Source organism: Oncorhynchus mykiss, chromosome 18 (assembly GCF_013265735.2).
Source record: "Oncorhynchus mykiss isolate Arlee chromosome 18, USDA_OmykA_1.1, whole genome shotgun sequence".
NCBI lineage: Eukaryota > Metazoa > Chordata > Actinopteri > Salmoniformes > Salmonidae > Oncorhynchus > Oncorhynchus mykiss.
The window spans coordinates 47,307,468-47,379,556 of NC_048582.1; the positions used below are offsets into that span (position 1 = coordinate 47,307,468).

At 43.6% G+C, this 72,089-nt stretch overlaps 4 protein-coding genes across 7 annotated transcripts; 3 read left to right on the forward strand and 1 right to left on the reverse strand.

Moving 5' to 3' along the window:
- The first annotated feature begins 10,359 nt into the window (after window positions 1-10,359).
- On the forward strand, window positions 10,360-13,805 carry LOC110496391 (keratinocyte differentiation factor 1). Of its 4 annotated transcripts, none has more exons than XM_021572263.2 (5): window positions 10,360-10,563; window positions 11,819-12,715; window positions 12,960-13,075; window positions 13,203-13,280; window positions 13,674-13,805. In XM_021572263.2, exons 2-5 carry the CDS (start codon window positions 11,841-11,843, stop codon window positions 13,739-13,741), a joined length of 1,137 nt encoding a protein of 378 aa, XP_021427938.2. In that variant the 5' UTR covers window positions 10,360-10,563; window positions 11,819-11,840; the 3' UTR covers window positions 13,742-13,805. The 4 variants fall into 4 exon arrangements, with proteins under 4 accessions (XP_021427938.2, XP_021427940.2, XP_021427936.2 ...); XM_021572265.2 differs by having other exon boundaries at window positions 10,362-10,904; window positions 13,707-13,805; XM_021572261.2 differs by having other exon boundaries at window positions 10,363-10,904.
- Window positions 13,806-19,481: 5,676 nt separating this feature from the next.
- Window positions 19,482-20,892, reverse strand: LOC110496393 (nuclear receptor subfamily 0 group B member 2). The gene is made up of 2 exons (XM_021572268.2): window positions 20,085-20,892; window positions 19,482-19,840 (listed from the first exon to the last, which is right to left on the reverse strand). Exons 1-2 carry the CDS (start codon window positions 20,701-20,703, stop codon window positions 19,593-19,595), a joined length of 867 nt encoding a protein of 288 aa, XP_021427943.1. The 5' UTR covers window positions 20,704-20,892; the 3' UTR covers window positions 19,482-19,592.
- Window positions 20,893-22,135: 1,243 nt separating this feature from the next.
- Window positions 22,136-32,379, forward strand: LOC110496392 (nuclear migration protein nudC). The gene is made up of 9 exons (XM_036952964.1): window positions 22,136-22,335; window positions 22,651-22,728; window positions 25,349-25,567; window positions 25,692-25,784; window positions 25,949-26,062; window positions 26,746-26,940; window positions 27,053-27,136; window positions 28,420-28,538; window positions 32,023-32,379. Exons 1-9 carry the CDS (start codon window positions 22,264-22,266, stop codon window positions 32,072-32,074), a joined length of 1,026 nt encoding a protein of 341 aa, XP_036808859.1. The 5' UTR covers window positions 22,136-22,263; the 3' UTR covers window positions 32,075-32,379.
- A 22,111-nt stretch (window positions 32,380-54,490) lies between these two features.
- LOC110496394 (T-box transcription factor T-A) lies at window positions 54,491-59,026 on the forward strand. Its single transcript, XM_021572269.2, has 8 exons — window positions 54,491-54,811; window positions 55,669-55,933; window positions 56,282-56,416; window positions 56,542-56,603; window positions 56,700-56,761; window positions 57,027-57,200; window positions 57,426-57,549; window positions 57,959-59,026. The coding sequence occupies exons 1-8, from the start codon at window positions 54,627-54,629 to the stop codon at window positions 58,221-58,223; spliced, it is 1,272 nt and encodes a 423-aa protein (XP_021427944.1). The 5' UTR covers window positions 54,491-54,626; the 3' UTR covers window positions 58,224-59,026.
- The last annotated feature ends 13,063 nt before the right edge of the window (window positions 59,027-72,089 follow it).

A 72,089-nucleotide genomic window follows, 5' to 3' on the forward strand; every position in this document is an offset into this window, starting at 1 on the left:
AAGCAGGAATTGTCTGCTGCTCGACATGCCGTTGAGACCCTGGCCACCCAAGTCTCCAACCTCACAGAACAGGTTCACCATCTCCGCCTCGATCCACCGGCCACTTCCAGGGCTTTCGAATCTCCGGAGCCCAGAATCAATAACCCGCCGTGTTACTCTGGGGAGCCCACTGAATGCCGCTCGTTCCTCACCCAGTGTGATATTGTGTTTTCTCTCCAGCCCAACACTTACTCCAGGAGCACTGCTCGTGTCGCCTACGTCATATCTCTCCTTACTGGACGGGCTCGTGAGTGGGGCACGGCAATCTGGGAGGCAAGGGCTGAGTGTACTAACCAGTATCAGGACTTTAAGGAGGAGATGATACGGGTTTTTGATCGATCTGTTTTTGGGGAGGAGGCTTCCAGGGCCCTGTCTTCCCTATGTCAGGGTTATCGATCCATAACAGACTACTCTATTGAGTTTCGCACTCTTGCTGCCTCCAGTGGCTGGAACGAGCCGGCTTTGCTCGCTCGTTTTCTGGAGGGTCTCCGCGCAGAGGTAAAGGATGAGATTCTCTCCCGGGAGGTTCCTTCCAGCGTGGATTCCTTGATTGAACTCGCTATTCGCATTGAGCGACGGGTTGATCTTCGTCACCGAGCTCGTGGAAAGGAGCTCGCGTTCTCCGTTGCCCCCCTCTCCGCATCACTACCATCTTCCTCTGCCGGCTCGGGTGCTGAGCCTATGCAGCTGGGAGGTATCCGCATCTCGACTAAGGAGAGGGAACGGAGAATCACCAACCGCCTCTGTCTCTATTGCGGTTCTGCTGGTCATTTTGTCACTTCATGTCCAGTAAAAGCCAGAGCTCATCAGTAAGCGGAGGGCTACTGGTGAGCGCTACTACTCCTGTCTCTCCTTCAAGATCCTGCACTACCTTGTCGGTCCATCTACGCTGGACCGGTTCGTCAGCTTCCTGCAGTGCCTTAATAGACTCTGGGGCGGGGGCTGTTTTATGGACGAGACCTGGGCTCGGGAACATGACATTCCTCTCAGACAGTTAAGGGAGTCCACGGCCTTGTTCGCCCTGGATGGTAGTCCTCTCCCCAGGATACAGCGTGAGACGCTACCTTTAACCCTCACTGTTTCTGGTAATCATAGCGAAACCATTTCTTTTTTAATTTTTCGTTCACCTTTTACACCTGTTGTTTTGGGCCATCCCTGGCTAGTTTGTCATAATCCTTCTATTAATTGGTCTAGTAATTCTATCCTCTCCTGGAACGTCTCTTGTCATGTGAAATGTTTAATGTCTGCTATCCCTCCTGTTTCCTCTGTCTCTTCTTCACAGGAGGAGCCTGGTGATTTGACAGGGGTGCCGGAGGAATATCACGATCTGCGCACGGTGTTCAGTCGGTCCAGGGCCACCTCTCTTCCTCCACACCGGTCGTATGATTGTAGTATTGATCTCCTTCCGGGAACCACTCCCCCCCGGGGTAGACTATACTCTCTGTCGGCTCCCGAACGTAAGGCTCTCGAAGATTATTTGTCTGTAGCTCTTGCCGCCGGTACCATAGTCCCCTCCTCCTCTCCCGCCGGAGCGGGGTTTTTTTTTGTTAAGAAGAAGGACGGGTCCCTGCGCCCCTGCATAGATTATCGAGGGCTGAATGACATAACAGTGAAGAATCGTTATCCGCTTCCTCTTATGTCTTCAGCCTTCGAGATCCTGCAGGGAGCCAGGTTTTTCACTAAGTTGGACCTTCGTAACGCTTACCATCTCGTGCGCATCAGGGAGGGGGACGAGTGGAAGACGGCGTTTAACACTCCGTTAGGGCACTTTGAATACCGGGTTCTTCCTTTCGGCCTCGCTAACGCTCCAGCTGTCTTTCAGGCATTAGTCAATGATGTCCTGAGAGACATGCTGAACATCTTTGTTTTCGTTTACCTTGACGATATCCTGATTTTTTCACCGTCACTCCAGATTCATGTTCAGCACGTTCGACGTGTCCTCCAGCGCCTTTTAGAGAATTGTCTTTTTGTGAAGGCTGAGAAGTGCTCTTTTCATGCCTCCTCCGTCACATTTCTCGGTTCTGTTATTTCCGCTGAAGGCATTAAGATGGATCCCGCTAAGGTCCAAGCTGTCATTGATTGGCCCGTCCCTAAGTCACGCGTCGAGTTGCAGCGCTTTCTCGGCTTCGCGAACTTCTATCGTCGTTTCATCCGTAATTTCGGTCAGGTGGCAGCCCCTCTCACAGCCCTTACTTCTGTCAAGACGTGCTTTAAGTGGTCCGTTTCCGCCCAGGGAGCTTTTGATCTCCTCAAGAATCGTTTTACATCCGCACCTATCCTTGTTACACCTGACGTCTCTAGACAGTTCATTGTCGAGGTTGACGCGTCAGAGGTGGGCGTGGGAGCCATTCTTTCTCAGCGCTCCCTCTCTGACGACAAGGTCCACCCTTGCGCGTATTTTTCTCATCGCCTGTCGCCGTCGGAACGTAACTATGATGTGGGAAACCGCGAACTGCTCGCCATCCGCTTAGCCCTAGGCGAATGGCGACAGTGGTTGGAGGGGGCGACCGTTCCTTTTGTCGTTTGGACTGACCATAGGAACCTTGAGTACATCCGTTCTGCCAAACGACTTAATGCGCGTCAGGCGCGCTGGGCGCTGTTTTTCGCTCGTTTCGAGTTCGTGATTTCTTATCGTCCGGGCTCTAAGAACACCAAGCCTGATGCTTTATCTCGTCTCTTCAGTTCTTCAGTAGCCTCCACTGACCCCGAGGGGATTATCCCTGAGGGGCGTGTTGTCGGGTTGACTGTCTGGGGAATTGAGAGGCAGGTAAAGCAAGCACTCACTCAAACTCCGTCGCCGCGCGCTTGTCCCAGGAACCTTCTTTTCGTTCCCGTTCCTACTCGTCTGGCCGTTCTTCAGTGGGCTCACTCTGCCAAGTTAGCCGGCCACCCTGGCGTTCGGGGTACGCTTGCTTCCATTCGCCAGCGCTTTTGGTGGCCCACCCGGGAGCATGACACGCGTCGCTTCGTGGCTGCTTGTTCGGTCTGCGCGCAGACTAAGTCCGGTAACTCTCCTCCTGCCGGCCGTCTCAGGCCGCTTCCCATTCCCTCTCAACCGTGGTCTCACATCGCCTTAGATTTTGTCACCGGACTGCCTTCGTCAGCGGGGAAGACTGTTATTCTTACGGTTGTCGACAGGTTCTCTAAGGCGGCTCATTTTATTCCCCTTGCTAAGCTTCCTTCTGCTAAAGAGACGGCACAAATCATCATCGAGAATGTTTTCAGAATTCATGGCCTTCCGTCAGACGTCGTTTCGGACAGAGGTCCGCAATTCACGTCTCAATTTTGGAGGGAGTTTTGCCGTTTGATTGGGGCTTCCGTCAGTCTCTCTTCCGGCTTTCACCCCCAGTCTAACGGTCAAGCAGAACGGGCCAATCAGACTATTGGTCGCATCTTACGCAGTCTTTCTTTTCGCAACCCTGCGTCTTGGTCAGAACAGCTCCCCTGGGCAGAATACGCCCACAACTCGCTTCCTTCGTCTGCGACCGGGCTATCTCCTTTTCAGAGTAGCCTCGGGTACCAGCCTCCGCTGTTCTCTTCTCAGTTCGCCGAGTCCAGCGTCCCCTCCGCTCAGGCCTTTGTCCAACGTTGCGAGCGCACCTGGAAGAGGGTCAGGTCTGCACTTTGCCGTTATAGGGCGCAGACTGTGAGGGCTGCTAATAAGCGTAGAACTAAGAGTCCTAGATATTGTCGCGGTCAGAGAGTTTGGCTCTCCACTCAGAACCTTCCCCTTAAGACCACTTCTCGCAAGTTGACCCCGCGGTTCATTGGTCCGTTCCGTATTTCTCGGATCATTAATCCTGTCGCAGTTCGACTTCTTCTTCCGCGATATCTTCGTCGCGTCCACCCGGTCTTCCATGTCTCCTGTGTCAAGCCCGTTCTTCGCGCCCCCGCTCATCTCCCCCCCCCCCCCCCCATCCTTGTCGAGGGCGCACCCATCTACAGGGTCCGTAGGATTTTGGACATGCGTCCTCGGGGCCGTGGTCATCAGTACCTAGTAGATTGGGAGGGGTACGGTCCTGAGGAGAGGAGTTGGGTTCCCTCTCGGGACGTGCTGGACCGTGCGCTGATCGATGATTTCCTCCGTTGCCGCCAGGTTTCCTCCTCGAGTGCGCCAGGAGGCGCTCGGTGAGTGGGGGGGTACTGTCATGTACTGTCATGTTGTGTCTTGTTTCTGTCCTTTCCCTTCACCCTGTCTCCCTCTGCTGGTCGTTGTTAGGTTACCTTTTCTCCCCCTCTTTCCCCCAGCTGTGCCTTGTCTCCTCCTAACTACCTCGTCACCCCTTTTCCCACCTGTTCCCTTTTTCCCTCTGATTAGTCCTCTATATCTCTCTCTGTTTCTGCTCCTGTCTTTGTCGGATTCTTGTTTGTGTTGTTCATGCCTGAACCAGACTATCGTCATGTTTGCTGCAACCTTGTCCTGTCCTGTCGGAACCTGCCGGTCCATCTGAGCCTACGTTTTGTTTTGTTATTAAAGAAGCTCTGTTTACGTTAATTCGCTTTTGGGTCCTCATTCACGCACCGTAACACCCGCTGCACCTTTGGGCGGCTACACTCCCCTGGTTTAGCCCAGGGTCCTCTCCCGTCGAGGATTTCCTCCCATGTCCAGAAATCCTTATTGCGCATCTCCTCGCGCTGCTCCTGCCTGTTGACACGCTGCTTGGTCCTTTTGTGGTGGGTGATTCTGTCACGGTTTTCTGTATGTGAAGGAGAGTCGGACCAAAATGCGGCGTGTAGATTACGATCCATGTTTATTGACTATAGCAACACGAATCTAAATACAAACAGTGCAAAATAATAAACGTAATGAAAACCGAAACAGCCTAAACTGGTGCAAACTAACACTAAGGACAGGAGCCTCTGACTGAGAACCATATCAGGCTGAACATAGAAATAGACAAACAAGACATGAAACATAGAATACCCACTCAGATCACACCCTGACCAATCAAAACATAGAAAATACAAAGTAAACTATGGTCAGGGCGTGACAACATGTGCAACATTGCTGAAGAACAGAAGTGGTTGCATAATTGTCTATGCAAAAAGGGCACTGTTAACCATTGTACATTGGCCTTAAATTATTTTATTTTTTTATAAAATAGTTTTTTCTGGAGAACGAAGGAGAGTTTAACAAATAGTAATCTGAATTCACAGAACATCACATCATATTCATTTATAAGTCAGTCTGGGCCATGCAATATTCATTTATAAGTCAGTCTGGGCCACGCAATATTCATTTATAAGTCAGTCTGGGCCATCCATGCCTTGCCCAGAAATGATACTTTCTGTTTCCTGCCAATGCTTTAAACTTTAGCATAAATGGTGTGAGAGCAACTCAGACACGGGTCCATGTGTTCAAATCAAATCAAAGTGTATTTGTCACGTGCGCCAAATACTACAGGTGTAGACCTTACAGTGAAATGCTTACAGGCTCTAACCAATAGTGCAAAAAAATTATTAGGTGAAAAATAGGTTGGTAAAGAAATAAAACAACAGTAAAAAGACAGGCTATATACAGTAGCAAGGCTATAAAAGTAGGGAGGCTACATACAGACACCGGTTAGTCGGGCTGATTGAGGTAGTATGTACATGTGGGTATGGTTAAAGTGACTATGCATATATGATGAACAGAGAGTATAAAAGAGGGGTTGGCGGGTTGTCAGTGGGACACATTTCAGTTAGCCCGGTTAGCCAATGTGCGGGAGCACTGGTTGGTCGGCCCAATTGAGGTAGTATGTACATGAATGTATAGTTAAAGTGACTATGCATATATGATAAACAGAGAGTAGCAGCAGGGGGGAGGCACACAATGCAAATAGTCCGGGTAGCCATTTGATTACCTGTTCAGGAGTCTTATGGCTTGGGGGTAAAAACTGTTGAGAAGCCTTTTTGTCCTAGACTTGGTGCGGTATTTGTTTTTAATAAAGTTTGTTGTGGAGAAGGCTGATTCACAGCTGTATGTGGAGCCAAACATGGTTAGGATGTATAGTGCCAGTTTCTTGAACAGGGACATCAGCTGCAGGCACTATATTTCCCCAGAAAGTGACAGGGTCACAATCACCAGCCTGCGCCTTCAAATACACATTTTCTTACAGTTCAATCAACTCCATTTGCAGTGATGCAACATCTACCCATCTGAAGGTCTGTTTTACTTCTTCTGACAACTTTGTCACGTTTGTGACGAGGAAGAGGTTCTGGATGAGCAGCACCTGTTCTCTTCCAACAGTGAAGTCATCAAAGCGAGCCTTGTTATCCATCAACTTCTGGATGAAATCAACATGGTTGGGAACACATTTGTCTCCCTGCGTTTGCACCAGGAGATTGGGGAAGTGGACAAGTTCTCCCTGCAGCTTAACATTCAGTTGATTTAAGGTGTGATGTAATGTCTGTCAAATGCAACTGTTTCCATCTTCCTAAAACTCAAACTGAGTTGCCTTGTCACACTTTTGCTCTGTTAAGAAAGCTTTGATTTCCTCCTGAAAGGCCCAAAAACATTCCAAACCCCTGCATTTGCTGAGCTTTCTGACATTGCTGTGCCGTAGTAAGTCATCAGAACTAGCATTGGCCTTTGTCAGAATGCCTCGTAGCAGATGCCATTGATCAGCTTCATCATCGTTGTCATGACCTCAGAATACTCATTTCCCAGACTGGCACACAGGACAGATTGATGGATGATGCAGTGATATGTCAGGTCAGGGTGGTCCTCTTTCAAACGTGCAACCAGTCCCCCCCCCTCTTCCTATCATGGCTGGAGCTTCATCTGTGATAATGAAGAACTCTGACTTCAGATCTCTCCCCCTCTTTGTCAGCATCCCTTTGATGACCTCATGGATATCCTTAATCTTGTTTGTTCTCACCTCTGTGTTCAGGGGATACGTCCGATCTAATTTACTACCCCTGGTGTCCTCATGGCGTTAAACATTGGCACTTTACTCACTGAATATCAGGCACATTGGTTTTGTGCTATTTGCGGGGAGAATTAATAAATACTGTCCCGTTTTCAGAATCAACTCTCTTTTTTTAAACAAGCCATATTAACAGAGATACTGGTAACTAATCTCCTTCAATCTGTGATAATTACAGTTGAAGCGTGGTCAAATCTTTCCGATTCTTTCTGCCTGCTTGTCCCAAGGTTCCACAGAGGATATTTGGATTAATGTGATTGGGTAAAACGCGGCCTCTTGTATTTGCAAATAACCATGCAATTGGATTAGGCGGAGCACTAGTTGAGGTGGCCGTTGCTTCGAGAGGAAGAGAGAAAGAGAGGTTGCGGAGTTAGAGGCCGCGGCGCCCGTTTTGATATATATATATTTAAAGCTGTCTAAAAAAATGCATTGACTTGTATATAACAAAATGCGATGTTGTCCGATTGGATTGACCCTTCTCTGGGTCCGGACCAGGACCGCGGTCCGCCAGTTGAGTTTGGCTACTGTAGTGACGTGATGTCCACATAACACAATCATTTGGATAGCCATGCTAGCTTCGCCCTCGTGTGGGTGCTAGGAAGCAGGTTAGATAGTGATAGGCATGAACAGCCAAACCAGTAGGGGCTGGAAGTTATCGTGAGTTTAGATTGGTCAATAGTGTCGCAGAGCAGCCTATTTGCATAAAGTTCACCTTTCCCCAACTTTGGTCCCACATTGTTGACCATCCCTCGCCCACATTGCGCTCCTGGCCACTTCCCTTCCCTCCATTGACAATGACTGGCATCCACAATTTCATCGCTCCCTGTCAAAATCCACTGTGCGGAGTGGATTCAAGAATGCTCGATTGAAATTTAAAGGCAATGTTCCCTCATTCACGGCGACTGCATTCACAGTAAACGTTGCTGCATATGTCGGCTCAATCGGAAATCACCGATACTTCTTGGATATGGATGGAATTCAGCTCTGAGGCTTGTGTAAGTACACTTTACTACAACACAATAACCACAAACTTTACTTTGCGTCTATTTGCTTGACATGATGGGATCTTTTTGTGTCTGGGAAATTAACTATGTGGAAATAGCAGTGAAAATTCATTTTTGCACAAGTATTGAAGTAAAGGATGTCACGTGACGATATGGCGTGTGGTCCTCCCACTAGACTTTGGAAACCATGCTGTTTATTAGGCCACAGATGAAATAATGAACTTCATAGGGTGGTGAAAGTGCACAGTGATCTTAATGCTCCTTTCCAATAAGTATGGAGGCTCTCAATCAATCAAATGTATTTATAAAGCCCGTTTTACATCCAGCAGATGTAACAAAGTGCTTTACAGATGCGTTATTACATGTGTCAATATGTTATTACAAAACCCAGACTAAAACAGCAAGCAATGCAGGTGTAGATGCACCGTGGCTAGGAAAAACATTGATCATCATGTTTGGGAAGCATTGATGTAAACGATACCTGCACAGGCTGCCTGCACTGTATCTGCGAGCTGTTGGCTAAAGCACATGTGCCAAGAACAGAGTAGCACATTTGCTATTTAATGCAATCATTTTGAGAAGAAACTGTCGGTAGAGTTGAAAATGCAATGGAAACACATTGAACTTAAGGTTTATTCAGTACATGAAAAGTTTTGCGAAATCACACACTGATTTTTATTTGCAACAAGTCCGTTTGGTGGAAACACACCACTAGTGGGACAATTTGCATATTTACTTCATGCGGATTCTAGAATATTCTCATGAAAATCTGTCGCCAATTGGATGGAGACCTAGCAGTGTGGCCCTAAAATATGATTAGAGCTCATTCAATCACTGGTGGGAACCAATGATAGGCCTTTACATCATTGAATTGAATTACCTAGCTTTGTTTTCTCTATCAATTTGACTTGTTGCGGATAAAAGGCTGTGCATGATGATGTGGTTTTTTATTTCACCTTTATTTAACCAGGTAGGCTCGTTGAGAACAAGTTTTCATAATTACTTTTGCGGTTCAATTCCCATGTACCAAAAACATACAAGTTGGTTTCTGTTCCATCTTCACCTCAACTGATGGTTTTGTCACAATACTGTAGGCCTATATTGCATTTATATAGCTTATGTGCCCATTATGGTTATGGCATGTGCTCTAGCCAACAACTGGCAGATAGTGAGGGTAGGCTGGCCTACATGATGACGTGATTATGGACAAAAGAGAGATGATTTGTATTTGTCAAATGGCAGCCAAGCATCGATCGTCATGTAATTTTCATTTGCTCACTGTCAACATGATATATAGATATACAAGTTCGTCCAGTTTGATTTCCTACAAATATTTTTCCTGTGGTTATAAAAAAAAATATTTCACCTTTTATTTAACCAGGTAGGCTAGTTGAGAACAAGTTCTCATTTACAACTGCAACCTGGCCAAGATAAAGCACAGCAGTTCGACACATACAACAACACAGAGTTACACATGGAATAAACAAACATACAGTCAATAATACAGCTGAAGAAAATCTATATACAGTGAGTGCAAATGAGGTAAGATAAGGGGGTTAAGGCAATAAATAGGCCATGGTGGCAAAGTAATTACAATATACAAATTAAACACTGGAGTGATAGATGTGCATAAGATGAATGTGCAAGTAGAGATACTGGGGTGCAAAGGAGCAAAATAAATACAGTATGGGGATGAGGTAGTTGGATGGGCTATTTACAGATGGGCTATGTACAGGTGCAGTGATCTGTACGTGTGAATTCACATAAAGATCTAATTTTCAATAGATTCCAGTTCAAATGACATATACACTGAGAGTACAAAACATTAGGAACACCTTCCTAATATTGTGTTTCACCTCCTTTTCCACTCAGAACAGCCTCAATTCGTCAGGGCATGGACTCTACAAGGTGTCAAGCATTCCACAGGTATGCTGGCCCATGTAGACGCCAATGCTTCCCACAGTTGTGTCAAGTTGGCTGGATGTCCTTTGGGTGGTGGACTACTCGATACACATGGGAAACTGTTGAGTGTGGAAAAACCAGCAGTGTTGCAGTTCTTGACACACCTACTACCATACCCCATTCAAAGGCACTTAAATATGTTGTCTTGCTCATTCACCCTATGAATGGCACACATACACAATCCATGTCTCAATTTTGTCAAGGCTTAAAAATCTTTGTTTCAGCTGTCACGTTGCCTTCATCTACACTGATTTAACACGTGGCATCAATAAGGGATCATAGCGTTCACCTGGTCAGTATGTCATGGAATGAGCAGGTGTTCTTATGTTTTGTACATAGTGTAAAATCTAAAACCACATCAAACCAAATGTATTTATAAAGCCCTTTTTTTTAACAAAGTGCTTATACAAAATTCAGCCTAAAACTCAAAGATCAAGATGTGGATCGCAAAAAACTCCATAGAAAGGCAGAAACTTGTGTGCAGTCTTCATAGGGCTAACCCTCCTGAATGGGAATGCAAAACCTTTTTTTTCTGCTTACATATGTAATCACCGGTATTGCACTTTTACGACGGTCCCTAAACCACCTGAGCGCCAGAAACAGAATATTGCCTTCTGTTCGACCCTGTTAAGGGAAAACTTCGACTATCGGTAAAAACAAAAGGTGTATTTTGCTCTCTACCGTCATCTGATTCTAGATATTACCCTAGGACGTTCGGTTGGACAGCTATTGACGAGCGAACTCTGAATATCTAAAGTAGCCTAAAAGCGAATTTACTGCGGTGATTTTGGTTGGAGTAACTCTCTCGCTTTATTACCTTGTCGCGCAGGTGAAAATCTGTTGTAGGAAGCGTTTAAGAAACGAAACTATGCCGCGTCTTTTTTTGTGGGTAATTGAATAAAAAAAATACAAATGTAAACTCTTGCTCTTTATGGAATATAACCACTCGGAAGAAAACTCGGTGGAGAACCGCAATCACCCTTCGAATGCCGTGAGTAAGCCAAATTAATAAACCCAGGTGTAACTTATTTTAAAGTATCCATTACAGATGGAACGAAAGTTGATTAGATATGTGTTTTGGAAGTAGCACCTTGACAATTATTGTATTTTTTTGTTGTTGTTGACAAAAGGCTGTAGGTGGACTGAAAAGGTCGTCGTCCTTTTCAACCAGTTGTTCTGCGTCTCAGCATATGGCAGTAGTAACCTTTCATTGTATGAAGTAGGCCCGGCCCTGCTTTCATCAAACATCTGATCAGGACATTGTTGTAGTCACCCCCACCCCACATAGCCTATCAGACAAAGTCTTTTGATTACATTCACCTTATGACACATTGGTTTACATTTTGGCCTACGTTGAATGGACACCGTCCTCATCCTGGCTTCCATATGGCCTTTGTTGACTTTCTGTGAAAGTACGTTTTGAACGCGGCCTACAGGCCGGAGGGGTATACTACACATTTCCTACATTAGCCAGCTCACTTCAATCAACAACTAGAAATGACTAGCCTTTCTGGTTCATTAAGAAAGCTAAACTTACGCATGTGTTTTTGGTTGTTTAGTCAATTAGGCCATCCCCGTTTTCAAGTTAATCTTTCTATAAAATAAAAAGTTATTTAAGAATATTTATGCAAGTTAGCCGGCTAATTCAATACCCCTTGGGGCTTCTCCGTGTGCTGGTGACCCAGGCTGCAAATGTTTTTCCTCCCACAGCAATAACACACCTGAATCAATTTCCCATCTCATCACCAAGCCTTGGATTTGATTCACGGCTGCTTTGTTGTCTATTTCAAGCTGCTGATTATTATGACAGGATTACGCAATGTTTAAAAAAATATAGCATACATATTTCCTACATTAATGTAATGAATTGCCTTCCCCCACACTCCCTGTCCTCTTCTTTCCCAGGCCTTGGCTCTAGTGAGCCACCATGCCCAGCAGCATCACAGGGAGCCCCAGACCCTGGTCAGAGCCAGGGGGCCAGGTCGGCCTCATCCCTGTGGAACCCAACCATCTCCTCTACAGGGGCAGCAGCACCAGCCAGGACTCCTGCTATGAGGAGCGATGTGTGGACCCGGTGGAGTTGAGGCACCAGGGTCCCAGGGGGACCCACCACAAGGCCCACCACGGGGACGTGCAGAGCAAGGTGGCTGATGAGACCATCGGCTTCATCCCCGGATCAGCAGACTCTCCTCCAGGGGATCACGGGTGTGGTCCTTGTGCCCCCTCCTCCCCAGGCAGCTGTAAGAACTGGGTGTGCAGCGTGCTGACCTGTGGACTCTACATGGTGTGTCGGCGCACCATCCTGGCCCCCAGTCCCACAGGGAGGTCCCCAGATGACGATCAGGAGACGGTCAACCTCCGGGGTCTCCAGAGCCACCCTGGGGCCAACGTCCCCCAAACCAGGAAGGAGGGCGGGGGTAGTGACTCTGATTGGTCGGAGGACATCTACATTAGAGGGGTCAAAGTGGATATTCCCAGAATGGAGGAGGAGCCAGTGGTCATTACCAGGCCTCTGTTACACAATGGAAGAGGTGGAGGAGGGAGACGGTACAGCCCTCCATCCTACTCCTGGTATGAGGGGGATACGGGTGATCTGAGCATGGGTGACGTGGACTCTCTGATCACCCAGAAGCTTCTGGAGCTGTACTCTGAGTATCAGATCGATGAGCTGGCCCACTGCACCTCGGACTCAGTGTTCCTGAAGAAGACCGGTGAGATCAGCCAGCTGATCAGTGACCTGGCCGAGGAGCATCAGCTTGATGAGCAGGACGCAGAAGGTCGACTGGTCAAGGGCATCATCAGGTAGCTACCATTCACTGACATTTGCTGGTAGTGTTTAACTGCCTTGATCAAGGGCACAACAAGTGTGTGTGTGTGTGTGTGTGTGTGTGTGTGTGTGTGTGTGTGTGTGTGTGTGTGTGTGTGTGTGTGTGTGTGTGTGTGTGTGTGTGTGTGTGCATGCAAGCTGTTGGTAATGTGACAGCAAATCAATACATTAAAATGGATAATAAAGTGTATACTATTTTAATCCAATCTATCCATTCAGGATCAGCACTAGGAAGAGCAAGAAGAGACCTCCATACCGAAGGTCACAGAGGAGAACCTCCGACAGCGGGAACGAAACTATGAGCAACTACCAAACATCAACCATCAGCAATAACAGTAAGCAACACCTCTACTGATAAACAACCACTTTTCCCCTATTTTATGTACTTGTTGAAGGAATCCTTCATGGGCTTTCATTTGTTATTACACTGTTAGTTGACTGTCACTCTGTTTTACCACAAAGATGATTACGATATCCAGATCTCCAAGGAGACAGATTCTGATATGAACGCTAGGAACATGAGGATGACCAGTGGAGCAGGTAAGAGACTTGACGTGGTTACTCTATGTTGTGTGTCCTGCAGTGTTGTAGTCATCATTAAGAGCTTGTTATGATAGGGTTAGAGTCCTTCAATACACACTTTTTTTCCCTGAAATCACAGTGTGCCCCCTGTGTTCATTTAGCAGTGGCACATTGCTGCAGGGGTTTTCAACTCTGACCCTATGAGGTCCGGAGCCTGCTGGCTTTCTGTTCTACCTGATAATTAATTGCACCCACCTGGTGTCCCAGGACTAAATCGGTCCCTGATTAGAGAGGAACTATGAGTGTAACTGACTTTGAAGCCAAAGACACATTTCCACATTGCATGGACAATGAAGTTTGTCTGTTCGATTATGTTCTACATCTCATGCCTTTATCATATTTTGATTTAAGCAGAAAGTTCTGAACGTCAGATGTCTGTGTTAGGCATGCCCCTGCCCGGGACTTCAGTCAGAACATGATGATCCATCTTCAACACTGCTGATACCATGGAGCTACTCACCAGTCTCCAGCTGAAGAGGTTGGGAGCCATACAGATACACATATTGTAAGGTCTCTTTAATTCTGCGTTGAGAACTTTAAGGAGCCTGAGAATTGCACTATGTTAAATGAAGTGGGAGGAGTATTATGCGTATGCAAACTCCGTCACGAAGACCACGACTTTACTTTGAAGGCGATACTATGAATTGTGTCATCTGTATATTGAAGGATTCTAATGTAACCAGGGTCGTGAATTTATCTTTGATTCTGGCGTATTGCGCCCTTGTTTTGGGGGTTGGTCTGTCTCATAGAAAAGCCACTGTAGATTTACTTCCCAAACCCTTCCAGCAGCTTCCCCTGTTTTGTTGTCCGTTCCTCTTATTGCCCTCCAATTACATTCGTGGTGGTGTGTGTTCCTTTACCCTTGAATAACAACTAGCTCTTTTGATATGAAACTCGACTCTCCACTGCTGCCGGATCTCTTTCTGCATTATCGTTTCAACACTAACACCAGAATCAGTTTCAAGGTAGTGTACTCACATCCAGGGACTTGCAGGGTAATGTAAACTGACCCGAGGAAGATAGATAACCGCACACTTGATTGGTCAACGGTTTTATGGTGCAACATGTAGACACCAAGAACTAACCTGGAATGTACTGGAGGCCAAAAAACCCACTGGGAACGGATGAAGAGGGAACACCTCAAAGACAATGAATGTTATTGACATATTGGTGACTTTGAAATACAAGATGTAGATGTGCTTTTTGATGCCAAGAGAATATCATGCTCCTGTACCTAACTAGGTCACATTTTACTTGACACCCAGTGTCATAACATGTTATGACATGGTCTTAACTATGTGGAAACGCTTGACATAACCTGTCACAATATGGTCATTACACTGTCATGACCCATGTTTACACCTATTGTGACATATATTGCATTATTTTATGGCTGGTTATAGAATCAAAACTCACATTTATTCAAAATAGTTTTTTCCCGGCCAAGTAGTGTCCTTTCGTTTTTTTAAAAGATTGTTTCTTAAAACCTCTGTTATAATGAATTTTTTACAGTCATGTTTTTGTTGTATTTTAATTAACTTGTAGAAAATCCGCTTTTTGACACTGTCGTGAAGCATTATGACCGTCATCCTATAAGTCACCTATCACGTACATGCTGTTATATACGTCATCCTATAAGTCACCTATCACGTACATGCTGTAATATACGTCATCCTATAAGTCACCTATCACGTACATGCTGTTATATACGTCATCCTATAAGTCACCTATCATGTACATGCTGTTATATACGTCATCCTATAAGTCACCTATCACGTACATGCTGTAATATACGTCATCCTATAAGTCACCTATCACGTACATGCTGTAATATACGTCATCCTATAAGTCACCTATCACGTACATGCTGTTATATACGTCATCCTATAAGTCACCTATCACGTACATGCTGTTATATACGTCATCCTATAAGTCACCTATCACGTACATGCTGTAATATACGTCATCCTATAAGTCACCTATCACGTACATGCTGTAATATACGTCATCCTATAAGTCACCTATCACGTACATGCTGTTATATATGTCATCCTATAAGTCACCTATCACGTACATGCTGTTATATACGTCATCCTATAAGTCACCTATCACGTACATGCTGTTATATACGTCATCCTATAAGTCACCTATCACGTACATGCTGTTATATACGTCATCCTATAAGTCGCCTATCACGTACATGCTGTTATATACGTCATCCTATAAGTCACCTATCACGTACATGCTGTTATATACGTCATCCTATAAATCAAATCAAATGTATTTATATAGCCCTTCGTACATCAGCTGATATCTCAAAGTGCTGTACAGAAACCCAGCCTAAAACCCCAAACAGCAAGCAATGCAGGTGTAGAAGCACGGTGGCTAGGAAAAACTCCCTAGAAAGGCCAAAACCTAGGAAGAAACCTAGAGAGGAACCAGGCTATGTGGGGTGGCCAGTCCTCTTCTGGCTGTGCCGGGTGGAGATTATAACAGAACATGGCCAAGATGTTCAAATGTTCATAAATGACCAGCATGGTCGAATAATAATAAGGCATAACAGTTGAAACTGGAGCAGCAGCATGGCCAGGTGGACTGGGGACAGCAAGGAGTCATCATGTCAGGTAGTCCTGGGGCATGGTCCTAGGGCTCAGGTCCTCCGAGAGAGAGAAAGAAAGAGAGAATTAGAGAAAGCACACTTAAATTCACACAGGACACCGAATAGGACAGGAGAAGTACTCCAGATATAACAAACTGACCCAAACAGGAAGGATATAACCCCACCCACTTTGCCAAAGCACAGCCCCCACACCACTAGAGAGATATCTTCAACCACCAACTTACCATCCTATAAGTCACCTATCACGTACATGCTGTAATATACGTCATCCTATAAGTCACATATCACGTACATGCTGTAATATACGTCATCCTATAAGTCACCTATCACGTACATGCTGTAATATACGTCATCCTATAAGTCACCTATCACGTACATGCTGTAATATACGTCATCCTATAAGTCACCTATCACGTACATGCTGTTATATACGTCATCCTATAAGTCACCTATCACGTACATGCTGTTATATACGTCATCCTATAAGTCACCTATCACGTACATGCTGTTATATACGTCATCCTATAAGTCACCTATCACGTACATGCTGTAATATACGTCATCCTATAAGTCACCTATCACGTACATGCTGTTATATACGTCATCCTATAAATCAAATCAAATGTATTTATATAGCCCTTCGTACATCAGCTGATATCTCAAAGTGCTGTACAGAAACCCAGCCTAAAACCCCAAACAGCAAGCAATGCAGGTGTAGAAGCACGGTGGCTAGGAAAAACTCCCTAGAAAGGCCAAAACCTAGGAAGAAACCTAGAGAGGAACCAGGCTATGTGGGGTGGCCAGTCCTCTTCTGGCTGTGCCGGGTGGAGATTATAACAGAACATGGCCAAGATGTTCAAATGTTCATAAATGACCAGCATGGTCGAATAATAATAAGGCAGAACAGTTGAAACTGGAGCAGCAGCATGGCCAGGTGGACTGGGGACAGCAAGGAGTCATCATGTCAGGTAGTCCTGGGGCATGGTCCTAGGGCTCAGTTCCTCCGAGAGAGAGAAAGAAAGAGAGAAAGAGAGAATTAGAGAAAGCACACTTAAATTCACACAGGACACCGAATAGGACAGGAGAAGTACTCCAGATATAACAAACTGACCCAAACAGGAAGGATATAACCCCACCCACTTTGCCAAAGCACAGCCCCCACACCACTAGAGAGATATCTTCAACCACCAACTTACCATCCTATAAGTCACCTATCACGTACATGCTGTAATATACGTCATCCTATAAGTCACCTATCACGTACATGCTGTTATATACGTCATCCTATAAGTCACCTATCACGTACATGCTGTTATATACGTCATCCTATAAGTCACCTATCACGTACATGCTGTTATATACGTCATCCTATAAGTCACCTATCACGTACATGCTGTTATATACGTCATCCTATAAGTCGCCTATCACGTACATGCTGTTATATACGTCATCCTATAAGTCACCTATCACGTACATGCTGTAATATACGTCATCCTATAAGTCACCTATCACGTACATGCTGTTATATACGTCATCCTATAAGTCACCTATCACGTACATGCTGTTATATACGTCATCCTATAAGTCACCTATCACGTACATGCTGTAATATACGTCATCCTATAAGTCACCTATCACGTACATGCTGTAATATACGTCATCCTATAAGTCACCTATCACGTACATGCTGTAATATACGTCATCCTATAAGTCACCTATCACGTACATGCTGTAATATACGTCATCCTATAAGTCACCTATCACGTACATGCTGTAATATACGTCATCCTGCTCCTGAAATCTGCATCTGCGTTCATCCCAGCCATCAGCAACGGAGCGTTTGGGTAAGTGCATGCCTGACATGCAATTACAGTGATCATTTAACGTGGTCAATTTCACACACAAATATAGAACATGTAAACAGTGTAATTGTGTAATGGAATGTTTTGCCTTGTGTGGTAGGTTTTGACACTCTTATGTAGGTGTCATAACCTGCCATAAAATAACGCAATATGTGTCATGACAAGGGATATGACCATATTATAAAAGGTTATGACCTATTAAAATGGTTATGACCATGTCATAACGTGTTACGACGCTGGGTGTCAAGTGAAGTGTTACCCATAACGGTAATCCTAATATGTTTGTATTGCATTAAAATTGGTTAGGGTCCAAAATCTCTCACGAGCATGTGGCCTGGATAATGATTAACATGATCTCATTGTAGACGCCAATGAGTATATACTTGAAATTAAATTGTATAATGTGTGCATTTCTGTGATTTTATATGAAACTATTTTTTTCCTAAAGGGATGCACAAGCATAAATGAAGTTGTAAAGGCATTGATGCCATGCTATTCTTGCACATTTTGTCTTCTGTTTTATTGTGGCTGGTAAAAATGAACTGTGTTGCTCTCTATGGGGAAAATTCTAACTTCCACTTGAGTCTAATTTGAGTTCTGTACAATGAGACTAAGTGGATTTATGTGGAAGTTAGGATCTGCCTCTCTAAGAATATCTAAATGAATGATTTGTTAATAAATAAATAAATAAATATTTGAAATGGAAATCCTCCAGGCAAGAATGTCTGAACCTGTGACTAGCTCACTTTCCATGAGTCCCAGTCATATGTTTTGTGTGTGTTGTTGACATTAAGCTCTGTGTATTTCTGTGTTTTCATTCTTTCTAAATAGCCTATTCCCGTCGCGTTACTGGACATGAATCAGCCAGTTACTCACACACACTACTCTTCCAAACTATCTACAACTCAGTTATATTGTGTGGATGTTGATGTATTGAAATGGAAGAATCTCTGACAACATGCAGACTTACGAACCAATGAGGGTTCTGTGATGTGAAATGTTCAGAAGTTTGCGAATTGAAATGAAAATATCTATTCTACTATGGATGGGAAGCATATATTTTATTCTACTTAACATTTTTGTCTGAATGTTCTGTAACGTAATGTTTTGCCCTGTTGAACAGGCCCAAATGTACACAGATAACTTTGCCATGTGCGCAGTACCAGTACCAGGGTGTTCACTTGTGCCCTCTGGGGACAACTTTTATCTTTGGCAAGGACAAAATAATGCAGACCACGAAATGACTGTAAAACAGGTCATTCTGGTCCTGGGCATAGACAGGAAATTGATAAAGAGGTTTACAGGAAATATGAGTGTTGACATATTGTTGAGCTAGTTGGGGTATTAATGCAGTCTAAAGCCGCATTTTGCTAGCCTTCCTTATGCATTGGTGAGTTTTCCAGGTCCTGTCACTCAGGGCATTTTTGGTACTTTCCATTCAATATCCTATACAGTGAACAGCACAACAGATACTTGTAGGTCCAGGTAGAATACCACAGGTAGGAGCCAGAGTACATATGCTAAGAGCCAGAACAATATTACAGGATTTTTTGATCCAATAAAAAATACTGTTGCTCTCACTTCATTTATTGTTATCACACCACTGTTAAATTGTCAGATACATGCCAAAAGTACAATGATTAAATGTGTGGATAGAAGAGGAGAAAAACAGAATCATTTAGTTTATTGAACTTTTATTGCCTGGTTGCATTCTTCACGTTCATAGTTGTCACGGTAGAAAATACCCTAAAATATAATTCAAACACATACACACACACACTTTCAGCTTTATTCTTGTCTAATAAACAGCATCTCGCGTAACAAATCAAACAGATCCGCCTGACCAATAACAGGTCTGAAGAACAGTTCTGTGATGAGTGATTGGCTGACAGTCTGTAAGTCAGAGGTCGATAGTAGGATGCAGCTGAATCGACCCAAGTCTCCTGGGTGAAGGGTCAGCACAACCTCCCGTAGAGCTCTCTGGGCCTCCTGTTGGAGACTGTTGATGAATACAGTGGTGCTCAGTCCTGGGACGTCTGTTAAGAGGAAGTGAGGGAAATGTCATGTCAACTGTATTCCACCATCAGCAGTTTAACACTAATGTGACAGAAGAAAGAGTGGAGCTGTTTACTGTATTGTCATGTTAGATGATTAAATAATCATCGATTTATTGATTGCTTCAAATATTTACATCAAATGAAATTAATACAATGTCAGTTAAGGTAGATTTGGAGTTCCACATTACATCATAGCATGCTGAGAAGATAAGATGATTTTTACCTGGATTGAACAGCATAGCTCCCTTCAGATAGGCATATTCCTTTGGGCTGAGATCCAGAGTCCACAGTCTGTTCAGACAGGACCTGAGTTTATGCACCCCAGCCAGGGTGGGCAGCAACCTCTTCCCCTCATCTTCCACCTCCTGCTCTTCCTCACTCTGTGGCCCCTGACCGTTGAGGAGGATCCTCCTCAGCATGCTAGCCTGTGGAACATCCTTCACCTCGAACACAGTCCGTTCCTGGGCCAGGCCCAGAGAGAACAGGGGCACCCAGCAGTCCTTCAGCAGAGATAGCTGATCCTCCGCTGGAAGCTGACTGAAGGAGGGTAAACTCTTCATGAAGCAGATGGTTTTGACCAGAACATCAGATGTCATCTGACAGGTTCCCTCAGGGTTCTTCAGACACACCGCCCGTTGCCGCTTGCAGTGACAGTTGTGAGGCATCATCTTATTGTAGTTGTACTGGTTCACCTGGTTGTTGTTGATCAGGCTGTCGTTGTTGCTGTAGTTACTGTCTGCCCGGCTCAGGATGTTGTACAGGATGGTGTGAGGCTGATGTTGTTGCTTCCGGTAACCTGAACAGTGACAGGTGCTCTTCATCTCTTCAACAGTAAACATCATGGAGAATTCCCCTTTGAGGATCAATAAAGTATCAATCAATCAATAGATGATAAGATGTCCCCAGTGCGGAGGCTTTACAGAGCTATGCTACAGACGTGAGAATAGCCACATTCTCGCTTTGAAATATTGTCCAGCAGCGTGATCAGCAGCTCTGACTGTCTGACAACTCCAGTAGACCGAGTCTTATTTATAGGAAGACAGGACACTGTCCTCTGATCTGTGTGTGACCAGTCAGCCTTGACCCCTCCCTCACAAACCACACACACTCACATCTGAGAACAACAGAGTGACCCTGGACTGCTCTGCTCTCTGCGTTAGGTTCTCTCCACGTGGAGCGAGGTGATAGGGCGTATTCAATACAACTGTGACATTTGGCCTGCAGGGAGGGAGAGACGTGAGGAAGCCAGCTGCACTACGAGATCAATGACATTTATCATGTTGACCTGACTACCAAGGACGGGGTCAATGCTCCCATACAGACTACCACCCCAACACACGGCCTTGGTTCAGTCTTCTATTTCTTGCTAGTTAAGGGGTAAATGCAAACTCAGGATCATAGGATATCAGCATTTGGCATTGACAAAGAGCAATATAATTTTAGGAAAATAATGACACAAGTAGCCTAGATCCTAATCATGTAGATAGGTATCATTTTAATCTCATTATCAATAGCCTACTTTATTTTTGGCCTTCCATGTGTTTTTGCAAATAGGCTGGGTAACCTAGACTTTTTTTTTATTTCCACCCGTTGTGTATCACTCAACATAACACTGTGTGGCAGTCACTGTGACCCTTTTTTCAGTATATTTGAATAGTTCAGTCATGGAGTCAAGATACAGTATGTTATCTGGGTCAAAATATAGAACATTGAGCTGTTGGTCATTGACACCTATCCATCAGAGATATCTCCTGCTAAATCACTGTTAATAAATTAAGGATTAGAATTAGAATGATGTTATCCAACTATCAAATGTAACATTTTCAATAGGATTTCTCAAGACAAACAAGGGTCATTGCCAATTTAGAGGTGGGGAGATTTGATATAATGGCTACACCAAAGATGTTCAGAATCAGAAAGTAATCCTTGAGCATATAAATCGTGTTTGCATGTGAAAATGTCTGTACATAAATACATTTGAATTCTTTCAAATGCAAATTTATAACAGATTAACGTAAAAAAAAAAAAAAAGTATAATAGTGAAACGACATGAATATACGATAATTATGTCATAATGAATTACCAGTACGTTTTTTGCCATCAATCAAACAGTAATTTCTCATCACGAATATTCGGTTCCCCGCTGCACTCGGTTTCACACCGTCAAAACTTGAACACGCCATAGCCGTTAATCTAACAGGATCTAATTGGCTGTTTAGTTTGCCAATCAAAAGGTTGGACTCATGGTTGTTTGCGTCAAACTTTTAATTCGCTGAGAAACAAGGCGGTGCTTGTTTCCAGGAAGTAGCACAGCAACGTGACTTCACATTGCTCCATTTTAGTTCCCTGCTAGCCTGCATTTCAAATTATATTTTAATCAAGTTCATACATTAGGACAGAACATGGGTGATGATGAGAAGTATGACGGGATGTTGCTTGTTATGGCACAACAGCATGAAGGAGGTGTACAAGAGGTAAACTCCAGCTTGTTAGGATGCTATGAAATTCATCATAAAACAACTGGCTAGCCGGCTAATGTACGTTAGCTGTATGATGGGGAGTGTCCCGCGTTTCCACCATGAATATGGCACCACAAACCTGTAGTTAATGGTAGTTACGTATATTAAATTTCACACCAGTATCTTATTCGTTAACCACAGTTTAGCTAGTTAGTTGTGTTTAGGTATGCAGGTGGTGTGGCAACCTTTGGTAAGGCATAGCAAATGGGCGTGTTTAAAGCTCAGGTTGGCTGTGTATCATCTCTAATGTAATATTTATTCTCCCAACAGTTAGTAAACACGTTTTTCAGCTTCCTCCGGCGTAAAACAGACTTCTTCACGGGTGGAGAGGCAGGAGCACCAGAGAAGGTGAGTCCAGAATTGGCTACCTAACGCCTCGATCAAACCGACAGTGTCATAGCATTTTGGGACACCTTGCCTTTCAGCATTGCGTTGCAGAGGCAGTTGCAGTGCGTTCTGTGTGGTGTTTATGTTAATCGAACATATGCGTCAAACTGTATGCATAGACGGCTTGACAGAAATGGTACCAGATGGTGAATGTTGAACTGTTGTTGAACATATATCCAGATGATGATGATGATGATGCTGCGTAGTGTTTTGCACAAGGCTACTATCAGTGTGATCAAGGCGTAACAGAACGAAGGTTACGTATGTAACCACGGTTATGAGTTATATGGATCACTCCAATATATTGGTATCACTTTGCGGTGGAGGGATCCATCCGAGGTGAGGATTTACAGATGTACTCTCATGTACACCTGTCTCACGACTGGGGTCTGCCCCTATATATTGCCCTATGGCCACGACACATCATTTTTGAAGTGCTCTAGCACCGTAGAGGATTGGAGTGATCTATATAGCTCACATAACCTAATGTTACGTGTGTAACCACAGTTATGTTTCACTGTATTGGATCACTCCGCGGGACCGAGACGCAGGGGCCATCAATGTGGAAGGGGGGTCCCGGCATAGTCCCCGGAAGGGGAGGCGACGCCCAGGACCGCTGAACCAACTGCAGTGGGAGGTGCCACATTTACCCAATAGTACCTAGCAAAGGTGCAAGAGGAAGCCCAGCTGGCTGCAGCACAGATATCAGCGAAGGGCACTCCTCTCAGTAGAGCCCAGGACGCAGCCACACCTCGTGTTGAATGTGCCAGCACAGATCCCAGCACTGGCCTGCCAGCCAGGCGGTATGCTGTCGTAATTGTCTCCACGATCCAGTGAGAGAGCCTCTGCTTTGATAGCTCAGCCCCCAGGACTCTCTCACCATAGCAGACAAAGAGCTGGTCTGTTGTTCCCACTGACGTGTCCGCTCCATATAGGCTGCCCGTGCCCTCACAGGGCACAGCATGCCGGAGGGAGGCCCAGACTCCCCCGCCACTGCCTTGGGGTCGTAAGCAGACAGGATAAAAGGGATGTTCACATGCCTGTCTGACAGAACCTTCGGGAGGAATGAGGGGTTGGAGCGGAGAGATGTACTCCTCCCACCAGGGTCCATACGAGGACACACTGCACCCTGCATGACTCAGGCACAACCTCAATACCAGTGCACCAAGAGCAGAACAACCACCAGGGCAACTGGTATGTCGCGGTTGTAGCCGGTGCCCGGCTTCAGTTGCAGGTTCCGCCCTATAATCTCCCGGTCCGGGAGGACCATGGCAGCTATCATGGTGTCCATGGTTGGGTTCTCCCGGAGGCCAAGTGACTCCGCGCCCACAACATAACTCCATGGTCCAGTCTCTGCTGTGAGTCAGAAGCGCCCCCTGGCAGAGGCCAAGCTCTCCTGCAAGGCCTCGCAGAACTCAGTAGAGATGGGGACAGATGGAGAGTCATCTCTGTCCACCAGTAGAGATGGGGACAGATGGAGAGTCATCTCTGTCCACCAGTTGATGTCCAGTGCAGTGGCTACCTGAGTGAGTAGGCTCCTCATAGCCTCTCGAGCCGTTGGGGACAGATGGAGAGTCATCTCTGTCCACCAGTTGATGTCCAGTGCAGTGGCTACCTGAGTGAGTAGGCTCCTCATAGCCTCTCGAGCCACTGGGTGCGATGGAGCCCCGCTGGCGGCTTGTGATGGCCTGTCAGCCTGGTAGCCCCGCTCACGGTGGTGAACAGTGCCAACATCGTCCCCCAGGAACAGCCTATCACTGGCCAACAGGGAGCAGCTGTCGTCATCAACCTGCTGACGGTCCGACCCGATACTCCTACAATCTGCAGAAGAACGAACAAAAAGGAAAGCAACATGTTAAAGCAATTGACAACACACAGAACAACCAGTGGGCAGGTTGTGTAAGGTAAATTACAGTTTGTGTCAGCAAGAGCCACCATATTAATGGATGCACACGGAGTCGTAGTGTAATGCTAGCGAAACACAAGTATGACAAACCACGGCAGAAGATCCAGACCAACCGCGCGCTGCGAGTGGAGCACTGAAGAGGAGGGGCGGCCATGTGGCCAGCTGCTCCAGGCTGCAAACAGCCAGTGAGAGAACTTCCAAGGAAGATATTAACAAGCGAGCTTCAGAAAGTTTGTACCTCAAACCATAGAGAAAATGGAGGTGTGTCTATATATAGAGGCGGACCCCAGCCGTGACACCGGTGTACACTGGTGTAACTCCTCACCTCGATGTATCCCTCCGCCGCGGAGTGATCCAATATAGTGAAACATAACAAAGATGCATATGTCAAAAGATGCAGAACTGCTAAAGTAGTTTGTCAGTCTAATCTCCCTCTTTCCCCTCTGTCCGGTTTCCACTAGATAGCACAAAGTAAAAAATTGGCTATATCGTAAAAATGATCTAAACAAAACAGTTTTTTGGTCTTATTTTAAGGTTAGGGTTATACATAAGGTTAACAGTGTGGTTTAGGATAAGTTTTAAAATCAGATTTTAAGAAGAGAAATTGTAGAAATGTGAGTGAGGGGTTTATGACTTTGTGGCTGTGTTACCTAGTGACGACCCCTCTGTCCCCAGCTGGTGAAGGAGTCGTTTGCCCACCACAGTGGTATTGCCCTGAAGGCCCACAGAGAGAAGGAGAAGAGGCAGGAGAAGGAGAAGAGAGAGAAGGCAAAGAGGGCTGCCAAGCTAGCTGAGGAAGAGGAGGAAAAGAAGAGGAAGAACGCAGACGACGAGCCCAAAATCAAAGAACTGACAGACGAAGAGGCAGAGAGACTTCAGTCTGAAATCGACCAGGTAAGAAACACCAATTGTCAGTTATGAATGATTGATTGATGTACTATACACACTAGGTTTAACAGTGTCACTGTCTTGATGAAGTTTATATGCGCTTCTTTAATGTCTCTTGTCTTGGTTTCAGCAAAAGAAACAAGAGGAGAAGAAAGAGGCCACAAATGCAGTAGCTCCAGCTGAGAAAGCTGAGAAGGAAGGGAGAGAGAAGGGAGACAAGGGGGTAAGAGATTCTGTTGGGATTCCTTAGTAGATAAATGAGCGATATCGTATAGATGGGGGTGTCCCACCTGGGAAATGAACTAGGGGAAATACTGATGCACACGGGTGTTATATGTATGTGCAGTATGTTGAAGACAATAAATCAGTCTTCTTCATTTCTGCCAGACGGATTCCGAAGGAGAAGAAGACGAGAAAGACAAGGACAAGATTAAACCCAACGCAGGCAACGGAGCTGACCTGGCCAACTATCGCTGGACACAGTCCCTGTCTGAAGTGGACGTGAGTTTGTTTCCCTTGTCTTCAGTGATTACCGTGTTGCTATGTTCCCTAGTGATATTAAAGTTGTCTAACTGGAGCATGATAGTTAAAGCAACAATCGAGGTGTTTGTGCTCTCCGTTCGTGGGCTAATCGTGCAGCAGCTCCCTCTATTTCAGAGCGGATGTTGTTTATCGTTTTGTCTGCAGTCGCTAGGGATTGGTTTAGTATTGGGCAAGATGTAATCTGGGCAGACAAGGTTGGTTCCCCTATGTCCTTGCCTCCTAGCTAGTGGTGCCTTCATTCTAACTGGGTGTTGCCCTCTATTCCGCCCCCCCTGCTGGTGGTGCCTTCATTCTAACTGGGTATTGCCCTCTATTCCGCCCCCCCTGCTGGTGGTGCCTTCATTCTAACTGGGTATTGCCCTCTATTCCGCCCCCCCTGCTGGTGGTGCCTTCATTCTAACTGGGTATTGCCCTCTATTCCGCCCCCCCAGCTGGTGGTGCCTTCATTCTAACTGGGTGTTGCCCTCTATTCCGCCCCCCCCAGCTGGTGGTGCCTTCATTCTAACTGGGTGTTGCCCTCTATTCCGCCCCCCCAGCTGGTGGTGCCTTCATTCTAACTGGGTGTTGCCCTCTATTCCGCCCCCCCAGCTGGTGGTGCCTTCATTCTAACTGGGTGTTGCCCTCTATTCCGCCCCCCCCAGCTGGTGGTGCCTTTTGATGTGAAGTTCCGTTTGAAAGGGAAGGATGTGGAGGTGGACATCCAGCGTGGTATGCTGAAGGTGGGTTTGAAGGGCCATCCTCCTGTGATCGATGGACAGCTCTACAACCACGTCAAGGTGGAGGAGAGCTCCTGGCTCATTGAGGACGGCAAGGTGGTCACCATTCACCTGGAGAAGGTACTTCAGAGAGGATGCTTTTATTTACTTTATTGCAATTGGTTTAATTGAGAGAGATGGTTTCAGCGTGAAATATTTGATAAGTCAGTAAGTCATGCCTTGTCTGTTTCAGATCAACAAGATGGAGTGGTGGAATAAGATGGTGACCACGGACCCAGAACTCAACACGAAGAAGATCTGTCCGGAGAACTCGAAGGTAACCAACGCCAAGCTACTGATGCAAGGCTCACTGTATTTTGCAAGAGAACATGTGATTATTCTCCTATATTTAAAAGTAAAAAGGTAATGCATCTCCCACTTATTAAACTCTATCCCTCACCCTCCATCTCTATCTGTCCCTCACCCTCCATCTCTCATCTCCTCTCCCTCACCCTCCATATTTCATCTCCTCTCTTTCCCTCACCCTCCATCTCTATCTATCCCTCACACACCATCTCTCATCTCCTCTTTCCCTCACCCTCCATCACTCATGTCCTCTCTTTCCCTCACCCTCCATCTCTCATCTCCTCTCTTTCCCTCACCCTCCATCTCTCATCTCCTCTCTATCCCTCACCCTTCATCTCTATCTATCCCTCACCCTCCATCTCTCATCTCCTCTCTATCCCTCAACCTCCATCTCTCATCTCCTCTCTATCCCTCACCCTCCATCTCTATCTATCCCTCAACCTCCATCTTTCATCTCCTCTTTCCCTCAACCTCCATCTTTCATCTCCTCTTTCCCTCAACCTCCATCTTTCATCTCCTCTCTATCCCTCACCCTCCATCTCTATCTATCCCTCACCCTCCATCTCATCTCTATCTATCCCTCACCCTCAATCTCATCTCCTCTCTATCCCTCACCCTCCATCTCATCTCCTCTCTATCCCTCAACCTCCATCTTTCATATTCTCTTTCCCTCAACCTCCATATTTCATCTCCTCTCTTTCCCTCACCCTCCATCTCTATCTATCCCTCACCCACCATCTCTCATCTCCTCTTTCCCTCACCCACCATCTCATCTCCTCTTTCCCTCACCCTCCATCTCTCATGTCCTCTCTTTCCCTCACCCTCCATCTCTCATCTCCTCTCTTTCCCTCACCCTCCATCTCTCATCTCCTCTCTATCTCTCATCTCCTCTCTATCCCTCACCCTCCATCTCATCTCCTCTCTATCCCTCACCCTCCATCTCATCTCTCTATCCCTCACCCTCCATCTCATCTCTCTATCCCTCACCCTCCATCTCTCCTCTCCTCTCTATCCCTCACCCTCCATCTCTCATCTCCTCTCTATCCCTCACCCTCCATCACTCATCTCCTCTCTTTCCCTCACCCTCCATCTATCGCTCACCCGCTCTCCTCTTCCGTCTCTCGCTCTCCTCTTCCGTCTCTTTCTCTCACTCTCTCCTCTCCGTCTCTCTCTCCTCTTCCCCCGCTCGCTCTCTTCCCCCTCTTTCTCTCACTCTCTCCTCTTCCATCTCTCTCTGTGTTCCGGCTGTCTCAGCTGTCAGATCTGGATGGGGAGACCCGTGGTATGGTGGAGAAGATGATGTATGATCAGAGACAGAAGTCCATGGGTCTACCCACCTCCGAAGAGCAGAATAAACAAGACATCCTCAAAAAGTAGGTTTCAGCACATTGCTAATAGCACCATCATATAGCATGCCTGTTATAACGTTTAAGTAGTGCAATACTTTTCTTCACATATACAGTGTAAAGTTTGACCCATGTCAAGTCCTCCCTGGGACTTAACTACTGACCTTTCTCACAGGTAAAGGTACAATGGGGGGGGGGGGGGGGGGGGGGGGCATATTTGTTCTGTTTCACACATGTACAGGTGTGTGGTGTGAAATTAGTTTTTTGCATATCCCATCCCCCTGAGACACCCGCGGATAATGGGGTCACATCCAAGGATCTGCCATTATTGACAGCGACCCTGGTGCACTTAGGGTTATAAGGGCCTTGCTCAAGGACAGATGGCCACATTTTTCACCTAGTCGGCTCAGGGATTTGAACGCTCAAACCACTAGGCGCCCACTTGGTGCTTTGCTTTTTATTGTCTAACATGTTCTCGTAGCTACTGTATAGTTTAACATAGACATGTTTCCAGTCAAGGTCAGGTTACATAATCACTGCAGCCATAAACGGATAGTGAGACGTCTGTACCAGCTTCCGTACGGAGTCGGGACCAGAGCTGACCTCGCCTGTTGCTCCTCTACCGTCATAATACCCGAGGTGTCTGGGGAGGAAACATGTCTCCCATTACACTGCTTTTTAATGAGTCGTGCATAAGTTATCCCTGTTCAAAGTCAGGGCCCCACACTGACCTCGGACATCATTGTACAGAAACCCTGATCCAAGGGGTTTGTGGGAAAAGCAGGTCTCCAACTGTTTAACTTGTGTTAAACTGTGCCATCCACCTGCTCATATATGTGCCCTGTTGTTTTTATTGAAGAACAAAGTTCTATTCTGTTTACGTAGTACATAGTCTTGTGAATATGCTCCGTATTGTAAAGATGACCAGACAATGTCCTCTCCTAGCAACTTGATTTGGTCAATTTGAGGTGCATTTAGTGATGGTTGGCAAATATTTCATCTCCGTATGACTCGCCAGACATAAGTATTAGGACGATTACACTGAGATGAGGGGTCTGTACGGGACAGAGGAAAGGAGCTGTAGCCGTCTGAGATGGATGTTAAGGTCTCATCAGTGTGGAGGTGAAACCCCTTCTAGTCCCAGTCACAAGCATGGCCAGCGTTAGGTTTCCCTGTGGCTTACTGGAAACCCTGATCTAGGGAAGGAGCCGTTGGAGGCTATGTGGAGGGCAGTCTCTTGTCAGAGTTCAGGTTATTAAGCCCTTCTACTTCCTGTCCTGGTCACGACTAGGCCAATGGTAGGTTAGCCGTGGTTGTTCACTTGTGTCTGGTTATATTCGTGTCGTTCTGCATCACCTCACACCTCCTCTAGTTTATGAAAGTGTCCTCTTCAAAAGATCTGGTACGGTCACTACGGGTCGACTTTACTGAATGTTCGTTACTGTTTGACACAATAGCAGACGTTCAAGTCCTTTAGAAATGGATGTCAGTCTGATTTGGTTACTTTAGGTATTAGACGATAATAGCCTAAAACTATTAGATCTGCATTTTCCCGATATGGAGGTGAGAAAACAAAGATATAGGTCAACATTGCAAAGAAAATATTGGCTATTGGTGTCACCCCTAATGTTCACATCGGTGCATCTCTAAACGCCTTCACTGCTGCTACCAGCTTCACTTCCTCCCCTGTCCCCTTACTGGGCTCAACGCTGGGAGGAGTTTATCCTGTCTAGTCTGATTAACACATGGCTGGTATGCTGTCTTTAAGCTAGATGCACTTAAATACAGTGCCTTGCGAAAGTATTCGGCCCCCTTGAACTTTGCGACCTTTTGCCACATTTCAGGCTTCAAACATAAAGATATAAAACTGTATTTTTTTGTGAAGAATCAACAACAAGTGGGACACAATCATGAAGTGGAACGACATTTATTGGATATTTCAAACTTTTTTAACAAATCAAAAACTGAAAAATGGGCGTGCAAAATTATTCAGCCCCCTTAAGTTAATACTTTGTAGCGCCACCTTTTGCTGCGATTACAGCTGTAAGTCGCTTTGGGTATGTCTCTATCAGTTTTGCACATCGAGAGACTGACATTTTTTCCCATTCCTCCTTGCAAAACAGCTCGAGCTCAGTGAGGTTGGATGGAGAACATTTGTGAACAGCAGTTTTCAGTTCTTTCCACAGATTCTCGATTGGATTCAGGTCTGGACTTTGACTTGGCCATTCTAACATCTGGATATGTTTATTTTTGAACCATTCCATTGTAAATGTTGCTTTATGTTTTGGATCATTGTCTTGTTGGAAGACAAATCTCCGTCCCAGTCTCAGGTCTTTTGCAGACTCCATCAGGTTTTCTTCCAGAATGGTCCTGTATTTGGCTCCATCCATCTTCCCATCAATTTTAACCATCTTCCCTGTCCCTGCTGAAGAAAAGCAGGCCCAAACCATGATGCTGCCACCACCATGTTTGACAGTGGGGATGGTGTGTTCAGCTGTGTTGCTTTTACGCCAAACATAACGTTTTGCATTGTTGCCAAAAAGTTCAATTTTGGTTTCATCTGACCAGAGCACCACCTTCTTCCACATGTTTGGTGTGTCTCCCAGGTGGCTTGTGGCAAACTTTAAACAACACTTTTTATGGATATCTTTAAGAAATGGCTTTCTTCTTGCCACTCTTCCATAAAGGCCAGATTTGTGCAATATACGACTGATTGTTGTCCTATGGACAGAGTCTCCCACCTCAGCTGTAGATCTCTGCGGTTCATCCAGAGTGATCATGGGCCTCTTGGCTGCATCTCTGATCAGTCTTCTCCTTGTATGAGCTGAAAGTTGAGGGACGGCCAGGTCTTGGTAGATTTGCAGTGGTCTGATACTCCTTTCATTTCAATATTATCTCTTGCACAGTGCTCCTTGGGATGTTTAAAGCTTGGGAAATCTTTTTGTATCCAAATCCGGCTTTAAACTTCTTCACAGCAGTATCTCGGACCTGCCTGGTGTGTTCCTTGTTCTTCATGATGCTCTCTGCGCTTTTAACGGACCTCTGAGACTATCACAGTGCAGGTGCATTTATACGGATACTTGATTACACACAGGTGGATTGTATTTATCATCATTAGTCATTTAGGTCAACATTGGATCATTCAGAGATCCTCACTGAACTTCTGGAGAGTTTGCTGCACTGAAAGTAAAGGGGTTGAATAATTTTGCATGCCCAATTTTTCAGTTTTTGATTTGTTAAAAAAGTTTGAAATATCCAATAAATGTCGTTCCACTTCATGATTGTGTCCCACTTGTTGTTGATTCTTCACAAAAAAATACAGTTTTATATCTTTATGTTTGAAGCCTGAAATGTGGCAAAAGGTCGCAAAGTTCAAGGGGGCCGAATACTTTCGCAAGGCACTGTAGTCTTGCAAACTCCTATTGGCATTTACCAGTTCCTTGTCGACTGGGACCAGGCTACTCTTTCACTGTTCAGACTGCATGATGTGACCCCCGTCATTGTGTTCCAGGTTCATGTCGCAGCACCCGGAGATGGACTTCTCTAAAGCCAAATTCAGCTGAGAGACGTTGCTGTCGTTCCCCAGACAACCCTCCATACCCCTCTGCACTCTTACTCTGCCCAAGAAAACAAAACAACCACTATGAATCCTTATCAAAAGCAACTTCCAGCACCGATGTTACAGTTGAATTGAATCACCCCTATGTTACTCTCTTCATCACAGTCTCTCTTTCTCTCCCCTTTTCTGTCGTCATGGGATGCTGGCTTCCTGTTAGTCTCATTCCTGTGACAGAAACTTGATGACTGTAGTGACATCTTTGTTCTGTTCCATGTGTTCTGAGTGTCTCAATAAATGTTTGGAACCTTTTATTTTTTTATACATTTATTTAAACCACATTCATTTTTATTTAACTAGGCAAGTCATTAAAGAATAAATTCTTATTTACAATGACGGCCTACCCCGGCCAAACCCAGACGACGCTGTGCCAATTGTGCGCCGCCCTGCGGGACTCCTAATCACAGCCGGATGTAATGCAGCCTGGATTCGAACCAGGTACTGCAGTGACCACTCTTGCACTGAGACGCAGTGTCTTAGACCACTGTGCCACTCTGGAGCCTGAGTGTAATATGGCATCAGGACTACTGCACACAACACAATGCAAAAAATGCCTCAAGTTTTGAGGGAGTGTGCAATTGGCATGCAGAGCTGTTGCCAGAGAGTTGAATGTTCATTTCTCTACCATAAGCATCCAACATTGTTTTAGAGAATTTGGCAGTACGTCCAAACGACCTCACAACCACAGACCACGTGTAACCACGCCAGCCCAGGACCTCCACATCCTGCTTCTCCACCTGCGGGATTGTCAGAGACCAGCCTCACAACCACAGACCACGTGTAACCACGCCAGCCCAGGACCTCCACATCCTGCTTCTCCACCTGCGGGATTGTCAGAGACCAGCCTCACAACCACAGACCACGTGTAACCACGCCAGCCCAGGACCTCCACATCCTGCTTCTCCACCTGTGGGATCGTCAGAGACCAGCCACCCGGACAGCTGATTAAGTATTTCTATCTGTAATAAAGCTCTTTTGTGGGGGAAAAACTCATTCTGGCCCTGGCTCCACAGTGGATGGGCCTATGCCTTCCCAGGCCCACCCCTTCCCAGTCATGTGAAATCCATAGATTAGGGCCTAATGAATTTATTTAAATTGACTGGTTTCCTTATATGAACAGTAACTCTTAAATAGTTGCGTTTATATATTTGTTCCGTTTAGTTCATTGTGGAATGTAACCAGAGCTTTCGGAGACGTGAGAGGTGAAGGTGCAAAATGTCACATTTTTTATTTGTTCTCCTATTGTTTTTATTACCCAATCATAAAATGTAGTTGAAGGCCAGGTTAACCGGAAGTCATATTTATTTTGGAGGACATCCAAGCCTCAGGCCCCAGGGCTGCTGGCTGACTGACATATTTAACAAGTTTGAAATTAAACTTCATTGTGTTGAGTGACCACATGTTGCTATTATGTAACGTGTGCTGCCCTTGAGACTTGAGGTTTGTATGGATCTCCTATGAATCACTTGAAATATGATCTGATATAGAATCAGGTTTATAAAGGAAGGAGCAGGTGTCAGGTAGGGCTGGAGCAGGTGTCAGGTAGGGCTGGAGCAGGTGTCAGGTAGGGCTGGAGCAGGTGTCAGGTAGGGCTGGAGCAGGTGTCAGGTAGGGCTGGAGCAGGTGTCAAGTAGGGCTGGAGCAGGTGTCAGGTAGGGCTGGAGCAGGTGTCAGGTAGGGATGGAGCAGGTGTCAGGTAGGGCTGGAGCAGGCAGACAACTTGTGTGTGTGTGTATAGAGTGGATGACATCAATATTTGTAGTTCATAGGTTTGAAATGGTTAAATGAATATTACTGGGTTAAATGAATATTATTGGGTTAAATGAATATTACTGGGTTACCCATGAGGGTTTCATGGTATTTTTTGATTTAGAAACCTCCACTGAAGAGAAGATTATAAATATACAGTTGAAGTCGGAAGTTTACATACACTTAGTTTGGAGTCATTAAAACAAGTTTTTTAACCACTCCACAAATGTCTTGTTAACAAACTATAGTTGTGGCAAGTCGTTAGGACATCTACTTTGTGCATGACACAAGTAATCTTTCCAACAATTGTTTACAGACAGATTATTTCACTTATAATTAACTGTATCACAATTCCAGTGGGTCAGACGTTTACATACACTAAGCTGACTGTGCCTTTAAACAGCTTGGAAAATTCCAGAAAATTATGTCATGGCTTCAGAAGCTTCTGATATGCTAATTGACATCATTTGAGTCAATCGGAGGTGTATTTCAAGGCCTACCTTCAAACTCAGTGCCTCTTTGCGTGACATCATTGGAAAATCAAAAGAAATCAGCCAAGACCTCAGCAATTTCCAAACGCCTGAAGGTACCACGTTCATCTGTACAAACAATAGCACGCAAGTATAAACACCATAGGACCACGCAGCTATCATATCGCTCAGGAAGGAGATGAACGTTCTTTGGTGTGAAAAGTGCAAATCAATCCCAGAACAACAGCAACTGACCTTGTGAAGATGCTGGACGAAACATGTACAAAAGTATCTATTTCCACTGCAAAACAAGACCTATATCGACATAACCTGAAAGGCCGCTCAGCAAGGAAGAAGCCACTGCTCCAAAACCGCCATAAAAAGCCATACTATGGTTTGCAACTGCACATGGGGACAAAGGTACTTTTTGGAGAAATGTCCTCTGGTCTGATGAAACAAAAATATAACTGTTTGGCCATAATGACCATCGTTATGTTTGGAGGAAAAAGGGGGTGGCAGCATCATGTTGAGGGGGTGCTTTGCTGCAGGAGGGACTGGTGTACTTCACAAAATAGATGGCATCATGAGGCAGGAAAATGTTGTGGATATATTGAAGCAACATATACAGACATCAGTCAGGAAGTTAAAGCTTGGTCGCAAATGCATACTTCCAAAGTTGTGGCAAAATGGCTTAAGGACAACAAAGTCAAGGTATTGGAGTGGCCATCACAACGCCCTGACCTCAATCCAATAGAACATTTGTGGGCAGAACTGAAAAAGCTTGTGAAAGCAAGGAGGCCCACAAACCTGACTCAGTTACACCAGCTCTGTCAGGAGGAATGGGCCAAAATTTACCCAACTTATTGTGGGAAACTTGTGGAAGGTTACCTGAAGCGTTTGACCCAAGTTAAACAATTTAAAGGCAACGCTACCAAATACTAATTGAGTGTATGTAAACTTCTGACCCACTGGGAATGTGATGAAAGAAATAAAAGCTGAAATAAATCATTCTCTCTACTATTATTCTGACATTTCACATTCTTAAAACAAAGTGATGATCCTAACTGACCTAAGACAGGGAATTTTTACTTGGATTAAATGTCAGGAATTGTGAAGACCTGAGTTTAATGTATTTGGCTAAAGTGTATGTTAACTTCCGACCTCAACTGTAGGTTACATAAATATAAAATATAAATATAACCTGGAAATGAGGTTTGGAGATTTAGCGTATTAATAAGGAGGCCTCCCGGTTCTGGCGGCAAAGCCTCTCAGAGTAGGTTTGCAGATCTAGGTTCTGTTTTGCCTATTCGATTATAATGAGTGAGACGTACATGGACAGGGGGGACCTGATTCTAGATCAGCATTCCTACTCTGAGACATATGGGCTCTGGACCTCAACCCGACCCCAGCCTCTCTGGCTCCCCCTGCAACAATAGGTCAGACAATGATTCCAGCCGGGTTCTATTGTCAGGGTCTGCATGGGGCCGTGGGTAAAACAGCTCACTGAGGGGGTCTGCAGCCGGCTGCCCTTCCCTTCTCAGACTGGAGGAACAACAACCAGCCTTCCAGCCAAGACCCTTCGGAAACAGAAAGATAGGGAGAGTGCACCGTGGGTCCTTATAGAGGTTATAACTGGTGTTATAGCCTGAGTTATAACCACCCTGGATTATATAATAACAGACTCTTTCACCTCGTGTTGACAAGTGACCTCTGAAAGTGAAGGAAAACAATCCAACCACCTACTCCTGTTAATGAAGAGTCAGGGCTACTGTTGGGCTGAAGTTAGGATCTGGCGCATTCAACAACCTAAAGCATCTGTGTGAACAAACACTCTTAAACACATGTAATGGTGTGATCCAGACGTGTCAAGAATTATATCTGTGGGTAATACCAAGGTTGTTCACTGGTTTAACAGGACTGACGTCTGTCATAGGAGGAGAGTCCGGGGGTGTTTTCCCACTCAGTGGGGTATATGGGGATCCTGGGGTATCCTACTAGGCGTGAGCGAGAGAGGACATGTTTGATCGGTGTTTGCATGTGTCCCAGGATGTGTCCCTGCGTCAGGGTTGATGGGATTAACTGGAGAAGTTACACATCGTTCTCTCCGAATAAATGAATTCTGCTCTCGCTGCATTTCTCCCCTTCTCACTTCAGAAGTTCAAAGTGCGGAATGAGGGTTAGGGAAAGGGGATAGTGGTGTGTGTGTGTGTGTGTGTGTGTGTGTGTGTGTGTGTGTGTGTGTGTGTGTGTGTGTGTGTGTGTGTGTGTGTGTGTGTGTTCACTATACAGTCAACTTTGCTGGGTTTGAACACCATGCCTTATAATGTGGATGACCATTATGTCGATCTTTCCTTCTCTCTTTCTGTGAAACAGTTTGAACGCTCTCCACAGTGGTCTCTATAGCTCAGCTCAGCTGGTCGTGGACACTAGTCTTCTCTCTATCCAGATCAGTGGACAGAGTGGCCAGTCACAGTGACCCTTCAGTCAGCCAGGATTTGAACATCTTCTCTGTGTACAGCTCAGTTATGCTAACCTCCTCAGAAGCACCAAAGACACAAAGTTTCCCCTCATGAACTAGAGCCAGTCTTTCATCAAGACAGACCTGACTTTCTCAGGTCAAGGTGCTCTGCAAATTAGTCCTACTTCTCGTCACAAAACAGACAAATGCTTGTCCATTATACAGTTTTATTCTAACTTGTCCTTATTTGTAATCCTTACTAACTGGTCTCCATGATGTTTTAAATGCTTTCAGAACATACAAGGCCATTACATCACCACCCATACATTTTCAACCCATACATTGGTAGCATGAAGGAGAGAAGGAACAAGTGACTGAGGACAGAGAGAGGTCCACTCCACCAAGATGAAGGGAGACCAGAAGAAAAGGGTAAATTACTGTTCCTTTCTTATGGAAATCGTAATGAAGTGGTGAGGGGCCCGGGAACAATAGGGGCCACAGGCAGCTTGAGCTTCACTGTGTAAACTGCTTCCTGTTAGGGACCATTTAGGCCCTTTAACTTTTACTGACTAACACGCCGACTACAAAGAGAGGGCTTCCCCATCAAAGACACACCGGGGCTGGTAGCGGGCTCTGAGGTCCATCCAGACAGACCTTTCCCAGGCCTGATCTGACTGACATCTGTCAATAAAGTTTTTGAAATCTAAATCAAATGATTTCTATAGGGTTCTGGCTCTTCTTTTGCAGCTTGTTTTTGAGAACCTGCCTGAGTTGACACAAATTCTGAAGGATGATTCCGCTATAAAATATCTACCCACTCTTGTATATTTATCATTGCTATATAAAACTGTTGTAATACCAGCACATCTGGATCACAGGGACACGGCATCCAGTTGATTGTGTTTCCATTTGTTTATCTTATTATAAGAGGCTGATACAGTTTCACTGCTCACTCATACGTGTGGTTGGATACTTGGACAGGCTGAAATCCACTGTTGCTAAGTATCACTTAAATATTTCATTTCTTGTCCAAAATTACTGGACAGAGTGAATAATTGTTTTGGACTATCTTTATAGCTCAGTAATGCTCTGTGTCTATTTGTCTGCATACAGTAAACCTGTAAAGTTGTATGGATGTTGTATCCAAGCAAACCACCTATAATCTCAGCAAAGTTTAAAGGTCAGGACAAAGGCCAGCCACTAACCGACCACTAGGGGAAGTGTTACAATCCTCATTGATTCCCTGACTCAAAGTGACTGTCTTGTCCCAGGTTTGAACAGACAGTAGGGGGAGCTCTAGCAGGTGTAGCCTAAGGAAGTGGATTGATATAGAGAAAGCCCATGCTGTGGTACAAGTCTGGATTAGGGGGTGGGGGATAGGGATCTATTGTCCTTTAATGAGACCCTTTGATCCCGGGCTGTGTTAAGTGTTTGTACACCTGGGCTGCAGCAGTCGCCTTGGATTGGTTGTCTACTCCTGCTGCTAGTAGGGATGGGGGTAGATGGAAGGGGGATGGAAGGGGGAGGGTCCTGCGTTTTTCAGGTAGCACTTCTCAGTAAGCTGCTGCTGCTGCTGCTGGCGTGGGAATGCAGTAAAAAGCACCCTGCTCATGCCCAACCCCTTTGTTTATTCCGTTTTATAGTCTGCTGGCCTCCAGCTCCTGGTTAGCTCCCTCAGACTGGCCAGACAGACAAGACGCTTGGCTGAGGCCCTGGCTGGCTCTTGTCCTGGCTGTGGTTCTGGCTGCCTAGAGATGGGCTGCTTCCTACGTGGAAAACCTGGGACACATACGCTACCAGTCCAAAGTTTTACAACAACAACTCATTCAAGGGTTTTGTCTTTATTTGTACTTTTTCTACATTGTAGAATAATAGTGAAGACATCAACACTATGAAATAACACATATGGAATCATATAGTAACCAAAAAAGTGTGAAACAAATATTTTATATTTGAGATTCTTCAAATAGCCACCCTTTGCCTTGATGACAGCTTTGCACACTCTTGAAATTCTCTCAACCAGATTCATGAGGTCGTCACCTGGAATGCATTTCAATTAACAGGTGTGCCTTGTTAAAAGTTCATTTGAGGAACTTATTTCCTTCTTAATGCGTTTGAGCCAATCAGCCGTGTTGTGACAAGGTAGGGGTGGTATACAGAAGATAACCCTATTTGGTAAAAGACCAAGTCCATATTATGGCAAGAACAGCTCAAATAAGCAAAGATAAATGACAGTCCATCAATACTTTAAGACATGAAGGTCAGTCAATACGGAACATTTCAAGAACATTGACAGTTTCTTTAAGTGCAGTCGCAAAAACCATCAAGCGCTATGATGAAACTGGCTCTCATGAGGACCGCAACAGGAATGGAAGACCCAGAGTTACCTCTGCTGCAGAGGATAAGTTCATTAGAGTTACCAGCCTCAGAAATTGCAGCCCAACTAAATGATTCACAGAGTTAAAGTAAGACACATCTCAACATCAACTGTTCAAAGGAGAGTGCGTGAATTAGGCCTTCATCGTCGAATTGCTGCAAAGAAACCACTACAAAAGGACACCATTAAGAAGAAGAGACTTGCTTGGGCCAAGAAACACGAGCAATGGACATTAGACCGGTGGAAATTTGTCCTTTGGTCTGGAGTCCAAATTTGAGATTTTTGGTTCCAACCGCCGTGTCTTTGTGAGATGCGGTGTGGGTGAATGGATGATCTCCACATGTGTATCTCCCACCGTAAAGCATGGAGGAGGAGGTGTGATAGTGTGGGGGTGCTTTGCTGGTGACACTGTCTGTGATTTATTTAGAATTCATGGCACACTTAACCAGCATGGCTACCACAGCATTCTGCAGTGATACGCCATCCCATCTGGTTTGGGTTTAGGCGGACTATCATTTGTTTTTCAACAGGACAATGACTCAATACATCTCCATGCTGTGTAAGGACTATTTGACCCAGGAGCGTGATGGAGTGCTGCATCAGATGACCTGGCCTCCACAATCCCCTGACCTCAACCCAATTGAGATGGTTTGGGATGAGTCGGACCGCAGAGTGAAGGAATAGCAGCCAACAAGTGCTCAGCATGTGAGAACTCCTTCAAGACTGTTGGAAAAGCATTCCTCATGAAGCTGGTTGAGAGAATGCCAATAGTGTGCAAAGCTGTCATCAAGGCAAAGGGTGGCTATTTGAAGAATCTCAAATATAAAACATATTTTGATTTGTTTAACACTTTTTTGGTCACTGCATGATTCCTTATGTGTTATTTCGTAGTGTTGATGTCTTCACTATCATTCTACAATGAAGAAAAATTTTTAAAAAGTAAAGAAAAACCCTTGAATCAGTTGGTGTTCTAAAACTTTGGACCGGTAGTGTATAGGGTAGATGATCAGTCAAAAAAGGACCACTTCTGTCTGGAATTTCCTCAGCAGTGTGTGTTCTTTTAACAAAGATTAGCCAAAGATTACATTCAAATACTCAGCAATAGACCATCGTAATCCATCTCCCCTATGTGTCCCAGGATGAACACCAGAAAAGACCATCAAAATAAATGGTGTTGTTAGTCCGCTGTATGTCAGTGGTGACAAAAGCTTCATAACAGATGAATAAGAAATCCTAATAGGTCGTAGAACATTCATCAGTAGCTGACACCGTATCATGTGAACATGTGCATTTGTAAAGAGGAAGTGATGAAACAGGAAGAGAGTGCTTAGTGATGTGTCTGCTCTGTGGGCTCACGTCCAGTCAGTCTTCTGGGTAAATAACGTCCTCAGAGGTGAGACCTGCTACCATTAATCCATGTATGGGGGTGGTTAACACTTTCTGTTTGTCAGAACTTTCTGTCTGTGTGTCTGTGAATCTGTCCTTTTGATCTCTCTCCATCAACTCTCTCTCTACTCCCATACCTAACCCTGCCAGCTCATGTCCTTCCTACCATACCTACAGTATGTAACACTGCCAGCTCATGTCCTTCCTACCATACCTACAGTATGTAACACTGCCAGCTCATGTCCTTCCTACCATACCTACAGTATGTAACCCTGCCAGCTCATGTCCTTCCTACCATACCTACAGTATGTAACCCTGCCAGCTCATGTCCTTCCTACCATACCTACAGTATGTAACCCTGCCAGCTCATGTCCTTCCTACCATACCTACAGTATGTAACCCAGCCAGCTCATGTCCTTCCTACCATACCTACAGTATGTAACCCAGCCAGCTCATGTCCTTCCTACCATACCTACAGTATGTAACCCAGCCAGCTCATGTCCTTCCTACCATACCTACAGTATGTAACCCAGCCAGCTCATGTCCTTTCTACCATACCTACAGTATGTAACCCTGCCAGCTCATGTCCTTCCTACCATACCTACAGTATGTAACCCAGCCAGCTCATGTCCTTCCTACCATACCTACAGTATGTAACCCAGCCAGCTCATGTCCTTCCTACCATACCTACAGTATGTAACCCTGCCAGCTCATGTCCTTCCTACCATACCTACAGTATGTAACCCAGCCAGCTCATGTCCTTCCTACCATACCTACAGTATGTAACCCAGCCAGCTCATGTCCTTCCTACCATACCTACAGTATGTAACACTGCCAGCTCATGTCCTTCCTACCATACCTACAGTATGTAACCCAGCCAGCTCATGTCCTTCCTACCATACCTACAGTATGTAACCCAGCCAGCTCATGTCCTTCCTACCATACCTACAGTATGTAACCCAGCCACCTCATATCCAGTGGAAAGGGTGCTAGTTTCTGAGAAAAGGCACTCAGAAAATACAAACTATGACATGAATAATGATTGCGTGTGTGTGTGTGTGTGTGTGTGCGCGCGTGCCCGTGCGCGTGTGTTTGTGTGTGCGTGTGTGTGTGTGTGTGTGTGTGTGTGTGTGTGTGTGTGTGTGTGTGTGTGTGTGTGTGTGTGTGTGTGTGTTAGAGACAGTGGTGGAAAAAAGTATCCAATTGTCATACTTGAGTAAAAGTAAAGATGCCTTAATAGAAAATGACTCAAGTAAAAGTGAATGTCACCCAGTAAAATCCTACTTTAGTAAGTCTATAAGTATTTGGTTTTAAATATACGTAAGTATCAAAAGTTAATGTAGTTATTGTAACGCTCCAACACTCAGACATAATTTACAAACGAAGCAGGTGTGTTTAGTGAGTCCGCCAGATCAGAGGCAGTAGGGATGACCAGGGATGTTCTGTTGATAATGTTAGACCATTTTCCTGTCCTGCTAAGCATTCAAAATGTAACGAGTACTTTTGGATGGAGTAAAAGGTACATTATTTGCTTCAGGAATGTAGTGAAGTAAAATAAAAAAAGTTGTCAAAAATATAAATATTAAAATAAAGTACAGATACCCAAAAAAAACGACTTAGGTAGTATTTAAGTACTTTACACCACTGGGTAAAGAGATCGCACAGCTGGGCTGAGCAGATATAAACATGTTTTCTCACACACTAGTGTCTGCTGACCTCAACAGCTCATACAGTATTAACACCAGGCAACACCAAACCCACTGAAACAGACTGAAATCAGCTGCTCATATTTACACCAGGCAAGACCAAACCCACTGAAACAGACTGAAATCAGCTGCTCATATTTACACCAGGCAACACCAAACCCACTGAAACAGACTGAAAACAGCTGCTCATATTTACACCAGGCAACACCAAACCCACTGAAACAGACTGAAATCAGCTGCTCATATTTACACCAGGCAACACCAAACCCACTGAAACAGACTGAAAACAGCTGCTCATATTTACACCAGGCAACACCAAACCCACTGAAACAGACTGAAAACAGCTGCTCATATTTACACCAGGCAACACCAAACCCACTGAAACAGACTGAAAACAGCTGCTCATATTTACACCAGGCAACACCAAACCCACTGAAACAGACTGAAATCAGCTGCTCATATTTACACCAGGCAACACCAAACCCACTGAAACAGACTGAAAACAGCTGCTCATATTTACACCAGGCAACACCAAACCCACTGAAACAGACTGAAAACAGCTGCTCATATTTACACCAGGCAACACCAAACCCACTGAAACAGACTGAAATCAGCTTCTCATATTTACACCAGGCAACACCAAACCCACTGAAACAGACTGAAATCAGCTTCTCATATTTACACCAGGCAACACCAAACCCACTGAAACAGACCGAAATCAGCTTCTCATATTTACACCAGGCAACACCAAACCCACTGAAACAGACCGAAATCAGCTTCTCATATTTACACCAGGCAACACCAAACCCACTGAAACAGACCGAAATCAGCTTCTCATATTTACACCAGGCAACACCAAACCCACTGAAACAGACCGAAATCAGCTTCTCATATTTACACCAGGCAACACCAAACCCACTGAAACAGACCGAAATCAGCTTCTCATATTTACACCAGGCAACACCAAACTCACTGAAACAGACTGAAAACAGAAACACACTCACAGACAGACAGACCGGCAGTATCACGGCTCTCCCCGGTACTGCTGCTCATTCTGTTCACCAGTTCCGGAGGTCGACGTTCCCGGCCTTCTAGGCTGCACTGAACTGCACTTAACCTGGTTCCAATTCCTCACTGATTGTGTTTGTATAAATGTGCCTTTTGTTTCCCCCCATTGGGCTGTTGATTATTGTTCCCATGTCCGTTGGTGGTGTGAGTACCTATGCGGTGTCTCAGCCTGTGCTGCGTGTATTACGGGTCTCGTCCCGTGTCGTTCTACGAGGTTTACCCTCGCTCTTTTGTTTGGGTACATACCAGTGTTTTGTACACGTGTTTGTTAAGGTGTATTAAAAACCCAGATGATGTATTCCTGCGCCTGTCTCCAAATCCTTCTAACCAGCGTGACCGGCAGACTGCTTTCAGGAAACTGAATGGCTTGATTTTAGCCTCCGTAGAGAATGAGGATTTTCCTTAATCATATACCTGTGATTAGTATATAGTATACAGGCCTGAAAATATTATGAGATGCTCACTATCACATTACAGCAGTGAACGATTTTAATGAGGACTGGTGTCAAGGTGGACTGGTGTCAAGGTGCAAACCCACAAGTTCTAGTGGCACCAGGGGAAAAAGTTAGTCTGGGGCCCTACTATACAGCCTTTACAGCAGTGGTCCCAAACCTTTTATAGTCCCGTACCCCTTCAAACATTCAACCTCCAGCTGCGTACCCCCTCTAGCACCAGGGTCAGCGCACTCTCAAATGTTTGTTTTTTTGCCATCATTGAAAGCCTACCACACACACACACTATAAAATACATTTATTAAACATAAGAATGAGTGAGTTTGTCACAACCCGGCTTGTGGGAAGAAACAAAGAGCTATTATAGGACCAGGGCACAAATAATAATAATCAATACTTTGCTCTTTATTTAACCATCTTACATATAAAACCTTATTTGTTCATCAGAAATTGTGAATAACTCACCACAGGTTAATGAGAAGGGTGTGCTTCAAAGGATGCACATAACTCTGTAATGTTGGGTTGTATTGGAGAGAGAATCAGTCTTAAATCATTTTACACACACAGTCAGTGCCTGTATTATAGTTGAAGTCAAAAGTTTACATACATCTTAGCCAAATACATTTAAACTCAGTTTTTCACAATTCCTGACATTTAAACCTAGTAAAAATCCCCTGTCTTAGGTCAGTTAGGATCACCACTTCATTTTAAGAATGTGAAATGTCAGAATAATAGAGATTTAATTCACCTTTTATTTCTTTCATCACATTCCCAGTGGGTCAGAAGTTTACGTACACTCAATTAGTATTTGGTAGCGTTGCCTTTAAATTGTTTAACTTGGGTCAAACGTTTCAGGTAGCCTTCCACAAGTTTCCCACAATAAGTTGAGTGAATTTTGGCCCATTCCTCCTGACAGAGCTGGTGTAACTAAGTCAGGTTTGTAGACCTCTTTGCTCGCACACCCTTTTTCAGTTCTGCCCACACATTTTCTATGGGATTGAGGTCAGGGCTTTGTGATGGCTACTCCAATACCTTGACTTTGTTGTCCTTAAGCCATTTTGCCACAACTTTGGAAGTATGCTTGGTGTCATTGTCCATTTGGAAGACCCATTTGCGACCAAGCTTTAAATTCCTCACTGATGTCTGGAGATGTTGCTTCAATATATCTAAAATATTTTCCTTCCTCATAAAGCCATCTATTTTGTGAAGTGCACCAGTCCCTCCTGCAGCAAAGCACCCCCACAACATGATGCTAGTGTAACGGATGTGAAATGGCTAGCTAGTTAGCGGTGGTGCGCGCTAAATAGCGTTTCAATCGGTGACGTCACTTGCTCTGAGACCTTGAAGTAATGGTTCCCCGTGCTCTGCAAGGGCCGCGGCTTTTGTGGAGCGATGGGTAACGATGCTTTGTGGGTGACTGTTGTTGATGTGTGCAGAGGGTCCCTGGTTCGTGCCCGGGTATGGGCGAGGGGACGGTCTAAAGTTATACTGTTACACTGCCACCCCCGTGCTTCATGGTTGGGATGGTGTTCTTCAGCTTGCAAGCATCCCCCTTTTTCCTCCAAACATAATGATGGACATTATGGACAAACAGTTATATTTTTGTTTCATAAGACCAGAGGATATTTCTCCAAAAAGTTTGATCTTTGTCCCCATGTGCAGTTGCAAACCGTAGTCTGGCTTTTTTATGGCGGTTTTGGAGCAGTGACTTCTTCCTTGCTGATCGGCCTTTCAGGTTATGTCAATATAGGACTCCTTTTACTGTGGATATATATATTTTTGTACCTGTTTCCTTCAGCATCTTCACAAGGTCCTTTGCTGTTGTTATGGGATTGATTTGCAATTTTCGCACCAAAGTACGTTCATCTCTAGGAGACAGAACGCGTCTCCTTCCTGAGCGGTATGACGCCTGCGTGGTCCCATGATGTTTATACTTGTGTACTATTGTTTGTACAGATGAACGTGGTACTTTCAGGCGTTTGGAAATTGCTCCCAAGGATGAACCAGACTTGTGGAGGTCTACGATTTTTTTCCCTTTTATTTTCCCATGATGTCAAGCAAAGAGGCACTGAGCTTGAAGGTAGGCCTTGAAATACATCCACATGTACACCTCCAATTGACTCAAATGTTGTCAAATAGCCTATCAGAAGCTTCTAATGCCATGACATAATTTCCTGGAATTTTCCAAGATGTTTAAAGGCACAGTCAACTTAGTCTATGTAAACTTCTGACCCACTGGAATTGTGACACAGTGAATTATAAGTGAAATAATCTGGATAGTCTGGAAACAATTGTTGGAAAAATTACTTGTGTCATGCACAAAGTAGATGTCCTAACCAACTTGCCAAAACTATAGTTTGTTAACAATAAATTTGTGGAGTGGCTGAAAAACAAGTTTAAATGACTCCAACCTAAGTGTATGTATACTTCCGACTTCAACTGTAGTTTTCATGCTAGTGAGGGCCGAGAATCCACTCTCACATAGGTACATGGTTGCAAAGGGCAACAGTGTCTTAACAGCACGATTTGCCAAGGCAGGATACTCTGAGGGCAGCCCAATCCAGAAATTTGGCAGTGGCTTTTGATTCAATTCAATTTTCATAGAACCGCTTGTTGAAATTTCGATGAGGCTCTCTTGTTCAGATAACGGTAAGTGGACTGAAGGCATTGCATGAAAGGGATAACGAATCCAGTTAGTTGTGTCGTCCATTTCAAGAAAGTACCTGCGTAATTGCGCACAAAACTCTCTCAGTTACTTCGCTATAACACATTTGCCATTGTCCGTAAGCTCGAGTTCATTTGCACACAAAAATCATACAATGATGGAAAGACCTGTGTTGTCCTTGTTAATGCAGAAAGAGAAGAGATCCAACTTCTTAATCTCAGCCTCAATTGTGTCCCACACATTGATTATAGTTGCGAGAGTCCCTGTAATCCTAGATTCAGATTATTCAGGCGAGAGAAAACATCACCCATATTGGCCAGTTGTGTGAGGAACTCATCATCATGCAAGCGGTCAGACAAGTGAAAATTATAGTCAGTAAAGAAAACTTTAAGCTCGTCTCTCAATTAAAAGAACTGTGTCAATACTTTGCCACTTGATAACTAGCGCACTTCTGTATGTCGTAAAAGCGTTACATGGTTGCTGCCCATATCATTGCATAGTGCAGAAAATACATTAGAGTTCAGGGGCCTTGCTTTAACAAAGTGAACCATTTTCACTGTAGTGTCCAAAACATCATTCAAGTTGTCAGACATTCCCTTGGCAGCAAGAGCCTCTTGGTGGATGCTGCAGTGTACCCAAGATGCATCGGGAGCAACTTCTTGAACGCGTGTTACCACTCCACTATGTCTCCCTGTCATGGCTTTTGCACCATCAGTACAGATACCAACACATCTTGACCACCAAAGTCCATTTGATGTCACAAAGCTGTCCAATACATAAAACATATCCTCTTCTGTTCTTCTGGTTTCCAGTGGTTTGCAGAAGAGGATGCCTTCCTTAATTGACCCCTCATAAACTTAACGGACATATATCAGGAGATGTGCCAGGCCCGCCACATCTGTTGACTCATCCAGCTGTAACGCATAGAATTCACTGGCTTGTATCCGAAGAAATTATTGTTTCAAAACATCTCCTGCCATGTCACTGATGCGTCGTGAAACAGTGTTGTTTGATGAAGACATTGTCTGTATAGTTTTTTGGGCCTTTTCCCCGCAACATTGTCCCAGCCATATCTACGCAGCAGGAAGATTTAAGTCCTGCACAATAGTAGCTCAACATATAAGATGATTATAGCCCCTTCTAATTAATGGTATATGCTGCTTTTACACATGTCTTACTACTCGAAAGTCGTCTTAATTCCCGCTCAAAAAACGTATTTTCCAAATTGGCAGGTTTTGTTTCTAAATGTCTGCGCAAGAGTGAAGGTTTCATTGAGATATAAGATAGTACTTTTGCACATATAACACACTGTGGCTGAGGAAAGGCACTACTCCCAATATAAGTGAACCCCAAATCAATGTAGTTCTCATCATATTTGCATCTCTTCGATGGTCCAACGTCCCTGATGTTTGGTGCTTTCCCGGGTAAGGGGGAAATAGCACTTAGGCTGCAGCAGATTCACAACTGTCAGTGTCCATGATAGCTGGGCTAGCAAAAAATGTAGAATTACTGATGCTAGCATTGGATGTGCTTGTGGAAGCAGAACAACTTGTGTCGTCTAAAGGTGCAGATGTAGTCATGATGTAGAGCTGGTATACTGTATCTCTATGAACGCGAGCAATACATTTATTTTGACCATTTATCTATTTTGGAGCCAACAAAATAAGCATTAGCTATGTTTGGCTACATATGGACCTGTAGTGAAATTCCTGTGAGAGAGTAATGGTTAATGTGATTGGATGTTAATTATTTGACTAGGCTACCTGTATTTGACATTGTGTTGTTATTTCGCTGAACACTAGATAGTTTCATTTTATTTTTGATAGTGAAATGAGGCTACTCAGGCGAGAAAGAAACCTCCCCCTCCGAGTTTGGGAATACCTGATCTAAATCATCAATCCAATGACTTAAAGCCACAATCTGTGAATCTGTTTCACCTCAATTCAATGGCAGTGATGGACTGAAGGGATTGTCAGTAGTCCTAGAAAGGTAATTGTTACTCTAAATATTGTATAGAGATGCATCCGTAAGATGCATCTGTAAGAGCCATAGTACTGTACCACACAGTTCTAGTTACATTGTGTTGCGCTGTATGTTTCACTACGAGAGCATGCGTGGCAGACGTATGTGTGGCAGACGCAAAACTAGCTGTCAAGTGAACTATCAGTCCAGTCACAGTGGCCTAGCTATAGCTAGTAGCTAGAATCCTAGCTTTACCAAAGCTGATCTTCTAACACCTTCCCTACTACAGTATCCTACTACAATATTATATTACAGTATCCTACTACAGTATTCTACTGCAGTATTCTATTACATTATCCTACTATTGTATTCTACTGCGGTAACCTACTACAGTATCCTACTACAGTATTCTACAACAGTATCCTACTACAGTATTATATTACAGTATCCTACTACATTATCCTACTACAGTATCCTACTACATTATCCTACTACAGTATTCTACTGCGGTATCCTACCACAACATCCTACTACAGTATTCTATTACATTATCCTACTACAGTATTATATTACAGTATCCTACTACAACATCCTACTACAGTATTATATTACAGTATCTTACTACAGTATTCTACTACAGTATCCTACTACAGTATTTTACTACAGTATTCTACTACAGTATTCTACTACAGTATCCTACTACAGTATTCTACTACAGTATCCTACTACATTATCCTACTACACTATTTTACTACAGTATTATATTACAGTATCCTACTACAGTATTCTACTGCGGTATCCTACTACATTATCCTACTACAGTATCCTACTACATTATCCTACTACAGTATTCTACTACAGTATCCTACTACAGTATTTTACTACAGTATTCTACTACAGTATTCTACTACAGTATCCTACTACAGTATTATATTACAGTATCCTACCACAATATTCTACTACAGTATCCTACTACATTATCCTACTACAGTATCCTACTACATTATCCTACTACAGTATCCCAAGTCAAAAGCAACCACTCTACAGAGAAAGTTAATATGTCGTGTCAAAACTGAGCCTGAGCTGAGCTGGCATTAGCTGAGTTTGCATTAGCATCCCAAAGGTGCTTCCACCTCCACTAGTCTTCTAGAGGGTTGAGGGGGAGGGGGAGGGGGAAGGGGGGGGGGGGGGAAAGGGGGGGCAGAAGGGGGAATTACTGTCGCCACTAATTATTTTTATCCCTTTCAAAGGCCTGAGTGATTAGAAGAGGAAAGTTTAGATTTCCTGAACTTGTAACAAAAAACGCAAAAGTGACAGACACGTTTTAGGGCTCAATCCACATCAGAGGGGGCTGGGAGGGAGGAGCGTTGGGGACGGGGGTAGGAGGAGGGTTACGCTGAGGGTTTTGGAAAGTGGCTATTGGTGTGTTTCACTCAGGTCCTATCTGTCTCTATGGACAACAACACCTTTCCTCATTCACACAGAGCCAAAGTTACACCAGCCACTAATAAAGTACCATTAAAATACAATACAACGGCCGCAATAGAAACCCCAAACTTGCTCCACTCAAACCCACCTTGAATTATCGGTGATGAACAAAAGAAGAAAACACAGACATATAAGTCCATGGTGGGGCTAGAAGAGAATGCTAAAATGACAGTGACCTGGGAAGTAGCATGTTATTACAGCACTGTTATATCTGTTACCTTATATCCTGAAACAGACAAAGAGAGGAGGATGAAAGGATGTGTGTGTGTCAGTGGAGGCTGCTGAGGGGAGGATGGCTCATAATAGTGTTCTTTTTTCTTCCCAGGGCTGACTCATTCCTGTCTCTGTGTTTACTTATTTTGACCAGTGAAGACGAAGGCGAAGTCCTCTGGAAAATATGCCTGGCCTTATAACTGTCCCTTTGTGAAGCACCAGGCCTCTGTAATATTTCTCACCTAGGTGAGTGTGTGTTGATGCCTGAGGACACTGGAGGGTTTAACCCTCACGTCACCAAATGGACAAGGCCAAGGACATTATGGGAACACCATTTTACAAATAACATTTACGTACACATTAGAAATTCATTAATTAGATGTATGTTATTTTCAGATGTATTATTGGTTGAGTAGTGCAAGGTTTTAATTAAATACGGACAACTAGAACCCAAACTCCACTTTGAACCCATGATTTGTGTTTTGTAGTGTATGGCCAAAACTCAGAGCATTTTTAATTAACAAATTGCAAAAAGCTTTCAATCTAAACTCAGTTGTCCGTTTTGGCAGACATATGATTATTCGTGTGTGTGTGTGTGTGTGTGTGTGTGTGTGTGTGTGTGTGTGTGTGTGTGTGTGTGTGTGTGTCTTTGTGCATCCATGTGTGTGTTTGTGTTGGGGGTGTGTGTGTGTGTGTGTGTGTGTGTGTGTGTGTGTGTGTGTGTGTGTGTGTGTGTGTGTGTGTGTGTGTGTGTGTGTGTGTGTGTGTGTGTGAGTGAGTGAGTGAGTGAGTGTGTGTGTGTCTTTGTGCGTTCATATGTGTGTTTGTGTTGGGTGTGTGTGTGTGTGTGTGTGTGTGTTGTGTGTGTGTGTGTGTGTGTGTGTGTGTGTGTGTGTGTGTGTGTGTGTGTGTGTGTGTGTGTCTTTGTGCGTCCATATGTGTGTTTGTGTTGGGTGTGTGTGTGTGTGTGTGTGTGTGTGTGTGTGTGTGTGTGTGTGTGTGTGTGTGTGTGTGTGTGTGTGTGTGTGTGTGTTGGGGGTGGGGGATAATAGTGAGGAGCGGAGACAGAGGGACTGGGCGGGATGGGGAACAGTCCTGTATTATGTAGCTGGTGGTGAAAATCTCTCTTCTCAGGCCTCAAAATAAAGAGGGGAAAAGAAGAGGTAGCTGACTGATATGGGATGGAAAGGTGTGAGAGAACCCCTTTACATTTATGACCTCTGTAGAGCTGCAGGAAGTGGAGTAGTAAACTGGAGTCACGCTCCACAGAACCCACTCAATTCCAAGTACATCACAGAGCCTGAGACAGAGCAGACAGAAACTCACAGACCCACCATATTCTGCCTCCCTCGGGATCAATGGTAACTGTTAGACCTAATATAACCTTCATGCATCAGGAAAGACTTTAGCCGCACAAGTTCCCTCCTAAATCTTCTGACATTATAAGGAGGGACACAGGTTCTTTAAATGAATTTTTTTTTTTTTTTTTGTTAACTAGGCAAGGCAGTTAAGAACAAATTATTTTTTATTTTTATTTAACTAGGCAAGGCAGTTAAGAACAAATTCTTATTTTAGATAATAAACTGTAACAAAATATGAAATTATAATTGATATTTAGGATTGGGTAGGTTACTTTCTAAATGTAATGCGTTACAGTTAATAGTTATCTGTCCAAAATTGTAATCAGTAACGTAACTTTTGGATTACCCAAACTCAGTAACGTAATCTGATTACATTTAGATTACTTTCCCCTTAAGAGGCATTAGAAAGTTTATGCAGTTGGCCATATGTGGATGTTCAATTTTACTTTATGGGTTGGTTATGTAGGCTTCTTCTAACCCATTGCTTTCTCCTACATATAATAATACGATTAAATTATATCTTTACATTAAAAACCAGTCTATCAGAATTCCAGTCATTCCAATAAATGTTATACCCCTTGATCTTCAGGAATAGGACTTGGAAATATGGAAGTATAGATTACCCAAATTGTTTACCTGAGCATAACTCCAAAACTAAGGACTTATTAGCCAGCCCTACTCTGTTGTTTATGATTTTGTTGTCATGGAGGACGGATTTGGCACATTGATTCGAGCTGAAAAATAAACGCTGTGGCTGTGCTCATGGAATGGCATGCTTTGAGCACTACTGAATAGTTCTATTTACATGTGAAAAATGAATGCCATATGCTGCATTTGCTATAGGCCTATTGTTTACCTTTTTGTTGGTGACACTGATATCTTGATAATGTGCAGCTGTTTAAAGGGCAAATCCACAGATGAAACAATAACAAAATGGAGGCCCCGCCTCTGTTTAGGTCAAATGCTAAGGGATGGGCCTGGAGAAATGTAACCACTCTCAGATTAATAGACAGAGCTATGGATGCAACGACTGGCCATCCATTATATCAAAATAATTGTTTGAACCCTGTTTTGAGGCTATGTAGTGTTTGTTTACATTTACAATGTTTACAAACATTGGAGAAAAACAAGCTTATATTTTGGGTTGTCATGAAGTGTGACAGTTGAACTAAGGTCATGAGGCATTTATAAGTCATATTCTTCAAGAACCAATGGATACATATATATATATATATATATATATATAATATATATATATAATTTATAAATGTTTGTAGCAACTACAGATTGTCCCTTTAAGTCTATCAAAAGTGTGTGAGTTTGAACATTAGGCCTATGGATGTATTATTTTTATCAGCATGAATTAGAAAGACCTACTTTTATTCCATAGGCTGGGATCCGCACTGTGCAGCTGTTGCAAGAGCGCATTTTTCACTGGCTGTCAAAAACAATGATTAATAGGCAGCTTGAATTCTTGAATTCAACCATTATTGGTTTCCAATATAACCATTATTGGGTTCAAATACACATTTAGATTTGTGAACAGCCATCCACAACAACCACAATCCGTAAGGCACAAATAGCTAAATGAGAGAGCAGCAGTGTGATTCACATCAATGCACCATGTAGATATCAATAATAAGTGATATCCGTATCGCCGTAGACTAAACCACTGCTGTCATCCTTATCTCCAAGCGTTTATTTAAATTGGATAATCTTTGGATGCCGACAGCAGTCGCACCATTGAAAGACATACCTTGGACTGTGACCTACTCCCATTCCTGCGCTTTTCCCGCGATCCATCAAACACATTTGGTGTGTCTTCATAGTGGTCTCTGATTTGTGGTCAGACTCGCTCAGAGAAGTCTAAAGATTTTTTTCGCAAACATCCTTTCTGAATTAAAAAATTATCCTTGAAGTAATCATCTATTTTAGTCAAAAGTATCTGTAATCCGATTACAATTTTCTTTCTGGTAACCTAACGGATTACGGTTACAGTTTTGTAATCCCATACACGTACAATTTTTACATGTAATCCTGTACTCCCCAACCCTGTTGATATCACCATATTTTCTAAAAAGGCCTATATATACAGCAAGACATTAGTCTAAAGACATTGCTCAGGACCATGGTATTAGGATGAGAAAAAAAGGCAGATGAGATCATTTTGCATAGGATACAAATATTAATCCCCTATAATATCAATCCCCGATCTTAATGATAAAACAGTCTAATACTTTTACAATGAAGTGTGAATAAATGTGTCCTCGATGTTAGTGCGAGTGGATGTGAGATCAGAAACAGACAGGCGGCCCCATTATGCAGATCTCCGATGTCACCTCTGGGCTATCCACACTTCGCCAAGTACAGGAACAGAGGAACAGACTAATGGCCCGGCTACAGTCAACACCACACTCCTCACGTGTGTATTTGGTACAACAAAAGATTAGCATTATTCGCAAATATACAACAGAGTTCAAAGGCACTGTGGCTGCTGCCTTGTCTCTTCCCTTCTTTTGTTTTCATCCAAAGCTTCAAAAAATGTGTTTGGCCTAATCATCCAATCCTGACAAATACTTGATATAACCTAGGATACTAATCAATTATGTTTAATACCATAAACATATTGTATGCTTTTGACAATACGGCCTAATAACATTTTAACATGTCTTTTTTTCGTAAGATACATAACGAATGTATGAAATATGAACAGCTCTGAAAATGTTTTAAGCTATGCAAGAGTTAACGAATATCCAAACACGTTAAGAAAATGCATAGGCCTCTGTCATGAAGGCTATAAACCTAAAGGCAACGAATAAATTATTCTTATTCATACAGTTTAAAGTAGGCCTAGACGCCTATAGGTACTTTTTACATTTTGTATTGACGCAATTATGATGGGCATTTTTGCATTGGGGACATCGAAGAGACGCTCGAAACACGACCATTAGGCCATCGGGGTGTGGTCTCGAACGCAACGCCACACCCCTATCCCCATCTGGTCCCGAGGGGCCTTATATGATCAGGCCTTGGGCTCTCAAGCCAGTAGTACTTATCTCACTGTCAAAACGAATCTAGAAACAGTGAATCCTATTCTAACGGTATATTTCGCGGAACACCACACGAACTCATCCTATAGGAAATATGACTTCTTCAAACTCCGACCAGCGGCTGGACCACCTTCTGAGCGTGGTGGAGAGCGAGTTTCAGAAGGGCAGCGAGAAAGGAGACGCATCGGAGAGGGATATTAAACTGGGACTAGAGGACGCAGAATTATGGACCAAGTTTAAAGAACTAACCAACGAAATGATCGTCACCAAGACTGGCAGGTAGACTATGTTTTTTTTGTGGTTGTTGCTGTTAGCAACGGATCAAAATGAGGCCTTCGAGGCCTATTGGTCTGCTTCATTAAAAGCCAAGTTTATCTGGAGAGATCTTAGAGCGCATTTTTGCATGACTTCGATCTCAAGGCCATCAGACTGTTAAATAGCCATCACCAGCCGGCTTCCACCCGGTTACGCCACCCTGCACATTAGAGGCTGCTGCCCTATAGACTTAGAATCAGTGGCCACTTTAAATGTATACATACTGCTTTACTCATCTCATAAATATATATACCATTTTACTGTATTTTAGTCAGTGCCACTCCGACATTCTTCGATCTAATATTTATATTTTTCTTAATTCCATTATTTTACTTTTAGAACGATGTCTATTGCTGTGAATTGTTAGTTACTACTGCACTGTTGGAGCTAGGAACACAAGCATTTCGCTACACCCACAATAACATCTGCTAAATATGTGTATGTGACCAATCAAATTTGATTTGACTTTACGAAGCTAAATGTATCTGATGCGCCCAGGTTAGATATGCAACAGACATGCTCAGCATTTCAGAATAGGCTAGATGACAGGGTGTTGGCCCGGCTAGGCACTATCTATGTTTCACTGTGGTAACTTAATAAATACCATGTCAAGAATTCGGCCTAATGCGCAACGCCCGTAAAATAGTATAAACCTATTAGTAGGATAAAGTAAAGTGCCCCGATGTGGCACCCTTTTTAATGCAAACAAATATACCGCCAAATAATTCAATTATATAGATCAACGGCTGAGCCAACATAACATAATATTTAGGCTTGCTTAGGCAATATGTTTATTTTAACAACTTTATTTGAACCTACAGGCGGATGTTTCCAGTGCTCAGAGCGAATGTGAGCGGCTTGGACCCCAACGCCATGTACTCAGTCCTATTGGACTTCGTGGCTGCAGACAACAACCGGTGGAAGTACGTGAATGGCGAGTGGGTTCCCGGTGGCAAGCCCGAGCCACAGAGCCCTAGCTGCGTCTACATCCACCCAGACTCGCCTAACTTCGGAGCACACTGGATGAAAGCGCCTGTCTCATTCAGCAAAGTCAAACTGTCCAATAAACTCAACGGGGGAGGACAGGTAAGGAAGGCCCCGATTGTTTTTGTCGTCTTCTTTGTTTGTATTTGCAGTATGCATATTCATTACTATGTAAATACATTTAAAGACAACTTGGTAGGCTAGTCCAGATTGCCCTGCTCTCTCAGAGCTAATGATGCTCTACCCTGCTGTGCTGAATTACAAAGTTAAGCCTTTTCTGGGGAACAACAGTGTTCATTTCATGGCAAAACAACTTCACTATTTTTTATTGGGCATCTGTAGGACTAAATTGATCTGCTATCTTATACATTTTGAGTGTGTGTTTTGGATCTTTGTTTTTGATTGTAGTTTATTGTGAAATGATTAAAATAATGTATAATTTCTCTCTAGATCATGCTGAACTCTCTGCACAAGTATGAGCCCAGGATACACATTGTGAAGGTTGGAGGGCTCCAGAAGATGATCAGCAGCCAGTCTTTCCCCGAGACTCAGTTCATCGCTGTCACTGCTTACCAGAATGAAGAGGTCAGTTGGCCTGAATAACACAGTCACAGAGATAATCATTGTTCACAATAATAAACATTTTATTGTGTCCAGCTTACCATGAACGAAGAAACTAATAGGAGCTGTCATATTTATGTACCTTCTAGATAACTGCATTGAAGATCAAACACAATCCATTCGCTAAAGCTTTCCTTGACGCCAAAGAGAGGTAAGAGGAAGAGACTGATATTGTGTCCGAAAGATGCTTCTAAATGTATTTATTTGATTTTGTGTGCCAATTCTGATGTTATGTTTTCAATTTTAGGAGCGACCATAAAGACATTCCAGACCATGGTGGAGACAGTCAACAGTCTGGTTATTCCCAACGTAAGTCTTCCCTTCAGTCACACTACATCAACCACATTAGAAAAGCTCTTTCTAGACCTCTCCACTTCAGTTCCAACAATCAAACCAAGTCCTTCTATTTGACATAATTTTCAAACGCACTTTTCTTAAACATTCAGAAAAGAATGATCCTCATATATCTATATTTTCAAAGCCTTCCATGTCCCCAATGAAACTATACATAGAGAACAGTATGAACAAAGGAAGCATAGGAATATAACCATTTTGTCTGTTCTCTTCCTTTCAGTTGGTGGTTGGTTCCTACCTGGTAACGGCCCTATGTGCTCCAGCAGCAGCCCCCCTCCGTTCAGCGGGGCCCCTGGCCCCTCCTCAGGGTCTTATTGTGAGAGGTACTCCAGCCTGAGGGGCCACAGGGCAGCCCCCTACCCCAGCCACTACCCACACCGCTCCTCCAGCTCAAGTAAGAACCTCCTCTGCCCAACCCAGTGGTCTGTGAATGCACTGTCTACTGTTTGTTCTAGTCACTAGTCAAGACTCGTAGGTGTAGACGACAGCGTGGACATTTTAAGATGTTGGTTCATAAAAGATGTTTGAGAAATCACCCCTAGAGGAAATGCATTGTTTTGATCAGAGAAATGTTTACAATACTGTTTTTAAACATTTGTCTATGTACTTTATTGTTTAGACAACTACATGGACAACTCGTCGGGAGTCCTGCCCACCCATGACAGCTGGTCAGCCCTTCAGATCCCTAACTCCTCTGGGATGGGAACCCTGGCCCATACCACCAACTCCACATCCAACTCCAGGTATGGCAACACATGGTCATAGTTCATCATCTATATATTTCTGATACCACTGTTTATATTCCAGAACTTTCCTGACTACATGACTTGATCAGGAAACACTTTGGGCCCTGGGCCTAGACTTTTACTAGGCCCAGATTTCTTCCTTGTTAGGTCACACAGCCAGAAAAAAAACTCATAATCAAACCCCTTTCTCTGTCTCTCTCTCTCTCTCTCTCTCTCTCTCTCTCTCTCTCTCTCTCTCTCTCTCTCACACTCTCTCTCTCTCTCTCTCTCTCTCTCTCCCTCTCCCTCTCCCTCTCCCTCTCCCTCTCTCTCTCTGTCTCTGTCTCTCTGTCTCTCTGTCTCTCTGTCTCTCTGTCTCTCTCTCTCTGTCTCTCTCTCTCTCTCTCTCTCTCTCTCTTCCCTACAGCCAGTATCCTAGCCTGTGGTCTGTTGCCGGGACAACCCTAACTCCTTCTGGCTCCTCCTCTGGTTCCATTGCTGGCGGTCTGACCAGCCAGTTCCTGCGAGGCTCCTCCTACACTGGCCTGACCTCCTCCCTGCCCGTTTCCTCACCATCCTCCATGTACGACCCCAGCCTTAGTGAGGTGGGTGTAGGCGTGGGCGAGGCCCAGTTCGAAAGCTCCATCGCCAGGCTCACCGCCTCCTGGGCACCTGTGGCTCAGAGCTACTGAGCACAATGCATCTTCCATCAGACATTGACTCTCCTCAAGCACCATCCTGCTCCACATCACCTCCCTCTCCTCTCTACTGCCTGACAATCACCTAGGAAACCTTTGGGTTGATGCATTACATGTTGACAGCAACGCCTGTGAAAGGCAGAGAGTCAGCTCAGAAGAAGATCTATCTGAAGCAGAGAGATGTAGGGTCCTCTCAGGCCTTGTGTTTTACCAACATGAAATGGTTGGTTTCTCCATTCCAAAGACCCTAGATTTTCTAAACCAAAGTCCATAGGTTGCCATTCTTAAGTTACACACTTGCTGTCTTAGTGGAAGAGGCATGTGTTTTTCCATTGGGAGTTTCCTTCACTCTGTCCAAGGTGCAATTACAAGCCAAAGACAATCTGACAATACTTCCTCCACAATCGTTCCAGTTGCTGGTGTGTTACTGTAGTCGTGTCCTTCAGTACAGACACAGGACTCAAAGACAATCGTACACTGGCGTAAGACAATCAGGATCACTAGCTACCCAAAGCTAAGTTTATGAAGTAACCCCCTCAACTTTACTAAAGGGGCCAATCCTTACAGTGGCTTGCAAAAGTATTCACCCCCTTGGCATTTTTCCTATTTTGTTGCCTTACATCCTGGAATTGAAATTGATTTTATGGTGGGTTGTATCATTTGATTCACACAACATGCCAACCACTTTGAAGATGCAATTTTATTTATTTATTGTGAAACAAACAAGAAATAAGACAAAAAAAAACAGAAAACTTGAGCGTGCATAACTATTCACCCCCCCAAAGTCAATACTTTGTAGAGCCAGCTTTTGCAGCAATTACAGCTGCAAGTCTCTTGGGGTATGTCTCTATAAGCTTGGCACATCTAGTCACTGGGATTTTTGTCCATTCTTCAAGGCATAACTGCTCCAGCTCCTTCAAGTTGAATGGGTTCCCGCTGGTGTACAGCAATCTTTAAGTCATACTACAGATTCTCAATTGGCCATTCCAAGACATTTAAATGTTTCCCCTTAAAACAGCCAAGTATTGCTTTAGCAGTATGCTTAGGGTCATTGTCTTGCTGGAAGGTGAACCTCGTCCCAGTCTCTAATCTCTGGAAGACTTCTGACCAGTTTCCCAGTCCCTGCTGATGAAAAACATCCCAAAAGCATGATGCTGCCACCACCATGCTTCACTGTGGGGATGGTGTTCTCGGGGTGATGAGAGGTGTTGGGTTTGCCCCAGACATAGCGTTTCCTTGATGGCTAAAAAGCAAAATTCTAGTCTCAACTGACCAGAGTAGCTTCTTCCACAGGTTTGGGGAGTTTCCCACATGTCTTTTGGCGAACACCAAACATGTTTGCTTATTTTATTCTTTAAGCAATGGCTTTTTTTCTGGCCACTTTTCCCATAAAGCCCAGCTCTGTGGAGTGAACAGCTTAAAGTGGTCCTATGGACAGATACTGTGGAGCTTTGCAGATCCTTCAGGGTTATCTTTGGTCTCTTTGTTGCCTCTCTGATTTTTGCCTCCTTGCCTGGTCCGTAAATTTTGGTGGGCGGCCCTCTCTTGGCTGGTTTGTTGTGGTGCCATATTCTTTCAATTTTTTAATTCTGGATTTAATGGTGCTCCGTGGGATGTTCAAAGTTTCAGATATTTTTTTATAACTCAACCCGGATCTGTACTTCCCCACAACTTTGTCCCTGACCTGTTTGGGGAGCTCCTTGGTCTTCATGGTGCCGCTTGCTTGGTGGTGCCTCTTGCTTAGTGGTATTGCAGACTCTGGGGCCTTTCAGAACAGGTGTATATATACTGAGATCATGTGACAGATCATGTGATACTTAGATTACACACAGGTGGACCTTATTTGACTAATTATGTGACTTCTGAAGGTAATTGGTTGCACCAGATGTTATTTAGGGGCTTCATAGCAAAGGGGGTGAATACATATGCACACACCACTTTCTGTTTTTTATTTTTGAGAATTTTTTTAAACAACACATTTTTTTTTCATTTCACTTCACCAATTTGGACTGTTTTGTGTATGTCCATTGCATGACATCCAAATAAAAATCTTATTTAAATTACAGGTTGCCAGAAAACAAGAAAAACGCCAAGGGGGATGAATACTTTTGCAAGGCACTGTATGTTTGACTGTTTATTGTTACAATTAGTGTTATTATTATGATACAGATAAATAAAATGAAATAATATTGGTGATCTAACATAAAAAAATGTATATGTGTGTATATATAATATACTGAACAAAAATATAAATGCAACATGCAACAATTTCAAAGATTTTATTGAGTTACACTTCATATAAGGAAATTAGTCAATTGAAATCAATTCAATAGACCATAATCTATGGATTTCACATGACTTGGCAGGGGCGCCAATCAGAATGAGTTTTTCTCCACAAAAGGGCTTTAATACAGATAGAAATACTCCTCAGTTTCATCAGCTGTCCAGGTGGCTGGTCTCAGACGACCCTGCAGGTGAAGAAGCCGGAAGTGGAAGCCCTGGACTGGCGTGGTTCCTTGTAGTCTGTGTTTGTGAGAACGGTCGGACGTACTGCCAAATTCTCTAAAACGACATTGGAGGCTGCTTATGGTAGATATGTGAACATTCAATTCTCTGGCCTCCGCTCTGGTGGAGAATCCTGCAGTCAGCATGCCAATTGCCCGCTCCATCAAGACATCTGTGGCGATGTGTTGTTTGACAAAACTGCACATTTTAGAGTGGCCTTTAATTGTCCCCAGCACAGGGTGCACCTGTGTAATTATCATGCTGTTTATTCAGCTTCTTGATATGCAACACCTGTCAGGTGGAAAGATTATCCTTGTGCACAACATTTGACAGAAATCATCTTTTTGTGCGTATGGAACATTTCTGGGATCTTTAAATAGAGCTCATGAAACATGGGACCAACACTTTACATATTGCGTTCATATTTTTGTTAAGTATAAATTAACGTCCATTTTCGTTCTTAGCCATTTACATGTAACTGTTTTGGATCCAGTGTCAGTGTGTTGCTTTTCGTGGCCTGAAGGAAAATGAGAAAAGAAAGAAAGTTCCCTGTATCCTCCCACAGCAGCCAAGGAGAAAGAACAGATATCTCTCCTCCATCGCTCTGTGTACATTCCCTCCTTGCCAATCACATGTACATATCTATTCTATTTGTATTTGTTGGACTCATTCAGAGTTTGTTTATTTATGTAATTTTAATAATAAATTAAAAAGTTCCTTTGTTTTCTCAAATATGACTTCAGTGTGCCAATTAGTCGCGTTCAGTGTCTATGAAATGAGCCACTACCGTAGCTACTTCTTACCCACCACATTACTGTCTACAATCATAAAATGTACATTTCCTAAAAGGTGAATAGGGACTGAACCTATACATTTCAGCCCATGTCATATTTAAGTTTAGAATATAAAACTGCAAGCCAAAGCTTGAGACCCATGTCGGCATTGAAAGCATAACAAATATTTTGCTGGACTAATGACAATACATAACCTACTTCAACTGGTATTCATCGACACAAATACGTCTTGTATTATACCCGATATCATCACAACTCGCACACAGTCCACACAAACAAACTGGAAGCAGGCCAGTTTTTCAGAAAGAGCCAAATTGTGAGGAAATAACTGTTGAAAATAAGGTCCTATGGTTATCACACATGACCTGTCACACATTACCAATCACACATTACCTATCACACATAACCAACACATGACCTATCACACATGACCTATCACACATTACCTATCACACATAACCAACACATGACCTATCACACATGACCTATCACACATTACCTATCACACATAACCAACACATTACCTATCACACATTACTTATCACACATAACCAACACATGACCTATCACACATTACCTATCACACATAACCAACACAAGACCTACCACACATTACCTATCACACATGACCTATCACACATGACCTATCACACATTACCTATCACACATTACCTATCACACATTACCTATCACACATAACCAACACATGACCTATCACACATGACCTATCACACATAACCAACACATGACCTATCACACATAACCAACACATGACCTATCACACATAACCAACACATGACCTATCACACATAACCAACACATGACCTATCACACATGACCTATCACACATAACCAACACATGACCTATCACACATTACCTATCACACATAACCAACACATGACCTATCACACATGACGTATCACACATAACCAACACATGACCTATCACACATGACCTATCACACATGACCTATCACACGTTACCTATCACACATTACCTATCACACATGACCTATCACACATGACCTGTCACACATAACCAACACATTACCTATCACACATTACCTATCACATATTACCTATCACACCTTACCTATCACACATTACCTATCACACATAACCAACACATGACCTATCACACATTACCTATCACACATTACCTATCACATATGACCTATCACACATAACCAACACATGACCTATCACACATTACCTAATACACATTACCTATCACATATGACCTATCACACATAACCAACACATAACCAACATATGACCTATCACACATGACCTATCACACATTACCTATCACACATTACCTATCACACATTACCTATCACACATAACCAACACATGACCTATCACTCATGACCTATCACACATAACCAACACATGACCTATCACACATGACCTATCACACATTACCTATCACACATAACCAACACATTGCCTATCACACATTACCTATCATACATTACCTATCACACATTACCTATCACACATTACCTATCACGCATTCCCTAATACACATTACCTATCACACATAACCAACACATGACCTATCACACATTACCTATCACACATTGCCTACACTGATGTCGTGGTCTCCGGCACCCAAATGCAATCATCTTTTGTGGCTGCTGTATGGAGTGTTGTATAAATACCAGTACCAACACAGCTATGCTAAGTGAATTGTGTAATTGATATGACAGGTAGAGATGGAACGGTTCAGGTTGAGGAATCGTTCTGAAGGGTTTACATCGCTGACACATCTTTGTCATAATCTTCATGAATGTGTGGCACACGGCAAACACGTCTACAATCCCTGTCTGTCATTAAACCCCAAAAGTATATCAACCCAAAATGCCGTACGCCAACATGCCAGATCGCCATTCCACCAGGGAGAGAATTAAAATGGAAAGCGATAACACCTCAACGTTTTCTTTACAACTTTGACTTTCCCTTTTTAAGGTTGTTTTGCTTTATGTGTCCCTGAAATGACTCATCCTCTAATCAGTATTATACTGTAGCAAACAGCGAACAGGCAAGTGAACCTGGGTCGCTGGCATGAAAGTCAAAAACCCTACACATTACACCAATGAAGTGTCAAGGAAGTAGCTACTCTTCTTGGTGTCTGGCAAAATTAAGGCAGTTATGCAATTTTAAGAACATTACAATTCATTCATTACAGAATTCACAACACACTAAGTGGGTGCCCTCAGGCTCATACTACCACATATCTACAATGCAAAATCCATATGTAAGTATGTGTATAGTGCGTATGGAATTTTAACGTGGCTCATATAGCGAGGATCACTATAGTACTATGAATACCCATCATAGGTATACCCATACATCTTCATCATAGGTATACCCATACACTTTCTTCATAGTTCTACCCATACACCTTCTTCATAGGAATACCCATACACCTTCAACTCTTCTATTCCATCTTCTTCATGATAGGCATCAGGTTAGGTTGAGATGTACTGAAGAATGACGTCACCATTCTCTCTCTGTGTTCTTTCTCTGACAGGCTCAGGGAGCAGAGCCGGGTACCTGTCCCAAGACTGGAAGGTGATGGAGGGTTCCACACCAGGGTGTAAATGAAGGCTGCAGGGTTACAGAGCCAATGGCAAACAGTAATGAAGCAGCAATGTGACATCCAACTGGCAGGGCCGGGTTAGGGTCAGACTGCAGCAGGCCGGAGGACAACAGGCCTGTGCGCAGGAGCAAGGAGCAAAGGTTCCCCCAGTCAGAATACCTCCATACCTTAATTTTTTCAACTTCAAACTCCATACCTCTGTCCACTTTATTGGCGCTTCAAGGAGCACTCGCTTTCACATGGGATCAGCTTAAGATTGAAAGGACTTAGGATGTCCAAGGTTATTTGTGTTGAATATATAAAAACTATAGTTTGTGCCGGTTCAAGTTGTATAGAATAATAATAAATCAAATTGTGTAAAAGTATCTAATTTGTGTCTTCAGTGTGTGTGTGTGTGTGTGTGTGTGTGTGTGTGTGTGTGTGTGTGTGTGTGTGTGTGTGTGTGTGCATTTGCTTGTGTGTGAGTATTTCTGGATACTCAGTGAGGATGTTTGCTGATTGGGCAGCACATGCTGGTCTTTGCTTAGTCTTCCAGTGGTAAACGAGTTAGGCCATCTCTCTGCTCTGTTATGGGATGTGTGTATAGCTGTAGACAGACAGACATACACACAGACAGACAGTAGTTCAGTGACTGAAGTCTTTGTCCGTCCAGAGAGCTGAGTACACAGCGTGTTAGCCTGTCTGCTTGCTCCTATCACTACGACCTGCGGTCTCTGTTGGTCCTCGTTAATTGTGTGTGTGTGTGTGTGTGGTCCAAATACTCTCTACAGAGTGTGCCCAGCACTAAGTTGTGAATGGCTGGTCTGTGTGTGCCAAACAGAAGATGTCAATTGAGTTTTGATAAGCTCTTTGAACACCTAAGGGGTCAGGCAACTCCAATCAGACAGTAGAAAGTCCTCTTGATGACTTATTTGTGTATAGTTAATTCATAGTGGCACCCTAGGTGCATCTCCTGTATACTAAGGAGAGCTGAATAGATAAATATATAGATATAAAGAAACATGGATAGATACTGAACAAAAATGGAAACGCAACATGACATACTGCCAAATTCTCTAAAACAACGTTGGAGGCAGCTGATGGTAGAGAAATTGACATTCAATTCTCTGGCAACAGCTCTGGTGGACATTCCTGAAGTCAGTGGCAGTGTGTTGTGTGACAAAACTGCACATTTTAGAGTGGCTTTTTATTATCGTCAGCACAAGGTGCACCTGTGTATTGATCATGCTGTTTAATCAGCTTCTTGATAAGCCACACCTGTCAGGTGGAAGGATTATCTTGGCAAAGGAGAAATGCTCACTAACAGGGATGTAAATTTGTCCACAAATGTGGATATGGATTTTTTATTTCAGCTCATGAAACATGGGACCAACACTTTACATGTTGCGTTTATATTTTAGTTCAGTGTAGATAGATAGATTGATTGGTCAACCTTCCTCAATCTGTACATTCAGATCACAAGCTATTCTGGGAGTGAGGCCTACTTTCCTATCCTGTCCTTGGCTAGTAGTTCTCTCACATATCCCTCTGTTTCCAGGAATATTTTGCAGAGCGGGCAGGCAGTAGAAGAGAGAGAGACAGAGAGCGACCTCAGCAGTGCAAATACCCCGGTTATGACAGAGAGCCAGAGAGCAAAGCATTCTGGGTGATTTATGAGGTTCCACCGCTCAAAAAAGAAGTAGTCAAATCTGGAACAGCTAGTCAGCGCAGAGGAGGGGGTTGTGTGTTTGCAGACCTCCCCCTCACCCACACCCTACCACTCCTCTCCCCCTCCCTCCAACCCACCTCACCCTCTGATGTCTGTGTGTCTTCGTTAATGAAGAAATTGTCGTACCTGGGTGATACATTGCTCTCAGCTGAGTTCTCTACCTCTTCCTCTGCCCCTCTACTTTCCTCCCTCTCTCCCTGCCCTCAACCTTTACCCATCAACCCTGAGCCCAACCAACCCCACCCAACGACAGTCCAGTGGGATAAAGTGAAGAGTTTCATTCCAGAATGCTATATATCCATTTTCAGAAATGCTGGTAAATTAGCCTTTATTGTTCAATTGAAGAAATGATGAAAGAGATTGGTGTGTTTTTTCACTATTTAATCATGTTCAATGACAGACATGTATTTGTTTAAAATCTATCACTTGATGGTTTCATTTCAGAGAGACAAATGCTGTATATCGGCTTCACTCTCAGAGAAATACGTAGTACTGCTAATTTCTATACAGTCAAATGTAACAAAAAACTACATTTTTAATAAGGAACTGTACAAATGATACATTTGCAGAATCTGGGTTAGAGGGCAGAAAGGGCTGGAGGTGGGGGGAGGCTGAAACAGAAGGTTATGTGTTAGACTGAGAAGGTGATGCTACTGTCAACCAGTCTATTAGGCCTGATTGGATTTGAAAGGGTTCAAGGGGAGGTGTGAGTGTGTGTGTTTCTGTGTGCATGCATTTCTGTATATCTGTAAGTGAATGTGTGTGTATGTGTCACGTCCTGACCTTAGTTCCTTTTTTATGTGTCTATTTTGGTTTGGTCAGGGCGTGAGTTGGGGTGGGCATTCTATGTTTTGTTCTGTGTGTTGTATTTCTATGTGTTCTCAATCAGAGGCAGCTGTCAATCGTTGTCTCTGATTGAGAACCATACTTAGGTAGCCTGTTCCCACCTGTGTTTGTGGGTAGTTGTTTCCTGTTTTTTCACCTGACAGGACTGTTTCGTGTCGTTCACGCTCTTTGTTGTTATTTTGTCATTCAGTGTTCAGTTTATTTAATTAAATTTACTATGAACACTTACCACGCCTGGTGTTGGTCCGATGATTCCTATTGCTCATCATCAGACGAAGAGGAGAGCCGCTACAGTGTGTGTGTGCGCGCGTATGTGTCCCCATGAGGCGCCTTCAGTTTCAACGTCGTCATGTACACTACCAGTCAAAAGTTTTAGAAAACCCACTCATTCAAGGGTTTTTCTTTATTTTTACTATTTTATACATTGTAGAATAATAGTGAAGACATCAGAACTATGAAATAACACATGGAATCATGTAGTGACCAAACAATTGTTAAACAAATCAAAATATACTTTATATTTGAGATTCTTCAAAGTAGCCACCCTTTGCCTTGATGACAGCTTTGCACACTCTTTGCATTCTCTCAGCCAGCTTCACCTGGAATGCTTTTCCAACTGTTTTAAAGGAGTTCCCACATATGCTGAGCACTTGTTGGCTGCTTTTCCTTCACTCTGCAGTCCAACTCATCCCAAACCATCTCAATTGGGTTGAGGTCTGGTGATTGTGGAGACCAGGTCATCTGATGCAGCACTCCATCACTCTCCTTCTTGGTCAAATAGCCCTTACACAGCCTGGAGGTGTGTTGAGACATTGTCCTGTTGAAAAACAAATTATAGTCCCACTAAGCACCAACCAGCTGTGATGGCATATTGCTGCAGAATGCTGTGGTAGCCATGCTGGTTAAGTGTGCCTTAAATTCTAAATAAATCACAGACAGTGTCACGTGCATAGCACCCCCACACCATAACACCTCCTCCTCCATGCTTCCCGGTGGGAACCACACATGCGGAGATCATCCATTCACCTACTCTGCGTCTCACAAAGACACGCTGGTTGGAATCAAAAATCTCACATTTAGACTCATCAGACCAAAGGACAGATTTCCATCGGTCTAATGTCCATTGCTCGTGTTTCCTGGACCAAGAAAGTCTCTTCATGTTATTGGTGTCCTTTAGTAGTGGTTTCTTTGCAGCAATTCGACCATGAAGGTCTGATTCACATAGTCTCCTCTGAACAGTTGATGTTGAGATGTGTCTGTGGCTTGAACTCACTGAAGCATTTATTTGGGCTGCAATTTCTGAGGCTGGTAACTCGAATGAACCTAACCTCCACAGCAGAGGTAACTCTGGGTCTTCCATTCCTGTGGCGGTCTTCATGAGAGCCAGTTTCATCATAGCGCTTGATGGTTTTTGCGACTGCACTTGACAAAACTTTCAAAGTTCTTGACATTTTCCGAATTGACTGACCTTCATGTCTTAAAGAAATTATGGACTGTTGTTTCTCTTTGCTTATTTGAGCTGTTCTGGCCAAAATATGGACTTGGTCTTTTACCAAATAGGGCCATCTTCTGTATACCACACCTACCTTGTCAAAACAAAACACAACTGATTGGCTCAAACGCATAAAGAAGGAAATAAATTGCACTAATGAACTTTTAACAAGGCACACTTGTTAATTGAAATGCATTCCAGGTGACTACCTCATGAAGTTGGTTGAGAGAATGCCAAGAGTGTGCAAAGGGTGGCTGTCATCAAGGCAAAGGGTGAGTACTTTGAAGAATCTCAAATATAAAATATATTTTGATTTGTTTAACACTTTTTTTGTTAATACATGATTTCATATGTGTTATTTCAAAGTTTTGATGTCTTCACTATTATTCTACAATGTAGAAAATGATAAAAATCAAGAAAAACCCTTGAATGAGTAGGTGTGTCCAACATTTTGACTGGTACTGTATTTTACACATAAGCAATGATTTCTGATTAAAAAACACAAATGTGTTACAGATCATCACACAAATCGTCCTCAGAGATTCTACTCTCACTTTCTGAAATGATCAGAATCGGATGTTGTCTGAAGGCTTTTATACTACGTGACAGTTTCACACATCAAGAAGAGTTGCTAGCCAGCATAAGCTAATGTATGTCTCCTCCAGTCACCACTAAGATGGTGACACACTCTCACCATCCTGACAGGGCCTGTCAACCTAGCTGTGGACAGTTTCACCAAGTAGAAAAGACTTGTAAACAAACTGGTGGCTCCCCTCTGAAATGACATCTGGCAGAGACGCAACATATCCGATGCTCTGGCCTGTGTGGAAAATACCCTTTCTCCACCCATTGATAATAGCGTGTGTATGAATTACATGTTGGTGATAACATGGTAACAGCATGTTGGTGATAACATGGTAACAACATGTTGATGATAACATGGTAACAACATGTTGGTGATAACATGGTAACAACATGTTGGTGATAACATGGTAACAGCATGTTGGTGATAACATGGGAACAACATGTTGGTGATAACATGGTAACAGCATGTCGGTGATAACATGGTAACAACATGTTGGTGATAACATGGTAACAACATGTTGGTGATAACATGGTAACAACATGTTGGTGATAACATGGTAACAGCATGTTGGTGATAAAATGGTAACAACATGTTGGTGATAACATGGTAACAGCATGTTGGTGATAACATGGGAACAACATGTTGGTGATAACATGGTAACAGCATGTTGGTGATAACATGGTAACAGCATGTCGGTGATAACATGGTAACAGCATTTTGGTGATAACATGGTAACAGCATTTTGGTGATAACATGGTAACAGCATTTTGGTGATAACATGGTAACATCATTTTGGTGATAACATGGTAACAGCATTTTGGTGATAACATGGTAACAGCATGTCGGTGATAACATGGTAACAGCATGTCGGTGATAACATGGTAACAACATGTCGGTGATAACATGGTAACAGCATGTCGGTGATAACATGGTAACAGCATGTCGGTGATAACATGGTAACAGCATGTCGGTGATAACATGGTAACAGCATGTTGGTGATAACATGGTAACAGCATGTTGGTGATAACATGGTAACAACATGTTGGTGATAACATGGTAACAACATGTTGGTGATAACATGGTAACATCATGTTGGTGATTATTAACCATGCTGATACTAGTAGGTGCTGAGGAGAATGCATCGAACATGTGATACATAGAAACTAATGTCTAACTCTGGCCTTGCCAGTTTCTACGTTCTTACAGGGATATCAGTACCAGCACTTTTCGATGACGCCCTGAGCTAAAGTATTTAATACAGACGGACGTACATGGGAAAGTGTTCTGTGTCAACTGAAATCTTGCAAACACTTCAACACAGGACAAAAACACGTTTTCGTTGTGTTCAACGTAAGGTTTACAGTGGACTGGCTGGTATTTGATCATTTGTTTTATAGGAAATACACACAGCTGCCCACTCTGTTTCAAGGTTTGGTGACATTTTCATTAATCCCTCTGGTTCTCTCTGTCCAAACCCAAATGGCCCCTCTGCCTCTCTTTGTTTACTACTGACCCACTGCCCAGACCAGGGGGAACCCAGGAAGAACACATCTGTACAAACCAGGAAGAGATAAAGGATTTAGAGGGTTTAAATAGGAAGGCTTAGCGTTGGACTACATCAGAGTAAAGTAGTGTGCACAGCAGCTAAAGTAAACAAGGGGTTACTGTGGCACAGATGCTTAGATGTCTTTGTTGCATCAGTAATGTAGACTCACTGAGACATACCTGTTCAATGGATATTGTGTTTATTCTCCGTTGTGATCCTTACAAAGCTGATTTCTATCCAATTCCCATATCTATCTAGTTTCTAGGCATCCCTTACATTAGAATAGGAATTGAAGTTACATTCATTTTTGATCAATAATCCCATTGACGAGTGCTTGCGCACCAGTGTCCTCATGCGATGCTTGGACGCCCTCTTCTGGTAGGATGGTGGGGCCCAGTTGCCCTCCTTCAATTCACATGAATCTCTTTCCTTTCACCCTGCCTGCCAACTGTGCCAAGTCATGGATATTAACAGTGTGAATCAAATGAAAAGGCTTGTGAATGAATCAAATGAAAAGGCTTGTGAATGAATCAAATGAAAAGGCTTGTGAATGAATCAAATGAAAAGGCTTGTGAATGAATCAAATGAAAAGACTTGTGAATGAATCAAATGAAAAGGCTTGTGAATGAATCAAATAATGCAACATCACTGCTCAAGGGTATCAACAGGATATTTTATTCATGAGTCTGTAAACTCTCAGAGGTTTAGCTCTCAAACACAGTCAGATAATCCTATAGATAGATTCCCACAAATGAAGTTGTCTTGTGGCTGAAGAACCAATCACTTCAGATGGCTCTCTGTGTTGTATTTCAGTCCTAACCAAGCCTGTTTTGAAGGTGTTAATACGCAATCAAAACACGGACTTGAATTCAAATGTACAGTAGGCTACATTTCCGAGGAAGATGTTGTAGCTATTTAGAGTTTTGTTGGTACCGTATAACCTTGTCTGACACGTACAGTGATTGTCATTATTAAAATGTTGTAAACATTGGAAAAGTTGAACTGGTGAGCCTTTGATAATACAATGCTTTATCTTATAATGTTATATCCATTAATGCAAGTGAGAAAGTGTGTTGATTTGTTTTAGTCTCGACGGGAGAACAGTGAGAACAGTGAGAACAGTGAGGGGGGATGTGTTGCACACTGTAGCTCATTATCTTCTCTGGTTCTGAAAATCTACATCTTGAAAATACATTTTTGAGCTCAGAATGCCAAGGGTTTGTTCTCTCTCACTCATGTAAAGAATCCCCACCTCCCCTTTTCACTCTATTTTTTTCCATCCACCTCTCACTTCCACTCTCCTATTTCGTGTTCAGACTTCAGTCCCACGTTGGCCCTTGAGTTAGCTGGGTTGGAGGCCCTCTTCTGGGTGCTGATGGAATGACCCCTACTACCACCCCTAAAGTCAAACAGCAATCATGAAAAAAGTGAAAAGGTCTTTGTGAGAGATGCTATAATTGGAGTGGTAGCTGTGTACTGCACCTGAATGGTAAAGCAGGTGGCTCTGAATCCATTCTAATAAGTGATGGATGTTAGCATAGTAAAATAGTTTGTTTAGACATGGTCTTAAGTCTAATTATAAACTGGGTGGTTCGAGCCCTGAATGCTGATTGGCTGACAGCCGTGCTATATCAGACCGTATCCCACGGATATGACAAAACATAGATTTTTACTGCTCTAGTTACGTTGACAATAAGGCAACTCAGGGGTTTGTGGTATATGGCCAATATACCATGGCTAAGGGCTGCATCCAGGCACTCTGCATTGAGTCGTGCTTA

Coding starts and splice junctions, on each gene's coding strand:
- LOC110496391 (XM_021572263.2), top strand. CDS start 11,841: ATGCCCAGCAGCATCACAGGGAGCCCCAGACCCTGGTCAGAGCCAGGG. Junction 12,716..12,959: donor CTGGTCAAGGGCATCATCAG/GTAGCTACCATT, acceptor CTATCCATTCAG/GATCAGCACTAGGAAGAGCA. Junction 13,281..13,673: donor GAGGATGACCAGTGGAGCAG/GTAAGAGACTTG, acceptor TTTTGATTTAAG/CAGAAAGTTCTGAACGTCAG.
- LOC110496393 (XM_021572268.2), bottom strand. CDS start 20,703: ATGATGTTTACTGTTGAAGAGATGAAGAGCACCTGTCACTGTTCAGGT. Junction 19,841..20,084: donor AGCTATGCTGTTCAATCCAG/GTAAAAATCATC, acceptor TCCTCTTAACAG/ACGTCCCAGGACTGAGCACC.
- LOC110496392 (XM_036952964.1), top strand. CDS start 22,264: ATGGGTGATGATGAGAAGTATGACGGGATGTTGCTTGTTATGGCACAA. Junction 25,568..25,691: donor TTCAGTCTGAAATCGACCAG/GTAAGAAACACC, acceptor TCTTGGTTTCAG/CAAAAGAAACAAGAGGAGAA. Junction 28,539..32,022: donor AAACAAGACATCCTCAAAAA/GTAGGTTTCAGC, acceptor ATTGTGTTCCAG/GTTCATGTCGCAGCACCCGG.
- LOC110496394 (XM_021572269.2), top strand. CDS start 54,627: ATGACTTCTTCAAACTCCGACCAGCGGCTGGACCACCTTCTGAGCGTG. Junction 54,812..55,668: donor ATCGTCACCAAGACTGGCAG/GTAGACTATGTT, acceptor TTGAACCTACAG/GCGGATGTTTCCAGTGCTCA. Junction 56,604..56,699: donor TTCCTTGACGCCAAAGAGAG/GTAAGAGGAAGA, acceptor TTTCAATTTTAG/GAGCGACCATAAAGACATTC.